Raw genomic sequence first — 60,948 nt, 5'->3', positions numbered from 1 at the left:
GATCTTTAAAGCTCAGCTGAATCACAGAAAAAACAGCTGAAATGCAAAAGCCTTCCGCTGTCCTTACAAATACCTCTTTGGTTTTGTTTCCATTTAGATGCCAAAACATGCTCATTAAACATGTATTAATGGAGAACTACACTTCTTTTTAAATTGGAATCCAGTGGGATGTATAATTTAGATATATTGTATGGTGTAAGTGTGGTTATACCAGTATGACAAGTTAGCTGAGGCTGTGTTCTGGCTGTGCTCATTGTGATGTAATATCCCAGAAATCCCAGCAACAAACAGCAACCAATTAGCCTAGCGCGGCATAGACACCAGAAATACAGGGGAAAGAGATATCCTCTTGTCTTAAGCAGTAAAAGTTGCCACTCCTCACCTCTAACCTCACTCGCATGTTGGAGCTTGATTGTTTAGTTCCTGGAATCATGTTGCTGCAGTGAGGTTGCCTCGCAACCAGCTGAAAAGATGTTAGTGTGCCCAACCGATGTGTCACTTTTTAATGTGTGAAAAAAGCTTTTGTTACCTTTGGCTGATATTCTTTTCTTTAGATGGAACCTGCCTACTCTTTCCATGATAAGCCAAACCACCATGAATGTTTTCAAGTTCAGGGTGACCAAATGTTCAATCCTCCAAATGGAGATACTTCATTGTGCACATAGATAAGCTCATGGCACCTCTGTATTTTTCATCAGAGCATCTTTCAACATCAAGAAGAGAGCCTGAGCAGATGAATAACCATGGCTCTCAAGGTTAACCAAAATTTGTTTGAGAGGTGTCATTATATAACACCAGTAAACACAAAACACAAGGTCTGCATCAGTGTAATGGAACATATTTGCTCTATTGATTTGATTCAGTTACATTCAAAAATGTTTATTTGTCCCCAGGAAGGCAATTACAGGTACTTAGATCAGCAGAATTACAAAAGCAGAGAGCAGAAGTCTTAAAAATGCAAATATTAACTATAAATATATATATAAAATAAAAGAGAAGTTTTAAGATATAGAAGATCTTTTATACCATCAGAAATAAGACTAAATAATTCTACTATAAACAGATGAGACTCCAGACAAATGAATTTCCCTACAGGGATTAATAAAGTTATTATTATTATTATTGTAATAATAATAGTAATTATTATTAAAAAATGCAATTTATACAAAATATTAATGTCTGTAAGTAAGAAAAGAACTCTATAAACGGACGACACAACTCTGTGACTGTTAGGTGGTCATTGGTGTAAATCTGTGACTGTTGATTGGTTGTCAGAGTAACTCTGTGACTATTGATTGGTCATCAGAATAACTCTGTGACTGTTTATTTGTGATCAGAGTAACTCTGTGTCTGTTGATTGATCGTGAAATTAACTCTGTGACTGTTGCTTGGTCATCAGTGTAACTCTGTGACTGTTGATTGGCTGTCAGTTTAACTCTGTGACTGTTGATTGGTCATCAAATTACTCTGTGACTGTTGCTTGGTCATCAGAATAACTCTGTGACTGTTGCTTGGTCATCAGGGGAACTCTGTGACTGTTGATTGGTCATCTGTGTAACTCTGTGACCGTTGATTTGTTGTCAGTGTAACTTTGTGACTGTTCATTGGTCATCAGTGTAACTCTGTGAATGTTGATTGGTCATCAGAGTAACTCTGTGACTGTTGATTGGTCATCAGTGTAACTCTGTGACTGTTGATTGGTCATCAGTGTAACTCTGTGACTGTTCATTTGTCATCAGTGTAACTCTGTGACTGTTGATTTGTCATCAGTGTAACTCTGTGACTGTTGATTGGTCATCAGTGTTATTGACATGCAGCACAGTCAACAAGTAAAGCCTGCTCTCCCTTCCCCAAGTTTGTAATCAGTAATATGAGCAACATGCAATGAGTGGATCTGTCAGCCAGCTGACATAATGAGCACACTAGGTTATTTTTGAAATTGGAGGAGGAAAACCCCTGTTTTCCAACCTACTTGTGGACTACAACTAAGTGATTGTATTTAGATTTATGTCAGGAATCTGGACATAGAGCTTTAAAAACAGGACAATCCAGGTCAAACCAGGATGTATGTCCACCCTTGCACAGAAGTGTTCATTTAAGTTAGCATTTAGAGAGACCATAAATAAGCATACTTCCCAAAATGCAAATGCTTCCTTCAACAGCATGAACTTTCAGTTTTCAGCATGTTTTCTCCAGAGACAGAGAATCCACGCGGGGGATTTTTAAAATACTAGTGCCGCCTACATCTCTACATTTTCCAAAACAGTACTCATGGATTTTGAATGACCTTGAAGCTGAGATGTCACCCTACAGACTCATACATCTCTCTGCAAAAGTTTGTGAAAAGAAATGGAAGACACATTGGCACAGGTCAATTTACAGTCAGCATCTCTATTTGCTGCAGTGGGACACAGATGTTACAGGGAAAATAAGAGAGCTGTCTGGGTGATGCATATTGAGAGATTTGTAGCTGCAGAGCTTTACTGCTGGTAGTGAGGCAGACTGAGAAGGGTTGTGTTAAATTTGTAGTCCACACAGGTGCTAGACAGCATGAGTTTAAGAGATTGTGAGAGAGATTGAAACGCTTCACTTGTCACGCAGAAAATCATATCTTCCAGGTTCATTATTCTGGTTTCCGCTGCAGAAATCGTACATATTGGATAAATTTAAATGTTCTCTGTAGGGAAAATACAGTATCATGCATGGAAATCTGGAACAAATGTAGCAGTGTACGTGTAAAGCTTTGTAATATGAGCATAAAAAATATCTAAGACAGTGCTTACACTACGCTTGAAAAAACAGTGATGATTCAAGATGAATCTTCATCGAGCACCCAAAGGCTCTTTGATCTTCAGAGAGGTGGCACTACAAACAGTCATAAAGCAGCTGTTTCCTCTGTTCTGTGCTGATTAATTTGTTCATCCCTCCCTCACACGCAGAACAAGTCCTAATGCTTTTTATTCTCATTTCCAACAAAACAACCTTTAAGGTGCTGTCCATGGCCTGCTGAGCATTAATTAGTAAGACGGTTTGAAAAGGTCAAGCAGAGATGTTTAACCCACTCCTCTATGTGGAAATGTCTAATCCACCATGTGAAGTGAATATGTCAAGGGGGACAAAGTAGGGAAAGCCCACCTTTTCAAAATTTTTGCACACAGACTCAGGTAGGTATCTGGTGTATCTACAGACCTACAAAATGTGAAATACGCTAAATCAGTCCTTTGATTGTAGTAGGCCGATGTCTGAAAGCACAAGAGCTGATAGATCAATCGGAATCTGCTCCCCTTTTGATACCACAGGAGTCAGAATATCATAACTATTCAAGATACTTAGCAAAAGCTACCTATAGCATATAGTGCAAGTTCAAGCAGGCCATTGTGACAAGTGCTGATCTCATGCAAGCCCTCATCAGCTGATTAATGCGAAGCTTCTTATTGGCTAACTGCACTCAAGGTGCTTTGGCTGCCGACTCTTTGCTGCTCCCTCTGCAAGCTGTCTTTGCAACCCTCCTCCACCCCAGCTCCTCCTTTATGCTATATCTGACTTTGTCATTGATGCCTGTTCTACTCTGGCTTTTTGGCTGCTTCTCTGCAGCTTTAGGCTTTCCTTGTAGGCACAGGAAGGGCAGGAACATGTGCTGCTCCTGCTTGGATGCTTACACAAGGGCTTGTAGAAGGGCAGGGGGATCCCAGAACATTCCACCATATACACTGTAAATAACGCCAATAGATACATAATAACATCCACTACTTGTTATAACTAGGAAATGTGTGTGTTTCTTGACAGAGTGGTCCTAACTGAACTGGAGCTACTGTAACATGCATTAAAGAGGTTGTTTTGATAGACATGGATATGGTGTGCATTGAGATTTTGACCTGATCTGTGGTGTGCCTTGGGCTAAAAAAGGCTGAAAACCACTGATATAGACAGTAGAAGGCCTCACAACTGACAATGCATATCAGAACAAAAACAAAGCCATGAGGTCAAAGCAGCTTCCTGCAGAGCTATAAGTCAGGATTGTTGCAGGGCAAATATCTGGGGAAGGCTACAGAAAAGGTTCCCAAAGAGCACAGTGGCCGCCATGATTCTCAAATGAAAGAAGTTTGGCACAACCAGGACTCTTAAATAGACTGCCAAGGCTGGAGGATGTGCATCATGCGATTTAATTATGATGCATGGTCAGGTGTGAATCATTAAGCTGAAGTGAAACCTGAACTTCCTTCTTTTGCATATGCTTTTGGAGCCCATTCCAGCTGTCACTGGCAAGAGCTGAGGTACACCAGGGTTGCCAGGTCTTTGGTTTTCCCACGGAATTGGGCTGCTTTTAATGTACTGCCACGGGTGGATTTTTTTGTCCGCGGGTTGAACTACCTAGTTTTGATGTCTTGTGCATGTATATTTAATATCCAAAGCCGAATAAATGACTTTTTTTACTCTTAAATACAACTATATCACCCAGCAGAGAAGCAGGGAAAACACAGAACATGGCAAACAACCAAAGATCCGCTGTGCCACTCTGCACATCCACATACAGAAGCAGCACACCTGCACTTACACAAGCAATATGTAACGTGGCAGAGGTTTTAATGGCTTATGTTTAATTTCAGCGTTGGGCTTGGTTTTTATAATTGGCCATTGGGCTAGATTTGTCATCCAGACCTGGCAACTCTGGGGTACACCCTAGACCGGTCACCAGTCAATCACAGGACTGCCATATAGAGACAAACAACCAGGCACTCTAATATTCACTAGGGCCAATTTAGCCACCAATTAGCCTTATGAGCACGTCTTTGGTGACGGGAGGAAGTCGGATTACCTGGAGAGAACCCATGCATGCACGGGGATAACACAAAAAGGAATCAACCTTTTTGATGTGAGGCAACAGCGCTGCTGGGCAACCATGTTGATTTGCCATTCATCTCAGAAGTACGCTTTTCACCGTCACTAGCACCATTATAGCTCCGTGACCCTCTGACTGACCAGTGACCTGTAGTTTGTGCCACAGGATGAGATGTAATGTTGATTTAGTGATGCTTTACTATCAAGAGCATATTATTTAGCATTTTGAAATTGACCGAAGAGAGCTAACCCTAATCCTTCGGGGATGGACCAGAGTGCATGCAGTTGGACAGCAATGGCTGGTGAGAGAGGGAGCAGTTTGCTCCGGAGCACTGATGGAGTATGTGTTATTCAAGGGTTAGTCAACGGACCTTGAATTATTATGCATGAGGTACAACCGGGACCTAAAGTTTATTTTATTTTGTCAAAGCAAAGCAGAGCACAGGAATTTTGTTTGGACCAAAAGCTGAAAAGTAGGGTATTTTATCTCACCTTTTAAACTGCATAGTTGTTTTGTAGCTGGATTAAACAATGTTATTTTAGTGAAGCAGAGATAAAGAAACATATTATGCAAAATAATTAAACAAAAACAGAGAGTACTTCTGTGTCTAAGTCAAAAATGGCTGCCAGACTACACCAGAGATGGGAACAGAATCTAACATTTTTGATGCATAATTTTGTAAAGCTAGTGATACAGGCCGAAGGGGGTTTCTGGGTCTCACTAATAGTCTGTGACATCCAAGAAAACAGCAGTTTTCAAACGCCTTGGAGAGCCCAGCCTTCTGCACAGACTCTTCTTCCATCAGGCTTTAATTACCAAGCGAAAGGACTCCTCTAGTCCAAACTTGTTTTTCTCACACGTCTGTTTTTTAAGTTCCTCTCTCCTTCTTTGGGGCTCCGCGGGGACTTCAAGTACGACAGAGGATGCTAGGAGCAAAATGGCACTTTAATTCTACCCCGTCTTCCCAAAACAAAACTCCTCAGCCCCCTGCAGATTGGAGCATGTATCCAGTGGCAATCGACTCAGTGTAATTCTATTTTAATTATGGGCTTTTCTCACATTTTCTCACAACCTGGGGTGATGTTTGAAAACCCAGATGATTCTGAAACAAAATCGTATGGATGTGAAAGACAGCTTTAATAAAAATGCGCCCCATAATTATCGGCTGTCACTTGACTCAGCCATGTGTAATGAATACAGCCAGGACAGCCAGGCATCACCACTGAATTGGTAATCCGTTTTTAGTGATGTAGTGTTGTCATTACATCTGCAGCACAGTTCACTTCTTGGTGAACCCTCCAGGATCCGGCTGGATGGAAAATCTCCCTTTCAAACTCCAACACTGTGCGAGAAAAAAACTCAATAACTGGAACAAATCTACTCCTCAGACCCAATACAGAGAGAAAGTGTTGCTTTCTGTCGCACACCCACATGCACTGACACAAACACGCGGTGTTTATCCTGTTGAATCATAGCCCTGTCAGAGAGACAGATTATATCCATGACACGACAAGAAGATGATTTTCAGTTCAATTCCCCTCTCAGTTAGGTTCCATTAGTTCCATACGGCATCTTCAAACAGATAATTTGTCTTATATTTGACAAACCTGAGGGAGAATGGCTGCTGTTCAAGCTGATGACATCAGGGTCCGTTTGATAGAGATTGTAAAAGCAGACCACACCCTTCTCCTCTCACAGCACACAGACTTGTTCTCCAGATTAAAGGTAACGCATGAAATGCCCTTTTTGTTATATTATGTTGAAATGGTTTCCAAATCTCAGGGGCAATCAATAAATGAAATGCTCTTTGAAAAATCCTTTGTCCGAGGACTAAAATAAGTCTGTGATAGGATTTATTTTATCTAACATACTCTGCTGCTCTTCCTCTTGCATATCTAGTTTTATGACATGAAGGAAGTTGAAATTATTTGGGATTTAAACCAATTTATGTAGGAAAGGATGATATGGCAGCTTCCTTATAATTAAGACAAAGCGTGGCAATCATCTTCTATCATCAGTGTCACAAGCATATTGCCGTCATTAATATGTTATGGTGTGGCTGTTCTGGGATCCCCTGCCCTTCCATAAGCCTGTGAAAGCATCAAGCATCAACAGCACATGTTCCTACCTTTCCTGTACCTACAGGGAAAGCCTGAGGCAGATTGGAGAAGCAGAAAAACCCAGAGCAGAGCAGGCATCACTGATGACAGAATGACATTGATTAAGCAGAATAAAGGAGGAGCTGGGGTGGAGGAGGGTTGCAAAATTCAGCTTGCAGAGGGAGCAGCAGAGTGTAGCCAAGCTAGAGTAGTTTAAATGTGGCAGCACAAGTGGGATTAGCCAATAGCATGCTTAGAGCGAGTCAGCTGGCCATCAGCTGACGAGGGCTTGTGTGAAATCAGCTGATCTCAGTTATATGGCAGTGCTTGACTCCGTAACCTGCCTGAGCTAACGCTATATCATCAATTTGTACAAGGGCCAGATGCCATGGGGCCCAGACTGTCAAATACTATAATAAAATACATTGGCCTGATTTACATGTTATTTCTTATATTATTTTTAATTTCTCCCAAAATATATGGCATTTATTAAGCTTGTAAACCAATGGATTAGTCTGATTCCATGTCAGTCAGGCTGATGCATCTCACAAAGCTTCAATCTGAAACAAGTGCCCTGCCCACACTGGCCACGCACTACAGGATTTTAAACCCGATTTGAGGCAAGATTTCATCCCCCGTCAATTGTTGGGGCGTATCAAGACTGGAGCGTTGTTGCAAACAATTATGGGCCGAAAAAATCTGCATGTGTGTGGTGTCAACAAGATTGTTTTACCACTCCAAATTACATTTTAGCCTCTTAGACTGAGAATCATAAATATCAAACATATTTGATAACTACGCTTCTAACAGAGTACCCACAACAACCAATGAGAGCGTGCAGACGGGGTAGCATCACCAGCTGGATCATACGTGCTTTCACCGCTCACAACCATAAACACCACTGTACCTTAATTCCAGCCAGGATTTCATCCTGAGTCTTTCCTTTGTTTTACGATTTTGCACGTGTAACAAATGTCAGGGCAGCCTGCAGCAAGAGGGTATCATCAGACATCCGTGTTTGTTTGTTTTTCTCTGAAGTCCCATGATCACCGAGGTCGCTGGCAGGTCAGCAGGTGTGTGGTCTCCGGACAGTCTGGCAGTCTGGTTGAGTTGTGTTGTGTGTGTGGTCAGAGAATTAAAGATGAAAAATCATTTTAAGTTGTCCGTATGTCTGTGGTCTCCCACGTTTTAAAATTGTTTCAGATTTCACAGTCCTCTGGTGTGTGGCCAGCCTTAGAGAAAGACTGGACCAATCAACATCATTTAAGGAGAAAGTTTCACGAGCTGAAGTGACTGCGAGCCTGTTAACAACAGCTGCAGATAAAGAGACCAGTGTGGCTGCTATAGCCACAGTATTCTCAGACACTATTTTGCAGTGCAAGCTTTGGCCACCAGTTTCCTGCTCTTGCATTGCAAAATAGTGACAAAAACCCAGAGGCTTTCTGGGTAAGAAATAAAATGCTGCAACTTTGTTTCGTGGCCCATTTTTTTTTTACCAAAAACTCGCTAAATTCTGAGGAGAAACTGTACCCATCTGTTATACTGTATAGCAGGGTGTCAAACTCACAGCAGGGGCTGGATTCCAGATTCAGGACTAACCTGAGGGCCTAACAGGGTCACCTTTTTAACCAGAAACTGTCAACCTTGTTTCACCCGTAATAAAACATGAAAATAAAACTTAGTTTCTTTTCTAAACAATTTTGACATTTAAAAAGTTAAAAAGATAAGGCTAAAGGCTCAAATCTGAGAAAAGTAAATTTATTAGTTCAAAAAGCTTAAAACATGAAATTGAAAAATAAATGTTTTTTTAATGGCAAATATATTAGAAAGAAGTCTACATCATGAGTTTAAAAGGTCAAAGTATGAAATAAAATGTGTAATTATGAAATTAAAAGTCAAAATGCAATTCAAAATTTTAAATTGTGAGTCTAAAAGGTCAAACTATTAGATTATGAAGTCAGAGTTTGGAGTTGAAAATATGAGGTAAAATACAAAATAAATGGTTTAAAAGGTAAAAAAAAAAAAATCACAAAAATTGGAATTATGAATCTTAAAGCTCAAAGTATTATAAATGAAGTTAAAATTATGAGCTGAAATGCTCAAAGTATGAAATTAAGAGTCAATATCCTAAGTTTGAGTCCTAATGGTGAGATGCAAAATTGAAAATGTGAAATTAAAACACAAATTAATTTCTTTTCCCACATTCATGACTGTTTATCTAAATATTTTTACTCCTTACTTTCTCAGATTTTATGACTTAACAAGGATATCTTAAATCATCAAGGATAAGTTCACTTCTTTATACTTGAGGAAATCTGCAGACCTCAGACTGATGAGCCAGTTATAACAGAAATATGAGATCATCTTGTAGGCCAGATTTAACTGTTCCATGGGCCAGATTTGGCCCCCTGGCCTTGAGTTTGACACCTGTGCTTTGTAGCCTAGCTTCCTGGCTGGTACAACCAGCAAGTGTTTTTTACTGGAGGCTAAATCTACTACTACTGATAGGTACCTCATATGACTCAACTTCAACAATACTGAATATCCCTTTAAGGCCCTTATTGTGAATGTGAGTGCAGGAGTCTGTTCTTTGAAATTTTGCAATCGAAGATTATTTACGTGGTCTTGAAAGTGTCAGTTGTACTGATTAGATGTAAAATTAGATTTTGGATTAGGCTGGGATTAACCTTGGATCCTGATGCTGCAGATGGAGGGGAGCTATACTAACAAGTCACAATTATTATTATTTTTTTTACAACAAAAAAATATTTATTTAGAGTATGGATAACATTTATGGTGTCCCCTGGACCCACATCTTAATGAGGGGGCTCTGTTGGTTGCTAACAGCCGGTTGATTGTTTTCTGTGCTTAGGCCAGGTTCCAGCAGGTGTGGGGGTGTAATAGTGGATTTAGCACACCTAGACCAAGGAATGAGATTCAGCAAAAGAGGACCGCTTCCTGCAGCAGTTTGCACTGCATTATATAGCAGTTCTGCACATAATATCCAACATTTCTAGAGCGATGATAAACAAGTTGCGTCTGTCATGGTGGCTCCATCACTACAGAAAGCGTAACGACTCACATCCTGTTATGATGATAAAAATTAGCGGTTTATCTGGCCTTAGATAATGTTGTATGACACCAGAGTAGTTATTAAGCATTTTTATAGACATTTCGGTGCCCTAAAAACCAAGACATGTTTTTTCCTCCTTAAATTTTTGACTTTAATAATCGTCTGAGGGCCGGATGGGAAGCTGTGGGGGGCCTGATGAGACCCTCAGGCTGCAACTTAATGATCACTGCTCTAATGATCCCCTAGAGTAAGACTGTCGATAGATGGATGGATAGATAGATGGATGGATGGACGGACGGACAGACGGACAGACGGACAGATAGATAGATAGATAGATAGATAGATAGATAGATAGATAGATAGATAGATATCTGCAGTGGTCTTTTGTTCTTCAGACATCTGAAAGAATCTTCCATGCAGTGTACACAAACTGATGAATCTATCATTTATGAAAACATAATGAAATATTGTCTTTAATAATTAATCTGAATTTTTAATGCTAGAACAGCAGGATATGCTGTGAGCCTCGGCAGCAGTAGAAATAAAACAGGAAGGTGCTGAATATGCTAAAAAATCCTCACATAAAGCCGTCACATTGTTGTTTGTGCATCGTCACTCTATTGAATAAAAAACAAGCATTCTTTTTGATGCGTCATCGCCGACACGCAGCCAGCGAGCATTGTGGGGAAGGAAGAAAGCTCGCTGTGTCCTACATTGTAGCAGCGTCCATAATCCGCATGGGCAGATTTTTTCATTTCCACCTGGACATCTGCCAGTCCAGAGGATTTCTGCACTGCTGACAACATTACACGGCCCAGATGAGAGGACGTGTCCTCTCATGTATTATGGCTACTCCTGCAGCTGACATGGCTGCACTGAGAGGAGGGATGTTTGAATTATGAGCTTAGTTTGGCTCTATTAAAGATTTAAGTGTGCTTTTTCTCATTAGGAAGCATCACTGCCTGACATGGGTAGAGAAGAGAATTTACAGAGATTTCAGAGCTTGGATACCTACGATATCTTATGAATGAGCATCATTCATAATATAACATTCATAGTGAGCAATACCCACTAAAGTATTTTTACTGTAAAACAAATGCATCAGACATGTACTGGCCAGTGATTGGCTGTTTTCTATGGTTTACTGAATCAACAAGGAATTTTTATGCAGCAGAGAGTTTTCAGTTCACCTAAAACAAAATCACCAACACAGAGCTCTGTAGTTTAAAGAAGACGGCCCTGACTCTAGTAAGCCATTGCCGTCAACGACTCCATATGCAAAAGCACAGCACTTCCACGTACATCCTTCAAATTAAAAGACCTCAGATGCCTCACTGCTAACCACAGGTTAACTGAAAACAGGATGTTTGCAGAAGAAGTCATGTTTCAGAGAGGAAGTGATTTCTGCACACAGAAGCACTTTCAAAAGGCCAAAGTTTTATGCTTTTAATGGATGTGCAAACCATTCAAATTGAAAAGTTTGAGTCCTGAAAGTCACAGTAAACTTTTATCTTGATTGTGTTTCCAGAGCTGATGTCTGTCTAGCCTTGATCATTGTAGGAAATCCCTCTCTTTCAGAGATCTGGATCATTTGTCTCAGCTCAGTAACAAGAACCGATTTTCTAAACTGGTCTCCTTAACAGCTCTGCATCTGGTTCCAGTTTGGCTTTTTAAATGTGCATTAACCTCCTGAGACCCAAGCTTTCATCTGCAAAGCATTTGTAATTTCTTCCAGTTATTTTGGATAAGTAGAGCCTTTTAAGTTTAAAACCTTGAGAGAAACTGCAAACTGAACAACACAAATCTAAAGAAGGCCCCGTTTCAGTGGAAACAACGGTTCTCTGAAAAGATTTTTGACCCTACATTTTGGTTGTGTCAAACACTATTATTATTATTATTATTATTATTATTATTTTTAAATGTATAACACATCGAATTCAAAATTTCCCCAAACATTTCAGTCAACTTTCTGAAAAAGTTCAAAGTTTCAAATAAAGCTTTTCCCTTAAAAAATACATGAAAATTCCTTAAAGTGTTCAATCATATTCCTGAAATTTCAAAGGAAATTCCACCCCCAAAAATTAAGCAGTTTCCTACCAAAATTTCCAATCAAGTTTTAAATACATTACACCAAATTCCAGGGAATATTATAGTAAATTTCCAATTAAAAAAGCCCTAAACATTCAAACAAATTCCCCCAAATGTAAGTGATATTAAAGAATTTCTTTGAGCAATTTCCAACCCAATTTAAAAGAAAAAACATAAAAAAAAAAAAAAAAAAAAAAAAAAAAAATCCTGGAAAAAATCTGAAAAAATACCTCAAACTACCAAACAAATTCCCCCAAATTTCCATTTATATTCAACAAAATATTAAAGCAAATTCCATCCAAAATGTCATAATTAAATTACAAAAAAATCCCACCAAAATTCCATTAAAATCATGGACGTTTTTTTTTAAAGGAACCTCTAAATATTCACACAAATTGGCTCAAATTTACAATGATTTTCAAGAAATTTTCAATTTTAATATCCCTAAAAAATTTCAATTAATTCCCCCCTAAAATTCAAATGATTAATATTATAATTATTATTAATTCCCAAATCATTTCAAGAAAAACTCTTGAAAATTTCAGAGCAAAGTACTTTTACTTGTATGTTAATGTTTTAAAAATACTAACAGCAGAAATTATTGCTATGTTGTTGGAAAGACAAACTGTACTGTCCTTTTTTGTACTTGCAGGGTCTCAGGAGGTTAAATAATAACAAAAATGGAAGAAAGGACGCTGACGTTCAAACAGTCCAGCTTTTGTGGTCAACAGAAAGAGTTCTTTTTAACAGTATCACTGCTTCCATTAAAAGCATGCTGACAAAAAGCCTAAAGAGCTGCAGCTAGCCTCCTAGCTCAGTACAAGACTCTTCAAAACTCTCGCCTCCCTCAATCTGTCTAGACATGAAGTAGGATGACTGTAAGACTAAGCCATTTGAGATATTGATCACCTTCACACCAGGCAAGTCAGTAAAGCTGTGGAAAAAATCCCTTTTTTTGTAAAGTGTAGGGATCACGCCCAGTTTATGGCATCATTGCTTATGATAACTGTAGCGTGCAGGTCCATTTAAAGCCACAAGATGTACATTTGTATTCATTGCATGCCATTTGACCACACAGAAATCCACCAGTTCACTGTTTCAGTATGCCCATGGGATCTACCTTATGCTAATTTGTCAAAATTGAGACATTTAGGAGTTTTTTTTAGGGGTTTAGACCTTGCTGTTTGAGCCTGTGGTTCTCCTCAGGGACTTTCTGAAGGATCAAAATCTATTCTGATGCAAATGTATTCACTCTTAGCACCATGTTTCCATTCAAAGTACTCATCCTAATCATACTTTTGATGCATATCTCATGCTTTTCGTTATCGACTGTACTCTGAGGCCCCTTCAACTGCCTACCTTTGCATAGTGGTAAAACTTCTTTGGATGGCTCCTTTGCTGACTCGACATATGCTATAAGATTACAGAAAGCTTCATCTCTAGTCAATAGCATTAGCAGGTTTCATGACTGCAGCGTTTGCTAACTGGTGCTAACAGGGCTAACAAAGATATAACTTGAGTAGTGCTTCCAGGAGTAGCTGCCATAAAGTAGACGCTATTGCTGTAATCTCGCTTGCTGTGCAAAAAATCACTAAGTGTATTCAGTTAAGTGAACCCAGAAAGTTCAGTTCCACATGCAACACTAAAAGAATCAAACTCACAGCCTAAAACTCAGCGTGAGTAATGACACCCAACCAATACTGGAGTATTCTGCAGACCTTTGCAGGGTTACATCCCCCTGACTTCACACTAATGCAGTGTAATATTTTAATCAAACACTCTTCAGACAGCTGTTCCTCTTTCTTCTCACATTATCACGCCGCCACTTTATTTTCCACACCTCTGCAACTTGTTCACGGTTTTTTATTGGGTGCAAAAGGACATTCAACCACATGGCAGAGAGGTGACTTTAAAAACAAAGATAACAAACACATTTGTCTTTTTCTCGTGTCCCTCGTCGTCTGTGCTGCTAGTGAGCTGTAAGTGCTTTAAAATGTGACAAAGACATTGTCCACAGGCAGAAGCACGTATTGTTCTCACAATAAAAGGCCATTCACCGTAAAACAAAGCATTTCTACAAGCTTTTCTTTTTGTTCATAATGTGCTTCTAATGGACAAAAATCATGAGCAGAAAAAGCAAGAAAAATACACTTTCTACAGAAAGAGACGTCTCTTGATTTTACATTGAAACATTGTTAACAAAGACACTCGAAAGAGGCGCGATCACAGCATGGTGACGTTTCCAACAAGTCTTTAAATGGTGACGGGTAACACTTTCAGTAAGGTACACAAAACTGGCATAATAACTGGGTAATGAGTAAGCAACATCCCATAGATGGTGTTTGGAAAGAGGAACATTTAAAAAAAAACCTTGGAGGGTAATTGGTTGAATGTTCTGTCAGTCAGAGTGTAGGGTTAGGGTTAGGTGATCTTGCTAGACAGCTATTATTGGTGTTCACCATCAGTGGAGCCAGTTGGTGAATTTAACTCTGGCTGAAGCCGCTAACTTGAGCAAAAGCATCTTTTTTCAGACTGAACAAACATTTTAGATTCAAGCTTTGCAAGATGGATCCGCATGACGACAGATTTGGAATATGGCCAGTTTACCGCATTTAAATTTGTAGAACTGCATGGAATCATCAGGAATTTGTAGGAATGTATCTGTAGGTTTTGATGATTTTGCTTCGAGATATTTTTTCAGTAATTTACCTGGAATTTTTTATTTAAATATAGGCTTTATTAAAAAGTTGCACTGAAACATTTAAGGAATATTTAAAGAACTTTTGGGGAGTATTTTTTATGGGAAATGTTAAAAAATGTTTTAGAATTTTTCAAGGAAAATTTTAAGTTGTTTCTTTGAAATTTAAGGGAATTCGTTTTGATAGTGGACATCTTTTTTTTTTTTTTTTTTGTCAAAATTAATCCCTGTTCAAAGACAAGGCTGAGCTTTTACACTTACAAGGTCCAAATTATCCTGGATAAGTGGAAGGAACTAAAAATGCATCCAAACACAAGCTCTGGTCTCATGAGGTTAATAAAAGTTTAGCAGTTAGGTTTTTACCTTTCAATTTTGGTGTCCTATCTCCAACCACAACCCTGATCCTAACCTCACAGAAAGTTTAATCTGATTTTATTTTGAAAGTTTTAACATGTATTTCTGTCTTGATAGGTACGGTCTGCAACAGGACTCTCTTGGGGCTTTTCCACTGTGACTTTTGGGCGTGCCGAGCCAAATCGAGCCATGCTGATTTACATTTCCAACACCAGTGTGGCGGCACCAGGCCAAGCCAAGCCATGCAAGAATGGTCCTGCTCAGGAGCAGAGCCAAAGCATACCAACCTTGCCTGTAGAGATCAAGGTGGGCTAAGAATGCTGTGTCATTAGCTCTAGATCAGTGTTACTCAACCCGGCTCAACCAAAAAGCAAATTATTGAAAAATATCTTTACATGAGCCACAGTCTAAGTTGTGAAATTTGGTGAAAAAGTTGGTTATAGTGGCAATAAAGATAAGTGAAAGCTGGAAAAAAAGGTCAGAAAGTGGTAAAACTTTGGCAAAAACTGGGTGGAAAGGCTCAAATCAGGTCAAAAAGTGGCAGAAAGATGGGAAAGTGGGTGAAAAGCAGCAAAGAGTGACAAAAATGGGCAGAAATGCCAGGAAAAAAGTAGCTCTTAATGGCAAAAGGCAGTTTAATTGGGCAAAAAGTGTCAAAAAATTGCAAAAAAGGTTAAAAAAAATGCACTAAAAGCAGCAAAAATGTATTAAATGTGGCAAAAACTGAAAGGGGTCAAAATGGCAAATAGGACAATGAAAATATACAGACAAAAAATAAAGGTTGGCAATCAAAGCCTTCTGTATAATTGTGGGAAACAAACTGATTAATGTGTCTTGCAATGGATAATTTGAGGTCAAAGTTTCCCCTTTCTAGGTTTTTTTTTGTGGGAATAATATTTGGCAGTAAGACATAAAAGAGCCACAAATCATCACAAACGAGCCACATGTGACTCAAGAGCCACGTGTTGAGTATCACTGCTCTATCTAGATGCACCCTCAACCGGTTGGCTCAGTTGTAATGGAAAAGCAAACCCCCTTCCTTGTCGAGTCAAACCAAGTTGAGCCGAGCCACCCCTTGTAATGGAAAAGCCCCAAGAGTTTGCAGCCAGACCCCTCTAAACCAGACTGTAGCCTCCGTTCACTGGCACTACACCAACCAAGCAAAACCTGCACGGAACTGGCTGCAACCTGATGGATTATGGGTCATAAAATAGGCTGTACAATAAACTAAAGGTCGACATATTTAAAGCTAGACGTACAGCTGTCTGTCTGTGGGATAATTTTAACAGTGGACATGTGGAACTAGGAGCTAAAGAGTTAACAGAGAATGATTCTAGTGAATTTTTGCTTTATTTTAAGAGTAGCACTGCTCAACACTGATGAAGTCTGAACTGAAAAATAAGCGTTATATCTGTTGAATGGTCTTTTTACTACTTGGCACAGCACCATGACGCATGAGCTTGTGCAAATGATCAGATCACTGATCTAAAGAACAAATGAAATAAAAGGACTCACTGCACATTGTCTCGCTGGTTAACCAGCAGTTAGTCACTTATTTTAACCTCAGAACTATGCACATTTCTTTTTTTGCATACCTTACTGTAAAGTGCTGCTGTTGTCTTTGCACCCTCACTTTTATAACATTCTGCGCTGTCCTGTTTCCTGCTGCATTCATTTTTTTCTACTCTAAATTTGACTGCATTTTTCTCCTGTGAGGAAATCTGTAAATAGAAGATTTGACACCCAAGTTTAGTCTTTTTAACCTCTTTTACACTGTTTCTTATAAAGCTCCAGCACCAGGAGGTTTATCTGCTCTCTCAAATACAAAAAGCTTGAAAACGCATGTCCGCCACAACATTGAGATGTCACATAAATCAAGCAGCAAAAAGCATCAATTTTGTTCACTAAACAGTTGCAGAAATCCATCGATTCCCTTCATTTTTTTACCAAATAAATATATTGATTAAATCTATTCTTCTAGTTCAGTGAGAGGCAACGATCATCAGACATTCATGACATCCACAGAGAGCTGCTACCATTTGGCATCCGCTCTACTTTCATCAATTATGACACAGTTAGCCTCGCCTGCTAAGTGCTACCCTCATTCATGAGCACAGATAATTACGACCCAGATGAGGATTTAAGGATTGTCCTTGAAGGTCAGCTCCAGTCCGTGCCCTCTCTGGGCTTTGGGCTCAGCTCCATGGCTCTTGTCGATACGCCAGTCCCGGGCAGCTGTCCGACATCGCTATTAACCTGAGCGGAGCCAGGCCGTCCATAAAGCTGTTTGGGACATGGCAGCTGCTCAAGGGGCAGAGAGGTATTAAGCGTAGATTGACAAGAATGAGAATGTCCTCTCTCTCGCTCATAATCTCTGATCTTTTTACACGCAAGACGAGCCATACGCACAGGAACATACACACCAACTCTCTTATGTAACGTCAGAGCGCAGGATTGGCTTGTTTGGACGCACCACATGCACTCTGTAGTGACAGAAAGCATGCACCGTCACTCTCAAACCAACCTCCACTCCCTGCCCGGGCTCATGCATGATATTTTGACATTCTGACGCTCTGGGATGTCTCAAAATAATCATCCACGCGGGTTTGCTCCCGTCCACTTTGAACTCAGAGCATCCATCTCATTTCATCCATGCCTCATTGCTCTTTAAACATCAGCGAGCTCACAGCGTGTAGTACTCTCCCGTGTTATACAGGAAGAGTGTTCTTCAGCACATCAAAGCCTGCTCCAGCTCACATTCACCACAGATACAGTGCAGCATTGTCAGAAGGAGATATGCAACCAAAAAAGAGCTGTTTTTCAAAGAGGTGTCAAACGAAAGCTGATCTACTGAAGAGATAACACAGAATGACAGGAGGTCACATCATCACAGCAGACTGATGCAACAGCATAGCTTCGTCAGATGAGCAGACTAATTTGAAGTCTCCTGCAGCGTCCTCGGGGTTCAAACTGCACGGACGCATCAACATGTGAGTCCAATAAACACTTTGGATCTACGCAGTCGGAGCATAAATATGTGAAGATGTAGCACTCATGCCCTTCCCCGTGGGTTTTCACTGCAGAAACAAAGTCAGAATACGCAGCTGCGCAGTCCCAGCAGCCAGACTAGATTTCCTCACATCAGATCCTTTAGGAATCAAACGCTCGGTCCTCGCAGATCTCCAGAGCAGCTTTACTCGCACCTCCAAACACTTCCACGTTAGCGTCAATCCAAGGGACCACGTTTCCTGGCATGTACGCGGAGCAGTTGGCCAGACCCACGATGTCCACAGGCCGAAGCACCCGGTCCCACATGTTGAACTGACTCAGCTCGCCCACGAAGGCCTGGGTGGCATCAAAACGACCTCCGACTATGTCCTACAGAGAGAAAGAGGAAAGTTTGAAAGTTCAGCTCCTTTGATGAAGTGTTAGCTGGTTATTAAACACAGAAGAAGAAACGATGCTTTTATAAAACAAAGGAAGGAGACTGTTAGCAAAAGGACTGATAATGTAGCTGATAATGGATGGATGTGGCTGTAGAAAAACAAGGGAATGCAAGTAAGAAACACAGGGAAATAGGGATCACAGTACAACCCAAATTCCAAAAAAGCTGGGGCGCTGTGAAAAATGTAAGGATAAAGAGAATGCACTGATTTTTAAATCTCATAAACCCAGCAACAACAAAAAAAACATATCAGATGTTGAAACTGAGATATTTTACATTGCGCAAAAATTTTAACTCATTTTGATTTTGACAACAGCAACACAACCCAAAAAAAGAAGGAAGGTGCCATGTTCGCCATTATGCAGCATCTCTTCTTTTAGAGCAGCCTGTAAATGACTAGGAAGTGAGGAGACCAGTTGCATTATCCCATTCTTGTCCAATCAATCCTTGGTCTTCTTTCTGGATTTTTCCTTTCATGATACTTTAAATGTTTTCTATTGCTGAAAGGTCTGGACTGTAGGCACGCAAGTTCAGCACCTGTTCTCTTCTATTGTGAAGCCATGCTGTTGTGATGGATGTGGTACGTGGTTTAGCATTGCCTTGCTGAAGTATGTAAGGCCCTCTCTGAGTCTGGATGGGAGCATATGTTCCTCTTAAGCCTCTATCTATTGTTCAGCATTGATAGTTCCTTTCCAGGTGTGTAAGCCACCCACGCCACAGGCACTAATGCAACCCCATACCATCAGAGATGGAGGCTTTAGAACTGTGTGGGGATAATGAGCTGGATGGTCCCTCTCCTCTGTAGTTTGCAGGATATGGTGTCCGAGATTTCCAAGAAGAATTGCAAATTTTGATTCATGTGACCACAGAACAGTTTTCCATTGGGCTTCAGTCTATTTTAAATGAGCTTTGGCCCAGAGAAGATGGTGGTGTTTCTCGACTGTGTTCACATATGGCTTCTTCTTTGCATGATTTAGCTTTAATTTGTATTTGTGGATGGTACAGTGAACTGTGTTGACAGACAATGACTTCTGGAAGTGCTCCTGAGTCCATGCAGGGATTTTGGGTACAGATTTTTAATGCAGTGCTGCCTGAAGAACTGAAGATCACCAGCATCCAGTGTTGACTTTTTGCCTTGTCCTTTGTGCACAGAGATTTCTCCAGATTCACTGAATCTTTGGATGTTATTATGGACATTAGATGGTGGATTAGTCAAGGTCTTTGCAATTTTATGTCCAGGAACATTTTTCTGAAATATTTTTCTGAATTTTGGACATGTTTTCGTAAATTTGTGAACCTCTGCCCATCTTCACTTCTGAGAAACTCTGCCCCTCTAAAATGCTCCTTTTATACATGGTCATGTGACTGACCTGTTGCCACTTAACCTAATGCGTTCAAAAATGCTTCTCCAGATGTAGTGCATTAGTACCACTTACTTACTTTCCAGCCTCTTGTCGCCTGACCTAGCTTTTTGAGATGTGCTGCTGCCATTTAAACTCAAAAAGAGCTAATATTTTTTTCATGACATGTTAAAATGTCTCAGTTTCAACATCTGATGTGATTTTTATGCTCTATTGTGGACAAAATAAGAATTTATTAGATTTGACAATCATTGCATTCTGTTTTTCTTCACATTTTACAGTGTCCCAACTTTTTGGTATCAAGGCTTTGTATTGCAATACAACCATCAACATTTAAAACACTGAAAAAGATAAATGTTGTAAAAGGTCCTTGTAAATCTTCAAAGAAGAGCACTTAGTTTTTGGGGGTTCTATATTTTACAAAGCGTCCCAACTTTTTTGAATTTAGTGTGGTGTAATACAACGTAATTATCAACAATTGAAACACTTAAAAAAATAAATGTAGAAAAATGGCCCTGTAAATGTTAAAAGAGCGATACATTTTTTTGGGTTCTATTTTTTGCACAGCATCCCAACTTTTTTGGAACTGAGGTTGTATATCTCAGGTCAAATTCTGTAGAAAGTGTTTAGATGGTTGACACTGTACCTTGACCACAAATGACCAGTAACTAACAGGAACCACATCGGACTTTGATGCAGACTGCGTCATGTTTTACACCACCGTGTGCCTAAGAAATTAATATTCCAACTAAAATACTGATTTAAAAATGATTTTCCTGATGTAAAAAACAATCTATATTCTGCATAAACACTGTCTGTAAGACTCACAGCTGACACTAAATCTAACTTTGTATTCTTTTCAGAATGAGCTAAACCAGCTCTTATTTCTCACGTTAAATTGAACATTTCCTCTGATGGTGAAGTGAGACCAGAGGAGGGTGCATCAATCAGCACAGCACCAGATTGAGTTTTTCCATCTCATCTGTGCGGGAGACTAGTGACATCATTTCTTTTCCATTCCCCACCATAAACACCTCCAAATCCCACACTGTGTTCTCTGAAGTGTTTATTTCACAGGATCTTCACTTTATTTCCCATTTCCTTGTCTGGACCACTGATTTTTTCTGTCTTTAACCTCTCCCGCTCTCCAATCACTGTTTTCCTCTATTCTTTCCCAGTGATGGGAATAAAATAAAGGGCATTACTAATGGCGTTATTTTTTTTCAGTAACGGGTAATCTAACTTATTACTATTTCCATCGTTACAACGCCGTTACCGTTACCAACAATTAAATGGGGCACGTTATAAACTAAAGCTACTCATTGAGGCTCTTGTCATCCAACACAGGGGATGCAAAACTGTTTATTTTTTTCTTTGGTGAGGGAGGAGGGAGGGGCGAGACAACCGCCTAAGTGATGATGATTGGCTAAGGTAGAGTAAGCTTTCATGGTAAGCCAATTAGAGGCAGTGTTCAGTGTACACACAAACCACGCACGTACACAGCAGCCCCACACACCCAAACGAGCAGAGATAAGCTGCAGAAGTGGCGAGTCTGGAGGGAAAGATGGCTTTTTCAAAGTGGAAGTACAGACACTACTTTATTCTCCTTGAGGTTAAAGGCAAGAACGTACATGTTAAGTGTACATACGGCACACGCTTCTACAGAACTAGTGGCCAAAAACACAGTTGATGACACTGTCGATGATGGCAGCAGGCCAGGTGTGGCTAACGTGAGCTCCGCTAACAAAGAAGGACACGGAGCCACGCTGTCCAAGCAGCTAAAGCTGGATTTTTCTGCTCCAGCTTCACAAAAACTTGTGACATGGACTGAACTGAATGGAAAAGTTCTGTGTTAGTACCTGTCTATACAGTTCGCCCATGAAGATTTTGTCGAATCTTCTCTTACAATAGAAATTAAAATAGGCGTCCTTCTCACCAATCCCTGTTTGCATTAATGCTGATGCACCATGCTTCTGCAGCTGGCAAAGCTTAACCTCCTCCACCCCAGCCTCCTCCTTTATAGCACAGATTCATGCTACTATGGATTAATTGCTTTTGAGCTCATTTATTGTATTCAGTAAATTCATCCATCCATATAGGGGTTTCTAGCTCCTTGGAAAGTCAAAGCATGCTGCTTGACTAACCCAGGGAGCCTCTTTTGAGCAGAGCGAAATAAAACTGTAGATCAATTTTGCAATAAAATTTTAAAATGTATGACAAGAGCGTATTGACTGCACTGGGTATACATGTTATTTCCCAAGGGAATGTGCCCCAATGAGCAGCAGGTTCGACTCTTAAGGAGTAACTAACCCCAAAGCTTTGGCCGTGGTGCATCTATCTAATTTAATAAAATGCCTTTAAGCCTATAGCATATATTAAGGTGGGTAATATTTGAATGGATGTTTTCCTGCACATTTTTGCCTTTAATGCACAAGCAGAATGCTTTCAAGGTCACATAAAACAACACATCTATTGAGCTTGACTCTGGCCACCCTCCCCCCAAACTCCAGCCCTGGGTTGTGGCACAGTGGGCCCTATTCCGAATCCTTAGCACCCTACATACTTTGTACTCAAATGTTTAGATTTATACCCTAACTGATCAAATACCCAGCCAAAAAAAAAATGCTTTCCTCACTCCTTGAAAGGATGCAGGATTACTCTAACATCCAGAACAACATTAGCATGTACAGCACAAAATCACTACCGATATAGGACATGTCACTGTATCCACAGGGGGTGCAAAAGTCAACACTAAAGTAGTTCCTCACAGGAGCTTCAATTTAAAAAGGAAGTGTAAATATACTTTCATTAAAATGAGTATTATCAGTTATCAGTGATTTCCTGCCAGATAACAGTGAATATTTTTAGCACACTGCCACTTTAAGACATCTCTGATGTGCTATCTGTAATATTGTGCAACATGAAGCAATCTCACCTTGAATGAATGGTAACACATTTCTCTTTTGGCTCTTATCTAACGCAATATGAGTTAATAGCTCTCTGTGGAGATTAATCATATGTCACTGTACATTTCTGAGGAATATGCAATGTGCTGTCATGAAGCTAGAAGCAAGAGTAACTGGCTAATGCAGCTCCCAAGGCTCAGAGGTGCAGTTAAGAGGTAGATGAATGAGGTAATATTGAAAGGCACCAGATAGCGTGAGAGGAGCCTCTGCGCCTCAGCTCCCTCGCTCCCTGCTCTGTGCCTCAGGCTCCACGCTCAGGGGAGAAAAAACACACACATTCATGCACACACACTCTCCACCTTTGCTGCTTTTCATGCTCTCACCTGCTCCTGGCCCAGGATGATCACCCCTCCAGGTTTAATTGGGTGCCAAGGGGCCAGGTTATCCCCGGTGCCTAGGCGCTCTCCATCCTGGTAGGCCTCCCAGAAGCCGTCTCTGGTCGTCCAGGTGATGCAGATGTGATGCCAGCGCCCGTCACTCACCGACAGAGGAAGCTGGGCCACCTGGGAAGAGGTTTCCAGAAAAAGGTGAGTGACGTTATGTTCAGGGAGGGAGGCCAGGGTAGAGGTTTGGAGAATAATTGCAACACGTTAAAAACAAGGACAGCAGTTAGAGGGGTGAGGGCTTCAAAGAGACAGAGAATTCTCCAGATGCAGCATACAAAATTAAGATTACCCAGGTGACATGAAGGCAGAGAGCATCCTTCAAAGCGGGCGGGTTGCTAACAGCAAAAACAGCGTCGTCTCATGCTTTCCTGCTTTGTTCATGGATCAAAGAAAAAACAACCGCTTACTTTATCAGCCGGTGACATCATAGTCCTCTGAGGATACGCAGCAACACATGAGATTAAGGAGAATGTAACTCATTAGTCTTTCATTAGGAGCACACAGAATTAGTTCATTCTCATGTGTTCTTGCACTTTTACAGTAGCTCCCATCATGGATGGCAGAAGCGGGCTGGGCTAGTAGGGTCTGGGCCTGACCCACTTTGGAAGAAAAAATGTCATCATTCAAATATAGTTGGCTCTAATGCTGCTAAAGCACCCCACACACTACAAGATAGTAAGTTTTGGCCTGATTTCCCCTCTGATCAAAGTCAACAAAGGCCAGATTATCTGGGGATTTTCAGGATGTATAAAATGTACAATATCTATGATGCTGTTACAACAGCCAATCAGGTAACAAGCTGACCAAAGGAGGAAGCACAACAAACACAGCCATAGCAATGATAGTAAACTTGAAGCACAAAGTTAAAGACACCAACTTGTTGATTTGTGGCAGCAACACAAGGGCTAATACAATGTGTTTTATGCAACAGTGGTTTTCAGCTGGTGGGTTCGGGCCTAAAAGTGGGTCGTGGAGCCTTTTTCAGTGGCTTGCAATGTGTGCTCAGGGAAAAATTGCACCTAAAAGTCAGAAACAATCTTTTATAACATGATTGATTTTCTCTGTTTCTTTGTTTTGTTACATGTAGTGCTGTCTTAGGTCCACTTGGTTGAAAATATTAGCAGAACATAAGGAGGTGGACTAAACTCTGTCCTGCAATACATGTACAATACTGTGCAGAACTTTTAAGCATGTTTGGGCCAACAACTGAGGCTGAAGTGAGGCATGGATGTGGCGGTTGGCCCACCTGAGGGCACTATTAAGTGGGTTGGAGGATTGACACAACCATGCTTTTGCTCTGGATGGCCTTGCATATTACCATGGTTATTGGATAATAATCTGTTGAAAAACTAAAGCTGACACCTTCAAGGCAGAGTAAGGGGTGGATGCTCAGCCTCGGGTACTGTCCGGGCAAGTGGTAGGGTTGCCACAAGCCCCTGGTTGTGCTGTGGATGTCCCAAAGGGCCAGACAACCACAGGCGATCTCAGGCATATTGCGAGGAGTGAAAAGGCCTGGAGAAAAGAGGTGCACTCAAGCTTGACCTTGCCTGCTGAGCAACATGTGTCAACATGTATCAAGCTTGAATTTGCCCTTTCTACAGCCTCTAGGTTGTGGGAAGTAGGTGATTCTCTACATGCCTGAAGTTCTGCACAGTACTGTAGCTGGTAGCTAGCAGCTCTAGCTACATTAGTTTGTTTACTCTATAGTTGCTCAATATTTTTTTAAGCTCTAAGAGTGAAGACTGTGGTTGTTGGTGAATAAATCTGTTAGTGCATGTTGTGCCATGTGTGAGGTCTCTCACATTATAAAAAAATAGATAAAAATCTATCTTCAATGTATTCCAAGATTAAACTGACACACCACATAGATCATGTCACATATCTAAGGCATGGGATAGATTTCACATCCATCGGGGCACCACCATAGACCAGCGATTACTAAAGTGAGGCCTGTAGCTCCAAAGTGAGGCACAAAGCAACGACAGGGGGACTCGGCAAAGCTGAATAATAACAATGTGCAACTTTGCACTGTCAGCAATGCAAGGCAAATTTTGTGACAGATGTAGGGCTAATGACAAATCTTTGAAACACAGACAAGCAAATATGATGAGTCATATCTCACCCATGTCTTCACTTGAACCACAATTGGTTACTAAAAGGCACCACACTCCAGCCTTTCACATCCTACCTGCTTGAGATGGTTTGGAGAGGTTTATTAGTGTTTGCTGGTATACGTTTATGTGTTATATAGTGAGGGCTAGGGGGTGCTTGAAAAAATCTGTCAGAGGGGCTAGGGTTAGAGTTAGGGTAGCCTAATCCTAACCCTAAAAACAAAACAAAACACATTCGTTCTGGGCAAATAAGAGCAAAATAACCTATGACCTTGTAGGAATGCATTGCACTAAGGAGATTTTTTACTGCCAGTGGAGTCAGTTGAAAAGTTCAACTCTTGCAGAAGCTCATGACGAGGAAAGCAAAACTATATTCCACCAAGAAAGTTCTAATCGAACTGTCACTACAGCTGCATCCACACTAATCTCTTCACCAGCCACATTGTTTACAGGCTTCAGTCGCTTCAGCTCCACCATGCCACCTGTTCTCCTCAAATGCCTCTAATTTGCCGTGTCTTTCCCTGGCTGGTGACCACTGTTTTGCTGAAGCTTTACAAGATGGATCCGCCTAATGACAAATGTGGAATCTGGCCAATTCATTAGCTTTGCAAGATTAGCAATTTTCAGTGCAAATGGAGAAATGCATGTGCAAGCTTGCAGCTATGGCACCAAATTTAGAAAGTAGGTGAAAGCAAGTCAGCAGTTTAAGACCAGCTTCATGAAGCTGCATAACTTTCTCAGGATATTCTTTACATGTCTAAGAAAATCTCTGGAAGTTATGGGGAAGGAAGACCACTATTTTTACAGAGTATAAACAAAATGAAGCTCCTTCGCATTTACAGGCTGTTTACAGGCTTACAGTACAGCTAAGCCACGCCTAGCCTGGAGCTTACACCTCATTCTCCTTAAATGACACTAATTGGTCATTCTCTGACTGGGAACAAATCTTTTGCTTCTCCTCCTAAAGAAAGGAAATATGTCATCACAAACCCAGTTGCTTCCTTTGGAACAAGATTTGGTCACCTTTTGTTACTGTTTTGATTGAGAGCCCCCTGGTGGAGGAAAAATATAAATGTGTACAGTTAAAGTTTAATGTCATCATCAGTAATAGAGCTATGACTGATCTCTGGCTGACTCCCAAATCTTTTAATATCCTTCCCGATGTTGTATCAGTATTATTGTAATAGTATTGTAATGCACCCTGTGGTCCTCGGCTCCCGGTGCATATAAACCTAGATTGTTAAAAGCTGAAAATAAAATGCGTTTCTTGTTTAATTACTGAGTTGACCTGGTTAAGGATTCCAGGTGGTGTCTTGATCTAAACCGCAGGGACCACAGGGATCACTGGCTCTGTGATTATAAAGTCACAGAGCTGCAGAGTCTGCTCCTCGCTGGCTGTTTAAACATTCAGGATCCCAAAATGAAACAAATTCATGTCAAATATTCTGCAGTGCTTAGTATATGTGACAGCAGTGAGGCTCTGTACACAAAGAAATTAATATTTAAAAAGGCACATCCACAGGGCACAGAGCACTCAATGAATGCAAATGATCTCATTCTTAAACTATAAAAGGTGCAATTTTACAGTTATTTCAATTAAAAATGGATTTACAGGTGTAGCTTAGTTTTATGTTTCACTGAGTGGACATGCACCACTAAAACACCCTGGAAGTGTCACAAAAAGAGAACGTGCAGCCTCACCTACGATGAAACGTTGGCTATGTAAAGGCCCGTGATAACACTTTACAGGACGGTCACATTAGGGCTGCACAGTAACTCACCATTTTGTTTTCATCCTAATGTAAGAATAAGCAAGGAAAACACTGCAGTCCAAAAAGACTTGGGACTTGATCTGGACTTGCAATACATGACAAAATAGTTAAATTTTAGACATCAAAGTTCTTCACTGGGTCCAGGAAAGGATCGCTCTTGGGGCTTCAGTTATAACTCGCCATGCCATTTAGACTGTTTCCTTTATCCATGGCATGGACTACACTTCACATCCCACTGGCATTGTTTGGAGGGGCAAAACCTCTCTTAAAATCCAGAATGGTTATTGGAATAACAATATCAAGCCCCAGTTCATTCAAATTGCAAACCCCAATTTCAAAAATATTGGGACATCGTGTTAAATATGGATTAAAAAAATAGGACACTCGGATTTGCAAAACCCTTACAACCTTATTCAGTCGAATACAGCGCAAAGACAAGGTATTTAAAGGTTCATACTGATAAATGTGATTGTTTTTTTCGAAAATAGACACATTCTGGAATTAATGCATGTTCCAAAAAAGTTGGGACAGGAGCAAGTTTACTACATCACCTTTTCCTTCTAACAACACTCTATAAGCATTGAAAGTGGAATTCTTTCCTCTTGATGTACGTCTTCAGTTACTCAACAATGCAGTGCTACCATTGTTATATTTTGTGCTTCATAATGCACCACACATTTTCAATCGGAGACAGATCTGGACTGCATGTAGACCAGTCTAGTGCCCTCACTCCTTTATTGCGAAGCCATGCTGTTGTAACTAATGCAGCATGTGCTTGAAAGAGGCCTGGATTGAAGCATATGCTACTCTAAAACCTGCATGAACCTCTCAGATTTAATGCTGCCTTCACAGATGTGTAAGTGACCCACGCCATGGGTACTAATACACCCCAACACCATCATAGATGCTGGCTTTGAACTTAGCGCTAACAATCTGGATGGTCCTTTTCCTAGAGGACTAGGCGGACATTACATCCAAAACCACTTGGAAACGGTGATTGGTCAGACCACAGCACACTTTTCCCTCTCATACGAGCTCAGACCCAGAGAAGTCAGCAGCCTGAATGTTGTCTTGCATTTGTAGATGCAGTTATATACTGTGCTAATGGAAGTTGGTTTTCTGAAGTGTTCCTGAGCCCATTTTGTAATATTCATCACAGAATGATGCCAGTTTTTAATGCAGTGTCACTGAGAGGTCAAAGGTCATGGTTATTCAATGTTGATACTCAGCCTTGCCTTTTGCATGTGAAGATTTCTCCAGATTCTCTGAATCTTTTGAGGATATCATGGACTAGTGCTGAGCAATCAACTGAGTTTCAATATCAGTCAAGAAACTAGTTTCCCATAATCATGAAAACAAGATAATCTGAATAAATTATTAATGTGCATTATGCAGCGCATAATGCATTTCTGTCAGTACCTTTTGCTTTATTTTGGCCCCAAAAGTAATTCATTTTGTTGATTAACTGTTAGATAAAGATCAAATTTGGTGGATTTATTTCTCTTTTTTCACTTTTTTTTTCAATGAGTTCAGAGTTCCTTAGTTTGATAAGTGCATGTGTTGCAAATGTAAAATCAAAAAGTATTTTTCAAATAATCCTGATCTCAACACCAATCAAAATTATTGTGATTATGATTCATATTTTCTGTACTCCATCAGCCCTATTATGGGCTTTAGATGGTGTAATATCTTACTATCTTAAAAACACACATTTTGGAACTTTTTTTTCAGATGGACTGTTTGCTCATGCAGTCTTTTAAAAATGTTGAAAATCATTTCATTGTGAGCCTTTCAGGATTTCTATCACCTGCTACCAATTAACCCTCTTACCTGTGGAATATTCCAGCCTTTCTCACCCTTTTCCCAACTTTTTTGGAACTGTGAGTTGTAGTTCCTTGGCTACAGTAGGGTGTAGTTTACATTTTGAATTAATTTTAGAAGGTTAAAAAGGGCTGACAAAGTTGCTTTTTATGTTAAAATGATGCAGAAATGTCTGTTCTCTAACCTGAAGGTGGTTGAACACAGCCATGCACATTCAAGAATAGTGAATTAATAGTGAACTAATGGGGATCCTTTTAACAAATAAACAAATAACAAATAAATAGTCATCTGCAGACAAGGCCGCCCATTAGGGGGAAAAATGGGAGAGCTTTCTGGGGCCCAGCCAAACTGGGGGCCAGCAAAATCATGGTCCATTGTAAAGTTAAGCTGTGGTATTTTATTTCAACCTGAATAATTCCCACTCTTATCAAAGAAACAAATATTGTTTTAATTCATTTGTGTATAGTAAGTAGCCTTCTTAGAAATGTAAATTCTTTTGTTTAAAACAGAATTAAAATATGTTAAAATAGCTAAAATGGGTAAATAATGGCAAAAATGGTGGGAAGGTGGTGAAATTGGATTCTAAAATAGAAGAAATGGGTTAGAAGTGCCAAAATTAGATTAAAGTAGAAAAAATAACCCCCCCCCAAAAATGGGTTAAAGTGGCAAAAAGCATATAAAAGAGGATTAAAAGTGGCTTAAATTGCATTAAAGTGGCAAAAATAGTTGGAAATTTGGTGAAATTGGATGAAAAATTGATATAAACTGGCAGAAATAGTCAGAAATTGGGTTAAACTGGCAAAAAAGGGCATATCAAACTGTGAAACGTGGCGTAAAAAGTGATAAAGAGGGGTTAATATTAGCAATAAAGGGCCAACAGAACCAACAATAGATGGAGAGTGGCAAGATTTGGTGGAAAAGTTGTGGAAAGGGTTTTAAGTGGCAAAAATGTGTTAAAATTAGCAAAACTAGTGGGAAAAAGTGATGAAAATGGTTGCAAATTTGGTGTTTAATGCAACAGTGTCATTAAAAAATATTTCTAGTCTTTTTTAAGGCAGCTGGAGACCCCCGATGGGGTCCTGACCCCAACGTTGAGAACCCCTGCTCTAATCGTATCAGCTGGAATAATCTGCTTTAATGTGTGCAGATTCGCTCGAATTCCTCTCAGAATTTGGAGGATGGTCGTCGTCTCCACACTGGTGTATTCTGAATAAGGTTTCTTGCCAAAAGAAGTCATTTCAGTGTTGTAGTGTTGCAGTTTGAATCCAACACAGATTAAACTCCTTGTAGCCACATGTGATGAAGAGGGCAGACCTCACAGACACGTTTCTGTGTATCTGGATTAAAGTGACATAACTTCACTATTCCTGCACAAAGAGACTGACTCTCCTGATGATTTTACTTCACAACAATCCATATTCTAGTTATTCATAGCCAGGCATGAGTATGAAATACAGATAACGCTGCACTTTTTAACACTGCGGGGGAAAGCCTCCTGCTCACTATGCAGCCAAATCAGCAGCATAAACAATGTGCCCCAGTGGACCCTGTTATCACTGTGAGCCAGTTCAACACATGCATGTGCTGCTGCACATGTGGAGCTCACCCTAACAAGTCTTCACTGCTTCAATCCTCCTTTTCTAGTCCATTATAACTTCCTTTTCCCAGGTTTACTGTGATTTCTCACTCCTCTCTTCTCAGTGCTCTATCATCACCTCCAAAGCTCTGCAGAATTTCTATTTCCAACCCCTTCCCCTCTTTTTTCCCCTCGTTCTCTCATCCCTTTCTCCCACCATCTCTCTCTCATCTGTCTGACTTGAACGCATGTATAATGCATGGTGAAGGGAAAGCTGTGAGGAGACCTGCCTGTGCCAATAACAGCCAGTGTAAACAAGACAGTGAGGGGAAAAGAATCCTCTCCAGTGCTGCAACATTTCATGAAAAAAAATCACCCAAATCCAACGAAACACCACGGCAGAGGCGTCTGTGCCAGCGGGGAAAACAAACGAATCTGGTATTACATCTGAAATCAGCATAACAATTACAACAATTCCTCTCATTTTAAGAATAAATGTCATAAAATATTCATGCCAGTGTCCAACACTTTGTATCCTGTCATGTTAATCAAGTCTGAGTGAAAGCACACAGTTTGTGCGTGGATGTGCAGCAATATGGTGTCTGCAGAAAGCAAAGAAGAAGAGGCGTTCAAATGAGCATGCATGGCAGCATAAGTTCTCTAATGAATTACTGTTATTCTAGGGTGTGGGGAATGTGGGTCAATGATATGAAATGTTTATAAGGTGCAGAATTAAAAATTCAGCGCCGATGGTCAGTGGATCTGCTCCCAGCTGGATCATTATTGTGCTCAGATCTTCATGTATCTCAGACCGACATGAACATATTAACATGCCTTCCTTGCTTCTAATTAGCTGATCTTTGAAGCATTACAGCCAAAAGTGCTGCCAGCAGAACATAAATGATTCTGAGCGTCTGACTCAAATACATCGTCCCCTCTCCATAAGTCAGAGCGGGGATCAGAGGTGAAAATAATAACAAATATTTAAAGATGAGAGGGGCACCCCCTGCACCTCTGGATGGCTGTAATGGCTCCACATCATCAAACATGTAAGTTTCACACAGACTGAACCTTGTCTCGTTTCAGAGGCTGCATCCTTTGAAGGGCATAAGAGCTATTGTACCACATCAGCACAGCAAGGCTGTCTCATTTTGAAGGACCCCTTAAACACAGCTGGCCTTTTTAGTCGGGTCACGAAGGATCCTTTGGGTGCATCCTTCAGGGCCCAAACGATCCCAAGGTTTGCCGCGTACCGCTTCAAACAAGACGATAGACCCTCAACAGGCAGAGGAGTACACTCTGAATTCACATGATTTAGTCTCAATAAAAAGCTGGCAATACAAATGTGAAAACAAACAAAAACTATAAAACAACTTGCTTTAAGGTGCTCTTGCAGTCTTGTTAAAGGGATATTTCAGAATTTTTTGAAGTTGAGCCGTATGAGGTACGTAGCAGTGATAGCTGCATTAGCCTCCAGTGATTTAGTGAGCATTACCCCCTTGAGATGGTCTCCCTTGTTGTACTGGCCAGGAAGAAAGGCTGTACAGTGTAACAGATGGGTACAGTTTCTCCACAGGATATAGCAATTTTTTGGTAAAAATGAGCCATAAAATGATGTAGACTCAAATTCACACAGTGTCAAAATGTTTTGTTTTTTGATTTGATTTGATTTGATTTTATACCCAGAAAGCCTCTGTGTTTTTACATTATTACAATGCAAGAGCATGTAACCATAGCCATAAGCTACATAGCTAACAGAGGGACATAGCTAATGTAGCTCAAGCTAAACAAACAAAGCAGCTTCATGAGCTGCACATCAACGTTATCTGCATAGCTAAGATAGATTTAGCTACGTTTGCTAAAGCTCACATTGCTAAAGGTAACTTGGCTATAGATAATGTAGCTATGTAGCTAAAGCTAAGCAAACAAAGCAGCTTGCCCTCCCTGAAAAAAATGACAAGAGTAGCTTAAGCTACATTGATGATAGAGTTTCACAGCTAATGAAGTTTCATAGCTAATTGAGCTACATGGTTAATATAGCTACATCTAAGCTCACCAAGCAGCTATGTAAGTGACATACAGTGCTTAACAAATTTATTAGACCACCTGTTGTATTTGTCTCAGAGACCATCCAGCATCATGAAGTGCTTTAAGGCGGACGCTTTCATTTTCAGTGAGCTCTCCACATTTTACCATTTTGAACAGGAATGAGGGATTTCAAACTGAATTCACCCAAATTTGAGCCGGCTCACTGGGCTTCTCTGAGAAGTCAGAAATTACTCAAGCATAACATTCAAGCACTGAAACTCATTTTTCTCTTCAGGAATGCAAGTAAATAACTATAATTTGACATATTAATAAAGAAATAATAATGTGCTTTACTATTTTTTCAGTTTTTTTGTAAATCAATAAATTTGAAAATTCATGGATAACAATAATAATTATATTTTAGCATCAAAAATATCATTTGGGTTAAAAAGCTTCTCCATATTGGTGTATTAAACATTACAGAAAAATAAAAAATGATTTTGGTAATTACCAGTGCTGTTAATTTAGGGCAGCTGTGGCATAAACCTTACTTTGGTTAGGGTTAGGGTGGTCTAATAAATTTGTTAAGCATTGTATATTATATGGGTAGGTTAGCTTAAGCTACATTTGCTTAAGCTTATGTTGCTAAAGCTAACTTAGCTATAGATTACAACGCTACATAGCAAATTCAGTGAGCATTACTCCTTATAGACGGACTCGTTGGTTGTACCAGCCAGGAAGCTAGGCTATACAGTAAAACAGATGGGTACAGTTTCTCCGCGGATTTTAGCGAGTTTTTGGTAAAAATGAGCCACAAAACGATGTAGACTCGAACGTACCCACCATAAATATGTGCTGAAGCATTTCATTTTATACCCAGAAAGCCTCTCCGTTTTTTGCATCATTGCAGTGTAAGAGCATGCAGCTACTAGCCATAAGCTGTATAGCTAACAGAGGGACATAGCCAATGTAGCTTAATCTAAGCAAACAAAGCAGCTACATGAGATACATATCTATGTTATCTAAGATAGCTTTAGATATGCTTGCTAAAGTTTATTTTGCATGGGGTAACTGAGCAGTAGGCAATGTAGATATGTAGCTAATGTAGCTAAATCTAAGCTAACAAAGCAGCTTGTCCTCCATGAAAAAATGACAAGTGTAGCTTTCATCGTTCATTTGTTCCGTAAGCTATATAGATGACAGAGTTTCATAGATAATGGAGTCACATAGCAAATAGAGTCACACAGCTAATGTAGCTACATCTAAGCTCACCAAGCAGCTATGTAAGCTACACAGGTATATTAACTATATAGTTACCTTAAGCCACATTTGCTGAAGTTCATGTTGCTAAAGCTAAATTAGCTATAAATAACATAGCTATGTAGCTAACATAGCTACATAGCTATTATAGCAAGCATTGCTCCTTTGAGATGGACTCACTGGTTGTACCGACCAAGAAGCTAGACAGATGGGTACAGTTTCTTCTTGGGATTTAGCAAGTGTTTGGTAAAAATGAGCCACGAAACAATGTTGGCTCCAACGTACGTACTGTCAAAATGATGTGAAGCATTTCATTTTATTCTCAGAAAGCCTCTTTGTTTTAGCATTTTTGTAATGTAAGAGCATATAACTGTAGCCAAAGCCTGAATTGAAACCTTGTCACCGGTGTGTGGCACTAGTCACACCTTCTTGTCCAGCACAAGCTTGTAGTTCTCGTTTGATCTTTTGATCTCTCTACTCCAGCTGCTCGAAGCTGACCTGTGCTATGCTGCAAAAACTGATCCAGTAGTTTGTAGTGAAGAATCGACCTTTGACTGGACTTTGTACAAGCTTTTGAAACAATGCCAGGAGTACATTTGTAATTAATGTGAAAGATTGTTAATTTTTTTTACTGCGTCTCACCCCTAAAAATGCAAACCACTGAAAGAAAGAACGGAATAAAGAACTCTAGAGAACATTGAGCAAAGAGCAGGTTTCTCATGATGTACCTACCTTGTCATTGACTAGCAGCTCTATAGGGTTGTTCCCCCACTCGATGAGGACTATCTCGTTGGCCTGGCCTGGCACGCCATAAGAGAACGGGGTCCCTATGCCTGGACTGGCGCTGGATTTGAGCCACATGCAGACGGTAAAGGCGTACATCTCCGGTAGGCTCTTTTTGATTCGTCCGTACAGGTAGTTGGTACGAAGAGGAAGGGACACCTTGAAGTCCTCAGGTGACTTGAAGGCACTGTTACCTGTTGATGAAAAATGAGAACACAAAGTTGAAGTTTTATGGTGATATGATCATAAAAGTTCTCTAAAAGTGCCCAAGGGTGATGATACAAATAAAGACACTCTGTTTAGGAGGAAAACAAGGATCAAGGTGAACATTGTTCTTTAAGAAGCATCTATGCTGCTAGCAAAGTAAAGGCAAAGAACAAACAGACAGGTGATGTTTTGCCAGCTTTGACTGAATCACACTTTTTTCAGCTTTGAGCTTTTAAATATTTGTCACTCTGTCAATCTGTCAGTTTTTTTTAGGAGGGAAAATCCAAGGTGCCAATGTAAGTCCCAGGACGAAACAGCACAAGTCAAGTTTTAGCACCCAGATGTCAAGATGTCAGGAAAAACTCGAGGCAAACTTGCTAATTTTGCTGAAGGAAGGAGGCAATACCATTTTCCCTCAACTGGTCCTGACAGAACACACTCGGTTTTTAAACGTACTTAGTCATAATGTTGCAATCAGCTAAACTTCACAAAGGTTTTTCAATTGTAGTTTGATTAAAAGCTGCAAACCAGAAACCAATGGTGGACATTACATTTACTCAGATTACTGTAATTGGGTAGACTTGTGTTTAATTTTTTTTTTGTAGTTTTCAAAACCATTACTTTTTCTTTTACTTGAGTATAAATTGGGGGAAGTATTGTACTACACTACATTTTAAAAAACAAACACTAAAGGCAAAATAAGGAGGTCCAAGCTTTCTGTACACAACAAGAAAATGGTTAGTAGTTTGATTTTCACATGACACTTAGTAGCACATAGCAAGAGAATGACTTGGGGTTTCATGCCAAAATTTGCAGTCGCATTTTACTTTTAGGTTGATTCGAAGTGGCAACCTCCGGGCCTGAAAAATGAAGCCAATGCAGAAGTGCAAGTGTCCACTTGAGGCTGGCTGCAGAAATACACAACACACGTTAAAAAGCTGTATTTTACAAAAGAAATAAACTGGTTTACAGCCTGGTTCAAAAATGAAACGTGTCCCATTAGCTAATGTCTTCATGTCCACACACTGTACGGAGGGTGAATTTTTGTGTACCACAGTCGTCTTGATAATATTTAGGAAAAACCTCACTGCGCACTGATTGACATGTCTCATTTGATAGGCAGATGCTACTTACCTGTCAACCAGAAGGCTAGCTTTAGTGATAGCTTAGCTGACAGGAAGTTGAGCTCAGTGGGTGGGCTCTTGTCTGCCATTAGGTTGATTGAAAGTTTGAGACTCTATGTGTTGGTCTGTATGTTCACAATGGGCATTCTGGCATACTGTTTGAGTAAACTTTAAATGACTTTTACTTCTACTTGAGCAGGTTATAGACCAATACTTTTACTTGTACTTGAGTAAATTTTAACCAAAGTAACCGTACTATTACTTGAGTAGGTTATAGACCAGTACTTTTACTTGTACTTGTGTAAATTTTAACCAAAGTAACCATACTATTACTTGAGTAGGTTATAGACCAATACTTTTACCTGTACTTGAGTAAATTTTAACCAAAGTAACCGTACTATTACTTGAGTAGGTTATAGACCAGTACTTTTACTTGTACTTGTGTAAATTTTAACCAAAGTAACCATACTATTACTTGAGTAGGTTATAGACCAATACTTTTACTTGTACTTGAGTAAACTTTAACCAAAGTAACCGTACTATTACTTGAGTAGGTTATAGACCAATACTTTTACCTGTACTTGAGTAAATTTTAACCAAAGTAACCATACTATTACTTGAGTAGGTTATAGACCAATACTTTTACCTGTACTTAAGTAAATTTTAACCAAAGTAACCGTACTATTACTTGAGTAGGTTATAGACCAGTACTTTTACTTGTACTTGTTTAAATTTTAACCAAAGTAACCGTACTATTACTTGAGTAGGTTATAGACCAGTACTTTTACTTGTACTTGAGTAAATTTGAACCAAAGTAACCGTACTATTACTTGAGTAGGTTATAGACCAGTACTTTTACTTGTACTTGAGTAAATTTGAACCAAAGTAACCGTACTATTACTTGAGTAGGTTATAGACCAGTACTTTTACTTGTACTTGAGTAAATTTTAACCAAAGTAACCATACTTTTACTTGAGTACAATAGTCTGGTTCTTTTTCCACCTCTGCCAGAAACAAAGTGACTCACCTTTACTGTCCAACCAATCAAACTGGAATTAATACCTTAGGAATTTGTTGAACAACTGCAATGTTGGAACTTTAAAGTCCTGATAATTGTCATGTCACTGGACCCCATGTACTGAAGTTAATGCCCTTCAAGGAGACGACCTACGACAGAGTATGACCCATGGCACTTCACCTCTCGCATCCCTGCAATCATCTTTTCTTATCCTGTCAACATCACTTTATCTTCACTGATTTAACCAAACAAAATGAAGAAGGAGTAGGACTTCTGATGCCAGCTTTGTCAACAATTGCAAAACCTTTTCCATGCATAGTTTCATTTATGCACCAAGCATTTGGAGGTTACAATTTCTAGGTCTACAATTGCCTGCCAAGACACATTAACACTATATTGCTTTTGCATTGTCTTTGTGAAATTTCCTTGAGTACAAGCAAATCTTCAGTCTACAAAGCACCAAAACAGACTACCAAGGGAGTCAGAAGAGTAGCAGCACAACTTCTGCGCTCCAGTACCATTAGGAGCTAGTGGGATGTGAGCTGAAATTGGGGTTTTGGGTGCTGCCAGTGGAAAAACACTCTTAGTGAGGCCATTAAACCAAATGCTGCAGTTTCCATGAGTCAACTCTGAAACCAACTTCTGCATGTTCCAACTTTTGCTAAAAGCCCTAATAATAAAGTAGCGAAGGCTGTTCGTAACATCTGTAGTTTTGCAGGTATTTCTATATAACTTAAAGTATTTGACAGACTGGGATAAAGTGATGGTGCTAAGTGATACAAGAAGAAATCCTATGGGGACCATAGATGACTGCACCAATTTGCAGGCAATCCTTTCAACAGATAAAAAAATATTAAAAGAATTAGGGGGAATTTTGTTGGATTAAAAGAAAAGAGAATAACTAATGCGACATGTTCAGCAGAAATGATTTTATTTCACTCTGGACCAAAGTGACCAACTTTGGCTCCCCTGAAGCAACGCTGCCAGCGCCACTAAAAGTACACCTTCTTTGATTATTATTTAAACTCTTCTGCAGTAAAGTTTCATGCTAGGTCAGCTGCAGCCCAACGCAGAAGCACTTATAAATGTTGTGTCTGTGGTCAGTCAAAGAAAGCTTACAAGAGTTTTAATATTTTAACGAGCCTGAATGCAGAAACAGAGTAAACACTGATGCTAAATTAAGCATGATCAAAAAGGAGAGACGGACAGAGAGAGGGAGAGAGAGAGGAAGGCTTACTGAAAATCTAAAGAGAAAATGAACATAAAACAGCAGAAAATGGAGCTACACACTCATACACACACTCCTCTGCAGAGGGCTCGCACTAAAGAAACATGTTACATTTTTTAATGGCATTGAACCACAGTTTTATCTCTGCTGAGAGAAGTATTAGAAGCTTTTCTACTGTTAAAACCACAATATCTCTGATTTGATGGTGCAGCGTTGAAACTGTATCAAAAGTTTACTACATACTCAGGTCTGCAGCAGCTCTTGTCCAAGAAAAACTGGCCTATAATGCATCCCAGATAAGATGGAAATGTAAAAGTCGAAATATGACCCCTTACTTTCTTTTCTATCCAGGGAAGTAGATGGATGGATTTATTCCCTGTCCACTTTATTAGGTACGTTTCTTCAGTTGCTTCTAACCCAATCAAATGGCAGCAACAAGTGCAATCAGCCACGTAGGTGTGGTCATCATGATGATCTGCTGAAGGACAAGAATGGGATGAAATGGTGTACAGGTGGTTGCTGGAACAGACAGGCTGGTCTGAAAGTCTTAGAAACTGCTGACCTGTCGGGGTTTTTGCACACTACCATTGCTAGAGTTTACAGAAATGGTGCAGGGAAGATAAACATGCAACTTCCGTTTAAGGTGGGGTTAAGGGCTAACGTAACAATTAGGATACCAAAAGTTGAAGGTCAAAAATCTGACCTGTAAAACCTGGTAGCAAACCATTTAATAAAGCTGAGCAAGCAGTCTGCTTACAGCTAACAAGCTCGTCCTCCATGAAAAATTACAACACAGCCAGCATTAACAAAGCTCCATTAGCTGCTTAAGCTGCATAGGTAATGGAGCTATACAGCTTATGTAGCTAAAGCTAATCCCTAAAGCAGCTACATCAGCTAGGTATCTACATTATATGCTTAGCTAGGTTAGTTTTATTCATGTTTGCTTGAGCTCATGTTGCCAAACGCTAACTTAGCTATAGATAACAGAGCTACATAGCTCATGAAGCTACATAGTAAACAAAGTTAAAGCTTAGATCACAAGGCAGCTCATCCTCCATGAAAAGTTACAACACCTTAAGCATAGCTCCATTATTTGCATAAGCTGCATTGATTATGGAGCCATGTAGCTAATGGAGCTACATAACTAATGCAGCAAAGCTTAAGCTCACCAAGCAGCTATGCAAGCTACATAGGTACATTATTTACATAGCTAAGTTTGCCATGGCTCATGTTGCTAAAGCTAACTTAGCTTTCAATAACATAGCTACATAGCTAATGTAGCCAGGTCACTAACACTGCTAATGCTAAGCTCTCAAAGCTGCTCATCCTCCATGAAAACATTAAAACTCAGCAAATGTAGCTAACGTAGCTCTATTAGTTGGCATAAGCTATGTAGATGGCAGAGCTTTGTAGCTAACAGTGCTTGCTAATGGAGCTAAAGCTAGGCTCCCAATGCAGCTACTTAAGCAATGTAGGTATGTTATCCATGCAGCTTAAGAAGCTTTAGCTATGTTTCCCAGAACCCTCGTTGCTAAAGCTAACTTAGCTACATTGGCTTATGTAGATAAGTTATTTGCAAAGCTAGCTTAGCTACCCAGCCACCATATGTGTAACTGCTTCTAAAGCAGGTCTTTATATAGTTTAATCCCAGATTTACATCTGATTTTTCTCTATTTTATTTCTGAAATGTTTTTAGTCTATAATGTTTGCAATGTGGTTACATCATGAATGCATCTGCCAGACTTTGTATATGAACAAAATTTAATTTAAAAAATAAATTAAAATTGAAAATACTGGCAAATTGAGGCTCTTCTTTTCTGAGATACAGTGCTTAACATATTTTATTAGAACACCACCCAAAGTAAGGTTTATGCCACAGCTGCCCTAAATTAACGGCATTGGTAATTGCCAAAATCATTTTTTTTATGTTTCTGCAATGGTTAATACACCAAAATGTAGAAGCCAAAAACCAAAATGATATTTTAAATACTAAAATATAATTATTATTGTTATCCATGAATTTTCAAATTTACTGATTTACAAAAAAACTGAAAAAAATAGTAAAGCACATTATTATTTCCTGATTAATATGTCAAATTATAGTTATTTACTTGCATTCCTGAACAGAAAAATGAGTTTTAGTGGTTGAATGTTATGCTTGATTAATTTCTGACTTCTCAGAGAAGCCCAGTGAGCCGGCTCAAATTTGGCTATAAAAAGGTGAATTCAGTTTGAAATCCCTCATTCCTGTTCAAAATGGTAAAACGTGGAGAGCTCACTGAAAATGAAAGTGTCCGCATTAAAGCACTTCATGATGCTGGATGGTCTCTGAGACAAATATGAAAGGTGGCACTGTATATGGTGACTCAGATGAACCCTCTGAATGGCCATAAGAAACTTACGCTCTTCAGCCAAACCCTCTAAAACTTCCAGTGAGCAGCAGTCCTGTGGACTTTAATGTGTTGGTTTGACTAGTTTAAGCTGATAGAAAGTTACCATTGACCATTATGACCTACAATTTCACACAGAGGAAAGAGAAAGGGTCCATTTGAATGGTCCAAAACATGCCAAAGGTGCTTCTCCATCTACTTTACTTTGACTTTGATGAAAATGCCACAGGGTCAGGGATAGGAAATTACAACTCTGGTGGCAGGCGAAAATGACGGCACTTATACCCGCAGATATGTTGGATCTACTGTGTAAGACTATAATCTACTTAAAATGGACTACAAATAGCCCATCCAACAGCAAACTGAACTAGGTTACATACACTAAAACCGTGACGTGTTCAAGGATAGAGTCACTATCAGGGGTAATGCCAACAAAATGTCACATTTGCTTTGTGAAGAAGGAATAAGACTTAAGATTGTGTCCCCTTATCCACACAGATTGTTTCAATGGTAGCATGAATGTTGGACTAACTGATAATATATGAAGTTTACTGCCTCATATCTTCAGATTGCATGAGTTTGTCTCTTACAAGGTGTTTCAGCACTTGACATTGGATTTGGTGATGTGAAGCTTGCATGCAGCTGCTCAGCCATGGAAACCCACTGCATGAAGCTCTTGCTGCAGTGCTTAGATTAATGCCAGTGGAAGTTCAGAAATCTGGCTATGGAATCAGAAGAGCGCTGACATCTTGCATGCACCATGCACCCTAGCAGTCATACATGCAATTTTGAAACACTTCCACATTCTAACAATATCCCTTACAGTGGACTGTGGAATATCTAGCAGGGATCAAATTTCCCCAACCATCTTACGTCACCATCACTGCCAAGTCTACAGGACCTGATTATGAGCCATCAACCCCAGTCTTTGCAGTGTGAAACTAACATGCATTTCAGTGTGAAGAGAAAAAACAAAGGCTAAATCTGAAGTAGCAACCAAAATGAATCCTCTCTAACCAACAATGACTTTTCAAACAGATTCAAAGAAAGAATGTCGTGTATTTCAGTAAGAATCTTCCCCTGCAACTTCCTACGAGCTCCTCATTCACACTGCTCCTCTACAAGCTTAATTTCTAACCTCTAAGGATTGTGGGAGTGCTGGACCCTATCCCAGTACTCTTTGTTGTAAGCCCAGAGCGAGAGACAAGCAGAACATGTTATTAAGTCATAGCATCGCTTTGATTGGTGGAAAAAAGGCTCATATTTCATGTTGGCAAACTCCAACGAACTCCATCCTCAGACATCACAGGAGAATGAAATCATCACCCTTCTGGCACTAAACTGTGATGCGACTTTAACTTCATAAAGCTGAAAAAGGGAGTGTTTATTATTGGCCTTGTATTGACTCATGTGGGTGCCGTTTGGCTGACCTTCTTTAATTTGAAGTCATTAACTTTGGTTAAACCTGAAGCAGCCAATGACTCAGCCCACAGGGCCTCCAGGGGACATGAGTCTACAGGAAATGTCCAGCGAATGGTGAGATAATCGTATTTTCCTTAAGGCGGAGATATTTTCACGTCCATCTTCAAAGTGATATCCTGGAGTGAGGACATCTCTCTAATATTTATTAAACTCATTAAGCATTCAGTGTTTCTTTCCAAGCCTCTTTTTTTCCAAACCTGCTCCAAGTATGGCTCTTAGAAGACACTTCGCTGTGAGGTTTCTACTTGCATCATCACAAATTTGCACAGGCATTGACTAATTAGTCCTAAATCCAGAAGATGAAAACAGAAAAAAAAAGCTCTGGATTATTTCTGGCCAGCATGTCCCAGCACCCATTGTCTCACTTACTTTTCTCCAGCTCGGTGATCCTCTCCAGGAGGGAATTGAGAGTGCTCTCAGTGCGTTGGCGGTGGGCCGCTGTTTCGTTGTAGAGCTGGCTCTTCTCCTCCTCCAGCTCAGCCACCTTCCGGAGGAGCTGCGTCTCCAGCGCCCCCAGACGCTGCCGCAGCAGCTCCCTCAGCTCTGGTGGCAGGGGAGCCAGGGCCGCCACTCCCCCGGCTGATGCATTTGTGGTGGGGAGACGCAGACTCTGCTGCTGGGAGGCGAGGAGTGGGTTAGTCACAGGGAACAGAAAGTAGATAGAAAAATAAACAGACTGATAGACAGACAGATAGATAGATAGATGGACAGATAGACACATACAAACATAGAAGTATTATATCTAGATGCATGGATGGATGGATGGATAGATGGACAAATGGTTGGGTGATGAATGGTAATTGGTCCATCTATCAATTGCCGACAGATGGATCAATGATGTGATTATATATGGATTGATAATGAATGGTTGGAGGATGGATATACAGATAAAAATAGATGGATAAAAATGGATGGGTGTATAGATGGATGGCTAGCTGGATGATGGATGGATGAAAATAGATGGACAAATGGATGGATGAAAATAGATGGACAAATGGATGGATGAAAATGGATGGATGAATGGATGGATGAAAATGGATGGATGGATGAAAATGGATGTATGTATGGGTTGAAATATGGGTTTGTGAGAATGGATGAAAATGTTGGACACATGGATAGTTGGATGGACAGTAGATGGAAAATGGTTGGATGAATTCATGAAATACAGTGGATGAATGGATGGATGGATGATGGATGGGTGGATAGATAGATAGATAGATAGATAGATAGATAGATAGATAGATAGATAGATAGATAGATAGATAGATAGATTCAAACATCTAATCCTGTTAATCCTGTGCACTGGGCACCCAGGCGTAAAGACCCAGTTTTACAGAGAATGACTGATCTGTTCTTTGTTTTGGGTCTGATCCTTTTAGCATCATTGTTTCTGATACAGTAATACCAACTGAATACAGACGACCCTGTGCTCCACTTTGTTTGATGACCTGACAAGCACCCATGACTAGATGGGGCATTCGAGGTAGAGGTAGCTGGTGACGTCACTTACAGTAAAGCTCAACAGTTCATAGAGCTCAACAGTTCACAGAGCTCAACAGTTCACAGAGCTCAATAGTCATAGAGCTCAATAGTTCATAGAGCTCAACAGTTCACAGAGCTCAATAGTCATAGAGCTCAATAGTTCATAGAGCTCAACAGTTCAGAGAGCTCAACAGTTCACAGAGCTCAATAGTCATAGAGCTCAATAGTTCATAGAGCTCAACAGTTCACAGAGCTCAATAGTCATAGAGCTCAATAGTTCATAGAGCTCAACAGTTCACAGAGCTCAACAGTTCATAGAGCTCAATAGTCATAGAGTTCAACAGGTCAATTGAGCTCAACAGTTCATAGAGCTCAACAGTCATAGATTTCAACAGTTCATAGAGCTCAACAGTTCACAGAGCTCAACAGTTCATAGAGCTCAATAGTCATAGAGTTCAACAGGTCAATTGAGCTCAACAGTTCATAGATTTCAACAGTTCATAGAGCTCAACAGTTCACAGAGCTCAACAGTTCATAGAGCTCAACAGTCATAGAGTTCAACAGGTCAATTGAGCTCAACAGTTCATAGAGCTCAACAGTTCATAGATTTCAACAGTTCATACAGCTCAACAGTTCACAGAGCTCAACAGTTCATAGAGCTCAATAGTCATAGAGTTCAACAGGTCAATTGAGCTCAACAGTTCATAGAGCTCAACAGTCATAGTGCTCAACAGTCCATAGAGCTAAACAGTTCACAGAGCTCAACAGTTCACAGAGCTCAACAGTCATAGAGCTCAACAGTTCATAGAGCTCAACAGTCATAGTGCTCAACAGTTCATAGAGTTCAACAGTTCATAGAGTTCAACAGCCATAGAGCTCAACAGTTCATAGAGCTCAATAGTCATAGAGCTCAACAGTCATAATGCTCAACAGTTCATAGAGTTCAACAGTTCATAGAGTTCAACAGTTCATAGAGCTCAACAGCCGTAGAGTTCAACAGTTCATAGAGCTCAACAGTCATAGAGTTCAACAGTTCATAGAGTTTAACAGTTCATAGAGCTCAACAGTCCATAGAGTTCAACAGTTGATAGAATTCAACAGTTCATAGAGCTCAATAGTTCATAAATCTCAACAGTCATAGAGCTCAACAGCCGTAGAGCTCAACAGTTCATAGAGCTCAATAGTCATAGAGCTCAACAGTCATAGTGCTCAACAGTTCATAGAGTTCAACAGTTCATAGAGCTCAACAGTTCATAGAGCTCAATAGTCATAGAGTTCAACAGTTCATAGAGTTCAACAGTTCATAGAGCTCAACAGTTCATAGAGCTCAACAGTTCATAGATTTCAACAGTTCATAGAGTTCAACAGTTCATAGATTTCAACAGTTCATAGAGTTCAACAGTTCACAGAGTTCAACAGTTCATAGAGCTCAACAGTTCATAGAGTTCAATAGTTCATAGAGCTCAACAGTTCACAGAGTTCAACAGTTCATAGAGCTCAACAGTTCATAGAGCTCTTCACATCTCACTTACCTGAATAAGATTTTTTAAAACTAAAATGTTATAGCCAGTCATTTTACTGACCTGTTGCCAAATGCAGCTGTTTTTCATTAGTACCACTTACTTTTCCAGCCTTCTGTTGTCTTGCCACTTCTTTTTGGAGATATTACAGTTAATTATATTCAAAACATTTTCATGAAATGGGAGAATGTCTACACTTGAACATCTGATATGTTGTATATGTTCTATTATAAATAAAATATGGGTTTGTGAGATTTGCATATCACTGCATTCTGTTTTCATTTACATTTTACACAGTGCCCCAACTTTATTGGAACTGGGGTTGTCTATTACAATAAACTTATTAACAGTTTTAACACTTATAAAAAGTGAAAGTAGAAAAAGGGAGCTATGAAGCCATCATTTGCAATAAATTAAAGGGGAAGTGCAATGGATTGTGGGATATGTAGTAGCTCAGTCAAGGAAAATCGTGTGTACGCAGTCCTGTTTCTTTGTCTTTTTTCATTTGTGTTCTAATGTGATTTTGCATTAAAAGGAATGTTTTATAGTCACAGATATCTCAGCAGCTGGTTGAGGATTAAAAATATTGATTTCCTAAAATGTTAAAGGAGGTGTGAAGAGGAAAATTTACTTCAAAACTGCTGAGCATGATTGAAGATGTTTTACCTTCAAACGTAGACAGAAGTGCTGCCTAAGTGCTGCAAACTGCTTTAAAATGCTTGTTATTTTATTTTCATTTTACTATGGACTCTTCACTTTTTACAACATATCCAGAGAGTTTATTTCATATTCTGTGGCGACTCTCTCTTACAGTCATGGTTCTGAGGTTGACGATGCCAGCAGCTGTGGTTCTGTATGCCATTGTGGAGTTATGCAGATGACTTTGATTAGTGAGAGAGGTCCTGCTCCAGGGAGACATATGCAACACCATTCATGCAATAATCATTATGTTAAGCAGATGCAGATCAATAGATATGTGATTAAAATGCAATATAATATGTATGCTCCCAGCTGCAGTATATCCTGATTTGATCGGGGTATTAAAGCGTCCAATCAAGGAAAGAGCAAGGAGGGAGGGGAGGTATGGATGGATCAGCAATGCAGCATTCAGTACAAAGAAATAACCTTGAATTTAAATAAACAGTATTGTGGTTAGTGATGGAGTCAGGAGGGTAAAAATATAACATAACAGATAAAGCCATGGCTTATATTCACCTCTTAGTGCATGTAACGCGCTTCATTATAGGTGACCTCAATATCAGCTGTGATCTCTGAGCCTACTCAAATTAATGCACACAGCAGAAGAAGAAGAGGAAGTGAGGTCCCCCAGGAGTGAACAAGGAGCTGGTTTGAGATGCAAAAGATCTCTGGTCAAGAGGAAAATGACTTCCCCGTAAAGCATTGGATTGAATCGTGTGTTTCCTGTGCTCTGATGGAGGTGGAATCTGCAGGAATGAATTCCAGCAGCTCCTTCTGATAATGAGTCACGTGAGTGCAAATAAAACATTATGTGAAACACACACAGTACTCATAAATTATTCAAGGATGCATTTAAAATCCCTGCACCCCATGTATGATAACACCTCTGACATGTTTTTGTTGCTCGTTTCTAAATGGTGGAGGTTACAACATCAGATTCATATTTAAATGATGAAAATGGTATTGATGTGACACGAGCATTGGCCCTTTGATCTCATGATACTTCTGACATGTTTCCTGCGGCAAAAGAAATCTATAAGCAGGCCTGGTTAAGCTGTGTCGATACGCTGCAGATGCTCGTGTTAATGAAGGTGATTACTGCTGATTTAAAAGGTTGCAAGAGAGCAAAAGTATGGTGGCCCTGAGCGGCAACTGTGAAAACATTTTATTAATGCAGGGGTTTATATTGAAATGGGAAAAGATTTCATTAAGTTTAAAACCATTTCAGAAATTGCAAAAACATTGTAAGAAATGCATAAACATTTTATGAAGAAAATGTCTTTCATGAGCTGTTTTTCTGTCTCACAAAATATTTTGCCATTGCTTGATTTTTTTTTGTAAATTTCATGAAGCATATCTTCACTTTTCATAAAATATATGTTTGTTTGGTGAACTGCTTTTGCAAGTAACACAAAAAATTGTTTTCACAAAACAGTTTTTGATTTTAGTAACTTTTATGCCTTTTACAAAAATAATTTAATTTTCCCAGAAAATGTTTAGGTTTAATTTAAATAAAAGTGTGTTGTTGCAATTCATTTGAAATTGAAAAAATGTGATTGCATTTAGTATTTTTTGCATTTCTTACAATGTTTTTGCATTTTACAAAAAAATTATATTGATTTTTTTTTTTTACATCAAACATGTTCTCATATTTTTCCAATTAAATTATTTTTTTTATTTTAAGTAATGTTTTAGTGTTCAGTAAATGTTTCTTCATTCCACAAAGTATTTTTTACACTTTCATTCTTTTTTTTACAAGTTAAAGTTTTTTTTTTTTTACATTTCAAATTCTTCCTGTGTTTTGCAGTTTTTCCTTTTAAAGAAATGCTTTTGTGTTTTCCAAATTTTTAGCATTAATTACACTGTGCATTTCACAAGGTATTTATTTACTTTTTTTACTTTTCACAAAATAAAAAAAAATGTATTAACTTTTTTTTTCCACGATTCACAAAATATTAAAAAGTTAAGAAAACATTTTTTTGTACCTTGGAAAATACTTTTTGCATTTTATAAAAAGTAAAAATAATTTGCAGAAATATTTTTAACTTTTCGAATTTTCATGTTTTCTATGCTTTATTGACATTCGACAAAATATTTCTGCCGTTCGCAAAATATTTTTATGTTCCACAAAATATTTTAATGTTGTATTAAATGTCTTGCAAAACACTTCCTGCAATTTTGGTTATTTTTTTTTATGTTTTTGCAATTTTTCCATTTTGTGAGCTATTAAGTAAATAATTAAAATGTATTAAAATTGTAAGAACTTTACATAATATTTTCAAACTGATCTAAATTATCATACATTTCACAAAATAGTTTCACCATTTTCAAAAACTTTTCATGTTAAATAAAATGTTGAAGCATTTCACAATATCGTTGCACTTCACAAGAAGTTCATGCTATTTTACAAATTGCAATCAGTTATTTTTTTTTTTTGCATCCTAAAAAGTTTGTACCTTTTTTTAATATTTTGCTTTTTACTAAAGGTTTTTACTGTTTCACAGAGTTTTTATGTATTTTGTAAATTGTTTTGCTTTTTACAGCTGTTTTTGAGTTTCTCTAGATGATTTTACTTCATGTGATGTAATTTTGCATTTTGTTACTTCTTCAGGGTGCTTGTATTTAACAAAGTTTTTTTGCATTTGACCTTTTAGGCCACCGTACAAACTAGAGTGATTCGCTGCTTTTACGCACAAGCAGCATGTCTGTGTCCTCTTACCTCCAAGTTCTCCAGCCGACCCTTCAGACTCTGCATGGTCTTTCCCAGCTGGTCGATGGTCTCGCTGGGGTCCCGGGGCAGGTCCCCCATGGTGTTCTTACCGAGCTCCTTCCGCCTGGAGCCCTGGCCCCGGGACTTGCCCTGCGTGGACTCGTCTGCTGCTGCCTCGCAGCGCGCCAGCTTGGAGTTGAGCTCTTTGATGGTCCCCTGCTGGCTCACGATGGTCTCCTTCTGCTGCAGGATGGTCTCCCGGAGCTGGATGATCGTGTTCCGCAGCTCGTCCTCCACGGGGGTGCTGCTCTGGACACGGTTCCCGGTGGGTCCGTATCCGCAGCCAGGCTCTGCGCCCGGGGGAATGGCGTTACAAACGAAACGGCTACCTGTGGCATCCTGTGTCCGCGCCGTGCGTCCGCTGACCAGGTACAAAAGTGCGACTAATAAAGTCAGCATCCCGACCGGGTAGAAATAATCCACGAATTAGAGAAAAACAAACGCTCCCAAACTACTGACTGGACGTGGAAACTCCCTGTTGTATTTTAAGATTAACTTATTTAGAAATAACTCATTATTTCAGACGGTTGCGCATATTTTCAACACCAAATCTCTACCAGACATCTACAAAAAGAGCTGGAAAGTAATTCTGTAGCGCAGCAGTGCGTAAAAACAAAAGGAAATCATACATCCATCAACCACATGTTCGCTCCAGTTTGAGAGAAACACCAATAAATCTCAACCACACACTCAGCAAGCGCAAACTCGCTCAAATGAAAACAAAATCTGATAACTCCTTCACCGGGGAAAAGAAAGTTGTACTGCTGAGATGAGAAATCCTCCGGAGGTTGCAGAGAAGTGAGTTTTTCCGTCCTGTCTCTCGGTTGGTTGGACTGTCAGTGAGGAGCTGAAAAGACAGCGCTGCTGCTCCAACAGATTATGAAGGGGAGTTGCGCACTGGCGCTTCCGCTCATCATCTGTGCGCTCTGGTTATTCAGCTTCAGCCTACGTCATCCCTGACTCCCAGCGGGGCTCAGTTATGCTATGTAAGTCTCATTGACTTTTTAAGACCCGTTTAAATGCGCTGGAGTTTAGATATATATCCCACAAAAGTCAGATTGAGACCTCCAAAGACGTCTTGATTTGCTGCTTGGTGTCCTCTTAAACACAGAGCCAACTCTGTGACCCCAAACATCAATAAACGCGCCCTTTTAACTTCTAGAGTAAATCTCTGACTCTACATCTGACTGATGTTACTGTCTTTACTACGGAAGCCCTGAGAAGACATAAAATCCATCAATATGTTTTATTTGATTCTTTTATTATCTGACTCTGAGAAACAGACAGTGAATCCTAAAGCAGACTCAGAGGAGCGTTCAACAAAGGCAGGTTGTTTATTAACAGTCTGATATTCAGTAAACAGTAAAGCAATAGATCAGCAGATGAAAACAAGAGGAGCAGGCGACAGGCTGCATCAGAAAACAGGCAATCATGCACGAGAGGGCAGCTCGTATGAGCTATAGGACCAAGTAACAGGAGGAAAACACTCCAACCTGGCAACATGAGGGACTATTAAAGGTGCATTCCAAGTCTTTTAGGTTGCATCCATGCAGCACTCACTCCACTCTTACCCTTGCGTGTTCCACCAGAGATGCAGGGAAATGAAAACAGAGGAGAGAGGACTGAAAATATGGATTTAATGTTACATTTTGTTTGTATAAAAGAAGGCTTAAGGTACTGGTCATCAACTGGTGGCCTGGGTGCCATATCAGGCCCCCCAAAGCTTCCTGTCCGGCCCCCGAAAGATCATTAAATTCAGAATGGAGGAAAAGAAGATGTGGTTTTAAGAGTATCCTTTGGCTTTAAATGTCTGCAGCTGTTAAATCCATCCCGCAAACAATTAACTCCAAAAATGTTGATGTTCGGACTCTAAATAGAAGAACTTATTCAACAAAGAGATGGGACAAAACAATCACGTTAGAAAAGCAAATCATTACAGAAGGATTTGCATACATCTTATTTTACTCCACTTCCCCGAGATAGCATGGAAGTGTGGTAATTTCTCCAAGAATTTCCTTGTTATGTTTTTTACTTTTACTGAAAAACCTTTAAAAGGATGTTTTCCTTTAGTGGCTGAGTTGCTGTTGTTCCTAAACGCTTCCACTTTCTGATCTTATCACTCAGAGTTCATGAGCCGTCTTCTTGCAAAGGTGGCATCCATCACAGTATCACCCTTGAAGTCTCTGAGCTCTTGGAGACTGCATGGCTTTTTTATTCACCTGATTGAAACACCTGCATTCAAGAATTAACAGGTATGACCAAATAATTATGTCCATATGGTGTGTGTGTGATGGGAACTTAGATTTCTCTCATGCTTGTATCTTGCTCACTCCTTTTCCTCATATCAATCGTTTGATATTTAAGCCTTCCATAAAAATTCAAAGCGATAAATTTTGCAGAAAGAAACGTGTCTATCATTGGACTTTAGTGACTCTAGAATAGCAACACTAGCAGAAAGCATGGACTAACAGCCATTTCTTTGAGGGAGACAGCCACAGCACACCTCTCTTAATGATCCAGAACCCAAGACAATTGGTTATAGCATGCTTTCAGCACGTAAAGATGTTACTTCCTGCTGTGCTCAACTCCAGTGACACTGACAACACCTCCAACCATAAGCCACAAGACGCTGTGCTGTGTCAGAGCAGAGGGGCTGAAGACTGGGGCTCAATTGACACTATTTTCTGTCACAAATCACTCTGTTATTTTATTTTGATAACTCGTCCTCGTAGGCTGGGCAGATTCACCCAACACTGAATGAAAAAAAAAAAACATCCCTGAAGTGGAGACACACTTTCAGTCTAAATATAAAATTCAGTCACACATAGCTCTCGGTCTGCTTTATTGCAACATTTCAAGAGTTTCAGGTACAGATTTTGCTCCACAGGGACATTTAGACACATGTTTGTTATGCTGGCATCAGCTGACCATTAATCTGCTGCCAGTCAGCTCTATCCACTGGTTGTTTCTGCACAAATGCACATCATAATTCTAAAAAATCAGTGCTTTTCTCTCAGTGAAGAGGAACCTGCAGTTATAGAAATGACGGGCCATTTCCATGATCATTTTTAAGTTTATTAATGACATGAGCAGGGCATTCATTTTTCTGATAAATATGTACATATGTGTGACAACAGATCATGCCTAAAAGGCTCTCTGAAGCAGGATTTATTATGTTTTTCTTTTTTTTTTTCACTAAAAGAGCAGCTGAGAGGCTTTTCTGCAGGTTTTTACCACTGGAAACACAACCTGTGAGTCACATTTCCCATTTTATCACATCTAAAGGAAGCATTGAGAACACCTGAACAGTTTTCATCTACAGCCACAGGAATAGACTTTGGAAAAAACTTTACACTCGACTGGTGAAACAGACTGACTTCATTTGGTGTTGTCTGTGATTTTGGGCTTGGTTGCCAAGAGGCTAATACGTTCTTGTCAAAGACAAATTCACAGAGGTTATACAAATTTAATTGTCGTTTTTCTCTGAAAGGAACAGTGGGGACTAAATGGCATCACGGTCACGCTGAATAAATTTAGATTAGCAAGAGTTTGCTATTAAAAGTTAATACTCATGAAGAAAAAATAGTAGGAAATACTTTGTCTCCGAAAGCCTGGTCCAGGACGAGGATTTAGAAAGCAACAGGACTGTTTTATATGATTACAGGGAGAGTTTCAGTGGCGTGAAATGAGCGGCTGCTGCCTGAATCAGGCCGTAACCACCAATAGCTGCTTTTTTAAAGCAGATAAATGTTGGAGAATGCAACATGTCAAGAAACCTATGAATGATTTCCCTTGGTGTTTGCACAAATGTCCACCCTGATTAAAATAAGTGACTTTTTTTTGGAGGTAATAAGTCAGACGCCAAAGTCACTTGACCTCTAAATCATCCTTTGACTATAAGCAAAATATCTCAACAAGTCAATGGGAAATTTTCTTCAAAAATGTTCAGAGATGTCAACTTTGACTAGGAGGATGAAATGATTAGGTCAAGGTCAGTGGGCCTCATGTTCAGCCCTTGCTTGTGGAAACAATATTTCAAGAATGTTTTTGGATTGTCTCCAAATTTTGCATAAATATAAAACCTGACTAAGGAAGAACCTATTTCCTACGCCCGTTTATGTGTTTCTCACTGGTGAATCTATCTTGCAAAGCTCCTGTCTGAACCGTTTGGGCCCGGTTAGAAAGTGACAGGACCAATCAGTGACGAGGGGCAGTACTTTTGGCCGCGGCAGAGTCGTGACGTAGGCAAGTAGCAAGAAGAGGCCGGTGCAATTATGGCAGAAGACATTAGCGTGGATGCTGCTGAAGTGTAAGTTTTATCAGAACTTTACAACAAAGAACAGCAGTGAGTTGTTTTCTTTTCAAAAAACCACAAAAGTTCTGTACTGACATGTCTACAGTCACCATGGTTCACGTTATGCAGTTCTATATGGAGTTTAGTCCTCGGTAGCAGATACGTCACGTGTTTTGTTGCTCTGATTGGCCTGTGAAGATGTGACAGACAGATTGTTCATCTAATCACCCTCAAAGGCTCTGCCCTTTCCCAAACGCTTTCTATGGAGGTGTAACTAGATGGATGTGTGAGGCAAATCCATCTGGTGTGACAGGTTATGTGCCATCAGCTTTGACACCAAAAAAGAAGAATTTTCCTGTAAGTATACTATACCTTCATCCTCTGAGGAAACAGACCTATGAGTGAGGCACGCTTGTTTTTATCTGTGTAAGATTCTGACTGTCAAACAATAAAGGGGCGTCCCATTGTCATTTATACCATTGCACTCTTGCAGCCTCATGCACTCAGTCACTTCCCAGGTCCATAAGAGCTCAGGGTTTAGGGAGGAGATTGAGATTCAGTGGCAGTTTAAGCAGAGGGCTACACTTTCATGACTAACATGAGTTTGTGATCGCTACAGGTGGGGTTGAGTTGAAGCGTAGGTCATTGTGTACAATGGCTACCACTGCTGTAACAGTTAGCTCGGATGTTACTCTACAAAAGCAACAGTTTTATCAGACCTTCAAAACATTTCCTTAGTAAACCAAGAGCAAAGAGCTCCACTGAAAGCTTCTCTTAGCAAAGAAGATGCTTTTGTGTGTCTCCTGAAAGGCTCCAGCAGGAATTTTAGCCACTGACAAGCTTCACCATTCAAACACAATGCTAGCACCAGCCTCTGAAGTTAGCACTGAAGCTGTGCATGCCTTCTACCTCATTTTGTCTCTGATTGGCCCGTCATGACTGTGATTGAGAAAATGTTCCTCCAATCAGCTTCTGAGAATATTTTTGAAAAGTTCTACCCTCCTTAACCCTTAGAGCTCAAGCGGCATGGATCCATGCTGGAGGCACACCCCTTTGTAAATTGCTTGGTAACTTTTGAACCGCAAGTCATAGACACTAGCTTGTTTTTTCCTGTGAAAGCTCTGTGTTGTGCCTTTCTATCTATGTGCTTCATGTATTTGTAGCTCTTACAGAACATTTTCTAGTGAGCCCAGAACTTGGCTAACTTCCTTGGGTCTCTGAAGACAGAGTTGTCGTATACAACAAGAAGTGACACAGTTCAGAAAAACGTTAATAACTTTTGAAGCTTACATCGTAGACACTCTTTTTTTCTTCTAAAAGCTGACCATTTTGTCGTTCATTAGCTACCATGGATGTCTCCGTAGTCCTTAAGGACGCCATTCTAGCAAGCCCGGAACTTCGGTGACTTTTCGGGGTCTTTAAAGATTAAATCCATGGCGTTGGATCCGATAATAAGCGTCTTTTTGTCCATTTTTTTATTTTTTATTTTTTTTTATTTTTGGGTGTTTTTTGTGCCTTTATTGGATAGAGAAGGACAGTGGATAGAGTCAGAAACAGGGTCAAGAGTGGGGGAGAGACATGCAGTAAAGGGCCTCAGGCCGGATTTGAACCCGGGCTGCCCATGTACATGGGGAGCGCCTTTAACCACTAGGCCACCTGCGCCCCCTTTTTGTCCATTTTTAATCCATTTTCGATATTTTATCTTGGCTTTATTTGGTGCATTCTGCCATATTTGTTGAGGGCAACGTTTGAGATGCTTGAGATACAAAGCATTGTGGGAGTTATAGTCGACTAGTTGCTTCTCTACTGCTTAAAGGAATGGCACAAATGTATCTAACTGCAGAAAAGGCGCATGGACTTTTTTGTATTTATGTATATATTTTGAAAACCGTTTGTCACAAAATGTTTATTTTTTTCAATGTTTTGTCCCCAAGAGACGGAGAACAAGTCTGTGCAAAGAAAATGCTTTGTCACTATTGTTTACTGTGTGTATCAATGAAAATCTTTGAGTTTCAAATTCCAATTTGTTTTTTTTATTTTGTCTTTAGAGTCCTATAACTTTTTCAAAATTCAAGTGGCATTACTATAGTAGATATATTCTTAAAGCCCAGGTTGTCCTGAAAAAAAAAAGATGAGTAGAGCTTGACTGTGCACCACTGGGTTGATGTTTTACAAGCTTTTTAAGAAAAAAGTCCAGACAAGACATGATGGTGAAGAAAATAGCTGTGAGATCTAAGGGTTAAACACTTTCTATGGATATATGAAAAATGTCCGCCCAGAATGAAAGATGATTTAAATTTAAAGGCCACATGTTCAAACAATATTACATGAATTCTTTCAGGGATTTTTTTATGCATCACTTTGACTCCCGTACATTTTACAGCTCTGTAATCCATTTCCAAGACATGCACCTGCGCCATGAAGAAACAGGATTTCTACCAACACATTTCCACAAAAACCCCATCAGTGCTTCTTCTGTATGGCAATTGCACGCTTCATAGCAGCAATTCACCTCAGGCTGTAATTGTTGTGATTGAACTGCTTTTGTTTAACCTGTAGATACCAGATAAAGCTGTGTCTGCTTTAATATGGCTGATAGACGTGCTTCTATAGCTCCTAGATTAAATAAACAGTTTAACTTCGACACAATGACACGTCAAAGATGGAAATGTCTGTTCTAATATCTCAAAGCGTCAGTTGCAGTCAAAGCGGGAGCATATATCCAAAGTTGGAGGTAAATTTTCCCTATGTGACAAAATGTTTCCCACATTTAAATCCAGCTCCCTTGACACAAATCTTACCCTGACATCCTATTTCATGCGGAAACGTCAAACCCTCCAAGGAATCACTTTTTTAGACGACTCCTCTTGAAAGAACCTAAAGATAGAAAACCAAACATTTGGGGGAAAAGGAGAACTCCCTCTGTTGCAGAGGTATAAGTGCAGCATGATTTGATGCTACTGTTTCCATATATTTAGCAAGCTGCTTGTTAGAACCTGATGAAGCCATTAGCTCCTCCACTGTGACAGGCAGTTCAGATTATCATAGCAGGTTTTGTTTAGATCTCCCTTCAACAGGGGAGCAGACGTGTGTCAGACACCTGCTAAGAGTTGAAGAATATGAAAAGCTTCAAAGTCAGTCGGCAGCTCAGTTCAGATTAGACATGGAGCTCGGCGTGGCTGCCATCAAACGCCGTGACATCTTTCTCCAAAACGGCCTCATCAATCTTTATTTCCTCGGGATGTCTCCCTTAAAGGCCGAAGCAGCGGGACACTGATGGCTCATATGGGATGCTGTCTCTAAAATCGTGTGCAGGATTACCCCAGTGCCCATCACAGCCATCATCTCCTATCTGCTCTCAGGCCTGAGAGCGAAATGTCAGCCGGCATTAATGCACACTCAGCGTACAATGGGCACACTGACAGGAAACGGCCGCTCAAGTCACCGCTAAGGAAGTCAGTTTCTAACATGACGGGTCCCCAGGGTATAAAGGACAGACAATCACTATGGCAACCTTATCTGATCCCCCACCACAACCGCCCCCCTCCCCCCTTTACAGAGCAAGGAGGCAGCAGAGGTGAAGTGGGACTACTGAAGGCTGAGCGGAGATGACAACTTTCACTTCAAAGTTGATGGGGATAAAGTTTTTTCCCTTTCATGTTGCAACTGGTGAAAGCTGGGGTGAAGTAACTTTACTTTTTTAAGCGCCTTCAGCGAGGGTTAAGAAGTCAGCAGGGATTGAATTCTGGTCTTAAACTGAGCTTCCCATCTAAATTGTTCTGTTTAAAAGCTCTGCTTTTGTTGCTTTTCACCTTGCACAAGTCACTTTGTGTTTTTGACCTAAAAACACAGAACTTACTCGCTCTGATGCCTGGAAAAAAAGAGACTCCTCTGTGCTGTAATACAATGCAATCTGGTAACAATGAAATAAATACCCTAGTTTGAAAAATAGATGTTTTTTGTTGACATTATTACATAAGTGAAAGTATTTATTCAGCTTTGTGGGATGTCAAGATTCAAGGTTCAAGATTAACTTTATTGTCCCACATTATTTAACCATTTAAAACCTACTATTGTGCAAGTCCACCGGGACATATTCTTACATTTTTGCATACTGTGGTGCAATTTTTGGAGTATTTTTATATTTGCTTTACATCAATATAACCCTTATATCCCAAGTTTTAATAATATGTATTGACTTATGTATTAACTACTACAGTAAATTGCTTAAAAATACAATAAACCTAAAAAAAATGAAAATCATTTTTGTTTTTTTTCACATATTTTTCAAAATACAGATTTGTAAATGTAAAAACGCTGCACAATATCTTTTGGAACCACAGGAAATTTATTTGGAGTCTGGAGATATAATTAATTTTGTAACCTGTAAAAAAAAGAACCTAGCCAGATGAGTAGTTGGACTCTTCATCTGACGTTGTAATTAGTTCGAAAGCTTCACGCCAGCTCTAGAACCATTTGGTGTGACCAGGTTTTTGCAGCTCCATAACTACATATGTGTGGGAGTGTGTCAAAGGTGTGTGTGATGGATGTCTGGTGTGTGTGGGTTGTGTGTCTGAGTGGTTTTATGAAAAAGTAGGGGTGAAACGAGAGCAAGAGTGAGTATGTGTGCAGGCTAAGTTCTTCGATGTATTCCGCGGAAAAAACTACAACTCTCAGGAAAATACACCACCTCCTGTTGTTGGGGGGGGGTATCAGGTAGGAACACGTAAAAATCATGTGACAGGTCATGCCTACGACATGATGATGTTCATTTCAACGTAGGGAGTGCTGCAAATACCCGTGGTCCGGTTTATAAAGATTTTTGCTATGTGCACTTCATCGTGTATTTTTACAAACCCATCACAGCAACGAAAAAGCGCTCTGAAACATGGTGAATGTGTGAAATGTTAGTGTAACACTTCAGATTTTATATGCAAAAAGAATGATCGATCTGTCTTATCCAGTTTCAAATCTACCACCGATCAAAAATGAATATGCTTATCATAGCCCCGGCGCTACCCTGGGTTCAATAGGGTTTACACTACAGACTTTGAGTATTTAGAAATAATTTAAGAGAATATCCACAAATGGATCAATAATATCTGGTTCTTAGGGTTAGGGTTAGGGTACAACCTCGCCCCAATCAGGAGCCACACTGACGAAAACATTTTTGCAAGAGCCACAAATCAAAAATGTCTTTTTCCTCCCAGAGGAAAAAAAAAATTGGACTTTTGGTTGCCCATGCTACATGGTCCCGTGATCATGCATGACTTGAGTCTCCACACTGCACCAGAAGAGTTCGGACAGACTGAGAGAAAGGGTGTTTCTCATTACAAATTTTGTCCATCCTCATGTCCTCTGTCCTCGACTGATCTGGAAATCATTCTCTGACTCTGCAGACATTAACTGCAGGCATCTTTTACATTTTGTAAAACATGTCTCCAGAAAAATCCACCCACCACTAGCGTCCCTGTTTACATTCTAGTGTGGAGAAAGCTGTTTCTCTTTTCAACTCTGAAAAAGTTAGTGATGATTCGTCTTGGAATTTAGATTAAATGGAATTATAATTGTTTTAGATTTAGGTTTAGGTTTGAATCTTCATCCCCATGTGCCTTGGTTTCACGTCTCTTCCTTTTTCAATCCAAAATAAATATTAAAAAATCATAAATGGGGAAAACAGTAACCCCTTCCATGAGTTAAATGTTCATTTTCCTGTCACGTCTGGTTCATTTTACACCTTAGAGTAGGATAACTGAGGTGAAGCATACAAAATGCATGAGCTGGTTGTTCCCCAGTTCCACATTTAAGATGAATGAATAAAGCAGGGTGAACATGGAACAGATGGATATGTAAATGAATGCACATGACACCACACATTTACTATGAAATTTAAGCAAATAGCTGCAGAGATTTTAAGGCTCTTGGTGATGTAACAACGCCGTCTTGGCCTTTGGAGCTCTCCTCACCAGCTGTTCCTGACAGTGACTAATCCCAGCTTTCGGATCTTCCTGAGCACACAGTCTTACTCAACATTGTGGTATTTCACTACCGTGGAGTCCCACCTGTTGACTGTGATGGAGACGACTCCGATCCTCTGATGGCGCCATGTTCACCCTGCATGACACCATGTAAAGGCCGTTTAATCACTCAGTGCCACTGCATGCTGAGCATCTCTTTCTGTGTTCTTCCTCCCTCCTCTCGTGCCGCTCGCTGCTGGTCGCCTGCAGAAAGGAAAAGTCCAGCAGAAAGGAGCTGACAAATCTTTTTTCATCTGTTTGCTCCAGCTCTCTGTAGACATGCTCTCTTCTACATCAAACATACATGTTGGACCTGGGGGCTTTGAAGAAGCTTATACGAACAAACTCACCAGCATCTCGCAGGACTCTCACAAGGTTTTCCTGAAATGCATTAGAAGTTTGTTGCAGTTTTCCTGTATCTTTGTTGCTCCTGGGGGTGGTTACACTTTCACAACTGGCCTCCTTATCATATTTGAGTGCAGTGGCTGGGGTTTTTGTTGCACAATCTGGCTTCAAATTCTGGCAATGAGATGAAAGAAAATCCATTTCCCTTTTTGCACTATGCCAGTTGGTATGCAGGGCTGGGGCTTGAGTTGGTTCAAACTGGTTTGCTTTACCAAGCCACTGCATACATTGGTATGCCCAGCAATACTACCTCCAAAAACAGAGATGGCAGACTGTATCCCTCTACTAGTGTTGCCACTTGGCTTTTCAAACGCCCCTTGAGCTCTGAAATTCTTCACCATGGGGCATCAAGGAAGTGGGGCTACACTGGAACCAGTTTTTTCCTGGCCAGTTCTTTAGATATGGATAAACAAAGAACTGGTGCTAAATTGGGTCCTAGTGAAACCACTTCTGGAACTGGCTTGGTGAAAAGGGGTAACAAGTCTCATCAGCATGCATCCCCTGCAATGGTGACCGCAGTGGCTCATTCTGCAAGGCAGGGGTCATCAACTACACTTTGGAGGCTGAACTTTCTAAAACATTTTCTAAAACGTGGTCTGGTTAACATTTTTGTCTGAATATTTTAATTTTCTATCAAACTCGACCATTTCTAGCCTCTAGCAGTGAGATCAGTCCTTGTACCACAGCCGGCCACAAGGGGGTGAGATATTTAGCTGACTATTTCTGGTGCTCTGCCTTTTGCAGATGATGTGGTTATTTTGGCTTCCTCAGCTGCTGCACCACCAAACCCACAGCCATGGCTCTCTGCTGGAAAACAGTGGATTGCTCACTACAGTTGGGGACTAAGTCTTTGCCTCAGGTGAAGGACGTCAAGTATCTGGGGGTCATTTTCATGAGTGAGGGTAAAAGCGACCGTGAGATCGACAAGCTTATCGGTGCAAGATCAGCAGTAATGCAGGTGTTGTGCCAGTCAGTCGTGGTGAAGAAGGAGTGGAGCTGGAAGGTAAAGCAAAGTCACCCTATGCTCCAACCCTCATGAACTCTGAGTAATCATCAAAAGAATGGGAATTGTGGATACAAGTGGCCGAAATGAGTTTTTCTTTGGAGGTTAACTGGGATCAGACTTAGAAATAGGCTGAGAAGTTCAGACATCCAGAGGGAACTTGGAGTGGAGCCATTTCTCCTTATCAAAAAAAGCCAACCAAGGTGTTTCATAACCTTGCAAAGCAGATGGATACTCCTGTTTCCTTATTTCTCACTGGCAAACCCATCTTGCAAAGCTCCCTTCTGAACTGTTTGGGCCTGGTTAGAAAGTGGCAGGACCAATCAGCAACGAGGGGCAGTGCTTTCGGGCGCAGCGGAGCTGTGACATAAGCAAGAAGCAACAAGAGACTGGTGCATCAATGGTGGGAGAGAATAGCATGGATGCTGGTAAAGCACCAGTTTTATCAGAACTTGATGACATTTCTTTGTTAAAAGAAGAGCAAGGAACAGCAGTGAGTTGTTTTCTTTTCAAAAACGACAAAAGTTGTGTACTGAAATGTGCACGTTTTGCATTATTCCTTGGTAGCTGCGCATGTGCACTTCGGTAGCAGCTACGTCACGTGTTTTGTTGCACTGATTGGCCCGTAAAGATGTGACAGACAGAACG

At 40.0% G+C, this 60,948-nt stretch overlaps 1 protein-coding gene across 1 annotated transcript; it reads right to left on the bottom strand.

The window, feature by feature from the left end:
- Nucleotides 1-18,117: 18,117 nt before the first annotated feature.
- On the bottom strand, nt 18,118-49,042 carry nptx2a (neuronal pentraxin 2a). Its single transcript, XM_041778160.1, has 5 exons — nt 48,531-49,042; nt 42,480-42,726; nt 34,611-34,855; nt 23,248-23,427; nt 18,118-18,530 (listed from the first exon to the last, which is right to left on the bottom strand). Exons 1-5 carry the CDS (start codon nt 48,978-48,980, stop codon nt 18,303-18,305), a joined length of 1,350 nt encoding a protein of 449 aa, XP_041634094.1. The 5' UTR covers nt 48,981-49,042; the 3' UTR covers nt 18,118-18,302.
- Between the last annotated feature and the right edge of the window lie 11,906 nt (nt 49,043-60,948).

Source organism: Cheilinus undulatus, linkage group 21 (genome assembly GCF_018320785.1).
Source record: "Cheilinus undulatus linkage group 21, ASM1832078v1, whole genome shotgun sequence".
Lineage (NCBI taxonomy): Eukaryota > Metazoa > Chordata > Actinopteri > Labriformes > Labridae > Cheilinus > Cheilinus undulatus.
The sequence above is the reverse complement of the archived record's forward strand: the minus strand, read 5'-3'. Positions and strand labels throughout refer to the sequence as shown.

Excerpts from the sequence above, each read along its gene's own strand:
- nptx2a (XM_041778160.1), bottom strand. The coding sequence starts at position 48,980 with ATGCTGACTTTATTAGTCGCACTTTTGTACCTGGTCAGCGGACGCACG. Across the intron at positions 42,727-48,530 it reads GTCGGCTGGAGAACTTGGAG|CAGCAGAGTCTGCGTCTCCC; the intron begins GTAAGAGGACAC and ends CTCGCCTCCCAG. Across the intron at positions 18,531-23,247 it reads TCATCCTGGGCCAGGAGCAG|GACATAGTCGGAGGTCGTTT; the intron begins GTGAGAGCATGA and ends TTCTCTCTGTAG.